The following is a 71,816-nucleotide window of genomic DNA, read 5'->3' as shown; positions in this document are numbered from 1 at the left end:
TCAGATGGGCTTTTCGATGGGGAACTTGATGAGACTTTCAGTCAACTTTATCCAGGCACTCTAATGAAGAAGAAGAAGAAGATATTGGATTTATATCCCGCCCTCCACTCCGAAGAGTCTCAGAGCGGCTCACAATCTCCTTTCCCTTCCTCCCCCACAATAGACACCCTGTGAGGTAGATGAAGATATTGGATTTATATCCCGCCCTCCACTCCAAAGAGTCTCAGAGCGGCTCACAATCTCCTTTATCTTCCTCCCCCCCACAACAGACACCCTGTGAGGTAGATGAAGATATTGGATTTATATCCCACCCTCCACTCCGAAGAGTCTCAGAGCGGCTCACAATCTCCTTTACCTTCCTCCCCCACAATAGACACCCTGTGAGGTAGATGAAGATATTGGATTTATATCCCACCCTCCACTCCAAAGAGTCTCAGAGCGGCTCACAATCTCCTTTATCTTCCTCCCCCCCACAACAGGCACCCTGTGAGGTAGATGAAGATATTGGATTTATATCCCGCCCTCCACTCCGAAGAGTCTCACAGCGGCTCACAATCTCCTTTAACTTCCTCCCCCACAACAGACACCCTGTGAGGTGGATGAGGCTGAGAGGGCTCTCACAGCAGCTGCCCTTTCAAGGACAACCTCTGCCAGAGCTATGGCTGGCGTTGCTTTCACAACATTTTCACGGCAGACTTTTTACGGGCTGGTTTGCCATTGCCTTCCCCAGTCATCTACACTCATTTTACCAACCTCAGAAGGATGGAAGGCTGAGTCGACCTGGAGCCAGCTACCTGAACCAGCTTCCGCTGGATCGAACTCAGGTCGTGAGCAGAGAATTCAGACTGCAGTACTGCAGCTTCACCACTCTGTGCCACGGGACTGCTCAATCCTTCAAATAATTATAGAGAGGAATCCTGTCCCCCTTCAACTTTCTCTGCTCCAGACAGAACATTGCGAACTGCCCCAGTCTTTCCTCGTAGGGCTTGGTCTCCAGGCCCCTGATCATCCTCGTCTCTCTCCTCTGCACCCGCTTCATTCTGTCCACATCCTTCTCAAAGAGAGGCCTTCCTTTCTGGGCATGGATTATACTGTGCGTAGCCAGCTTTGCTCTTTCACAGCTGTATCTGGAAATGCCTTGTATACGAAAGGAGAGAAAGGTGGTTCAAAGCAACAAGTCTTATCCCTAAATGCCTCGCCCCTTTTATTGGAGACTGGAAGCGTCTACAGAAATACAGTTATGCCTTCGTACCTCTTCTATTTCGGCTTTAACGCGACTGCACCATTAACAACTTGCGGGCAAAGAACACTTCCAACTAGCCATAAATAAAACCCAGGAGTTGTATTCACATCTGAGCATGGTTATTGCATTACAAGAAACAACCGAGTCTAAAGGTGAAATAGAGTTCAAATTTCAGAGAAGGTTATTGATTCTATTTTGTTTACTGCTATGGGGTACGCTCTTACGAAAGGCACTATATAGGGAAAGAATCAAACCTGGCTAGAATGACTTGAGGGCCTCCCAAAGCTTTTAAAGTAAAGTTTGAAAAATTATATATATATCCTTTGTCAAGGCGAGCGTGGGATTCAGCGTGCGGCTTCGAATGCAGCCGGCACAAGCCCCTGGAGTTGTAAAACAACCGGAGTTAAAGCTTTGCAGGTAATGAAGCCCATCTGAGGGACAAAGGCTGTTTCTTGCAGCTTCTGCATGCTTAATGGGAATGTAACTGGAAAAGGTTGTGCGCAACCCAAGCGTCCTGTGAAGGGCCCCCGAGGTTCACCGTTACGATCAAAACAAAGGCCTATCTGTACGCCGGGCTTCGCAAAGCATACAGAGTTCACGTGGTCTTGGTGGCGGAAAGTGTGGTCAAGCTCCAGTGGACTCATGGCGACCCAGTATTTTCAAGGCAAGAGGCAATCAGAGCAAAGGTTATTGCCTGCCTCCATGTAGCAACTATTCGTGGTCCCCGTGTCAAACATCGATCTTTCTCAATAATCAAGCTTTTGGCATTGAATCAAAAGTCGCTTTATTGTAAAAACTCCATAGCTTTGTCAAGGACAGAATCTTTGGAAGTAATGACGTATACAGATTCAAATAGTTACTTTACAGGAAAACTTCCAAAGGATAACATACAGATGCAATTTGAGTCACTGGTTCAAAGGCTACTACTTAGTATCTCTTTTATTGCTAAGGAATGCAAGCTAATACAAACATCTCCCTTTCTCACACTTTCTCTGAGAGCAGATAAGACCTGGCTGTGTGAATCTGGGAGAGAGGCACATTACTGCAAGGCTAACCTAAACATTCTTTGGCCAGATGGCTCTATTATGCACCCTTTAGTTGTAAAGGTGGGGGACAGGCCAGAGTGGTGTTCTTCTGTGTGTTTTGTGGACTTTCATGGCACATAAAATACACATGCTTGACACCCCCTTTCAAATATTAACCAAGCAAAACCCTGCTTAGTTTCCAAGATTTGATGAGATCAGGCTAGCCTGGGCCATCCCGGTTAGGGAGTAGGGTTCCCAGCCCCCAAGATCACAGTAGTTTCCCCCACTTTTGAGGGGTGGAAACAGAGCATTTACCATCTTTGCAATGGAATATTTATTGGGAAAGCGTGGTTTAATAATGAACGCCATCTTGTTAGGACTTAAGTTTTACAGTTTTGATGTGATTGCTTTAAACCAATGTTGTAATCTGCCCTCAGCCACGTGCGGGAAGGGTGGGGTAGAAATTGAATCAAATGAATAAATAAATGATTTGTCACTGACCAGCTGGCTAGTAGGGAAAACCCCACCCACAAACAGAGATGTTGCCGCATGATGTCCCTGATATGATTATGTCACCTAGGAGTGATGTCATTATGTAGCCGCCATCGGGAGCAGGGGGTGAACTCTAGTTTTTGGGCAAACTCTTTTGTTCTTAAGGCAACAAAAAAAAATAGTGGGTTTTAACCCAACAATTGGCACTCCCCCCAACATTGGCAACACTTTCTGGTGATGTCATCGCACAACATGCCCCAAGCAAATGCAACAGCAGATCCCAGAAAGGACCTGGCAACCCTATCAGGGAGAGTTATAGGAGGCACTGTTTGAAAGAAGAAGGAACTTGGCCTCTCTTAAGTGAAATAAGGGATGGAGTTGGCTGCTGGTGTTGGATAAGAAGTGGCTTCATCATTCTTCTCCAGCAATGGTCACCATGGATGGATCCCCACCTCCTTTCACAATTGAGTAAAATCGCCCTGAGTCAGAGACTGATTTATGATGGAAATAACAACAACAACAATTAGTGATCCATGCTACAGTCACCTCAAGGTTGGACTACTGTAACGCCCTCTACATGGGGCTGCCCTTGTCTCGGACCCGGAAACTGCAGCTGGTGCAGAATGCCGCGGCCCGGCTGTTATTGGGTCTCCCAAAGTGGGAACACATCCAGCCGGGTCTCCGGACTCTGCACTGGCTTCCAGTGATATACCGAGTCCGGTACAAGGTGCTGGTTATTACCTTTAAAGCCCTATATGGCCTGGGACCTGCCTACCTGAAGGACCGTCTCTCCCCACATGTTCCCCAGAGAGCACTGAGGTCAGGAACACAAAATCTCCTCACTATCCCCGGGCCAAAAGAAGCCCGTCTAAAAGCCACCAGGGAAAGGGCTTTCTCCGTTATGGCCCCCGTATGGTGGAATCAGCTGCCGGAAGAGGTGAGGGCCCTGCGGGACTTGGCGCAGTTCCGCAGGGCCTGTAAGACGACCCTCTTCCGGCTAGCCTATACCTAGCCTACATTTAGCTAGTATAACAACTTGAGGAAACTGGCCAGCCATCTTTTTACAGGAAACTGAATTACTCTGTTTTAATGTTCTAACTGCTTAACTATTTAACTGTTTTATATCTGATATTGTTTAATTTTTAAGTCGATTAATTGTTGGAAGCCGCCCTGAGCCATTCGTGGGAAGGGCGGGATAGAAATCCTAAATAAATAAATAAATAAATTTGTATCCTGCCCTCCCTGCTGAAGCAGACTCAGGGCGGCTCACATAGCATAACATAATAGAAGACACGTCAGCAGTTAAAACAAGCATCATAAAATATTTAAACATTTAAAACCATATACATTAAAACCATCTAAGTTCATTTTGGTGCATCAGGGATTATTAGAATAATTCAGTACCCAAGACTGATATGTGTGAAGGAAACAAGGGGTGGCTGCCGTATCTATCACCACCTCCTTGTAGGCCTTCCAGTAGACCTATTGTGTTTCTCACTAATGCTGCTGTAGATATACGCTGAACCACCTGGGGAGGGACGGTGGCTCAGTGGTAGAGCATCTGCTTGGGAAGCAGAAGGTCCCAGGTTCAATCCCTGGCCTCTCCAAAAAAGGGTCCAGGCAAATAAGTGTGGAAAACCTCAGCTTGAGACCCTGGAGAGCCGCTGCCAGTCTGAGAAGATAATACTGACTTTGATGGACCCAGGGTCTGATTCAGTATAAGGCAGCTTCATATGTTCATACGCTGAACATGAGTCAACAGTGTGATGTGGTGGCTAAAAAGGCAAATGAAATTTCAGGCTGCATCAAAAGAAGTCTAGCGTCCAGATCATGTGAAGTGAAAGTATCGCTTTACTCTGTTCTGGTAAGATCTCACTCGGAGTATTGTGTTCAGTTTGGGGCACCAGATTTTAAGAAGGATATTGACAAGCTGGAACAGGTGCACAGGAAAGCAATGAAGTTGGTGAGGGGTCTGGAGACCAAGTCCTATGAAGAAAGGTTGAAGGAGCTGGGCATGTTTAGCTGGGAGAGAAGGTGGCTGAGAGGTGATCTTCAAATACCATCTTCAAGTAGTTTAAGGGCTGTCATATAGAGGCTGGTGCGGGATTGTTTTCTGTGGCCCCAGAAGATAGGACCAGAACCCACGAGTTGAAATTAAATCATAAGAGTTTCCAGCTCAACATTAGGAAGGATTTCCTGACCGTTAGAGCGGTTCCTCAGTGGAACAGACTTCCTCAGGAGGTGGTGGGCTCTCCTTCCTTGGGGGTTTTTAAACAGAGGCTAGAGGGCCATCTGACAGCAATGAGGATCCTGTGAATTTAGGGGGAGGTATTTGTGAATTTCCTTCATTGTGCAGGGGGTTGGACTAGATGACCCTGGAGATCCCTTTTTAACTCTATGATTCTATAATTACCACAGCAGGCAATGGAAGAATTTTAGTGGAAGCTGGCCATGGAAGAAGTGGGGAAACACAGGACGTAAGCCGTCATGGAAGCATGAAGTTAGCGGAGTGAACTAACTACATACGTATGTAAGTGCTGTCAACTTGCAACCAACTTATGGTGACCTCAAAAAGGGACTTTCAAGGCAAGTGAGAAGCAGAGTTAGGTTGTTATCTCCTTCCCTTGCAGAGTCTTCCTTAAGGTCCCCCATCCAAGTACCAACCGTGATTAGCTTCCAAGATCGGATAAGGTCAGTCTATACCATGCTGCCTTCCCTCCAGTTTGGTGTAGTGGTTAAGTGTACGGACTCTAATCTAGAAGAACCGGGTTTGATTCCCCACTCCTCCACTTGCATCTGCTGGAATGGCCTTGGGTCAGCCACAGCTCTGGCAGAGGTTGTCCTTGAAAGGGCAGTTGCTGTGAGAGCCCTCTCCACCCCCACCCACCTCACTGGGTGTCTGTTGTGGGGGAGGAAGGTAAAGGAGATTGTGAGTCGCTCTGAGACTCTTCGGAGTGGAGGGCGGGATATAAATCCAAGATCTTCTTCTTCCCATGTTTACTTCCCACCTTACTTCTTTTTTTGATGATATTTCAGCATTGCCAACAAGTGATTTCATATGCTAGGGCTGTTTGGAATGCAGCAGATACGCAGTTTTCACAGGTACAGGATTTTCCAGTTTCTTCACTGGAATGGTGATTTTGATCACAGCATTAGTCAATGCTGTTCCCAATTTGTTTAATGTCAAATGATCAATTTTTTTTTTATTTTTTAGGATTCTTACTGAACAGCATATGTTCTGATATGCAGATCCATCCCCTTCTTAAAAAAAAATAAAGAGATGGATTCTAATGGGATTTTCAGTGGCTTTGCTGTGCCTCGTTCCCTATTTAAAGCACAGGCCATACAGTGTCGGATACTATAACTCTGCATGCAAGAGGATCTGGGAGGGAAAGGGTTAAGAGAATTCTCTCACTGGTGGGGGGCGGGCAGTCAGAAGTTGGCCTCACCCTCTCACTGGTTAGACGTTGAGCCTTTTTGACCATTGCTTTTGCCTTCTGTTTTGCCTTAAATAGGTCCTCTCCTCTTCTCTCTCTTACCTGGGCATGGAGCTGTAGCAAGTACCCTATATACTCAAGTATAAGCCTAGTTTTTCTGCCCAAATTTTGGGCAGAAAAAACCCCTCCTCGGCTTATACTCAAGTCACTATTCCGCCCGCATCCCCGGAATTCCAAGGACAGCTAAAGCTGGAGTTCAACTCTCCCTGTCGTCTCCCTCATTTGGCAACCTTCGGCTGATCACTCCCTTTTAACGCCGTGCTAATAATAACCTTCTGTCGGCATCCTCTGAGGCTGTGAAGCCCGGAGAGACAGACCGTCAAGGAAGCGCTGCACAACAGCGGGATTAGCCGGAGAGAAGGGCAAATTGGGGAGGTGGCAAGAGCTGCTCCATCTGCGAGGCGGGGGAAAGGCGATGGCGGCGGCCTCAACCCCAATCACCTCACACTCAAACTCCTCCTCAGTGGGCGCCAAGGGAGACCCGCCGCTGCTGCTCCTCCCACCCCTTCAGCCAGTCCTGCCGTGACGCCTCCACGTTGTGCGCAGCCGCAGCAGCTCCCGGCGACTGTTGTATCCGGCTGGCGCCTTTTTCTCCTCCTCCCTTTCCCCCTCCCCGCTTCCCCGTAGAAACTGCCGTTGCTGCTGCTGTTGCCACCTCCCTCCCCTTTTTTCCCCCTTCACCCGGCTGCGCCCCGATCACAAGCTCGCCTCCCTTCCTTCCCCCCTCTATGACGCGATGGCAGCGGCCAACTTCGGCAAGATCCAGATAGGGATCTATGTGGAGATCAAGCGCAGCGATGGTGAGCGGCGGTGGGGGGCGAAGGAAGAGAGTGTGGGATGGATGGATGAACGGAGTGGTTGTGGAGCGGCCGCAGGAGGAGCATCAGCAGCCGCCGCCCCCTGCTCTCCTCAGTGAAGGGGGAGGGGTCGTGCTGGGACTGGTGTTTTCAGTCTGACCAGAAATAACTTCTGCCTTGGTATTGTTGATTTGTGTTCTGCACCACCATTCTCCTCATCTTTCATTGCAAGCAGCATTGTGGCCTTACCTGCCACAGGAATAGTAACTGCTGCGTTTCCCACCCTCGGCTTATACTCGAGTCAATAAGTTTTCCCAGATTTTGGGGGTAAAATTAGAAGCCTCGGCTTATATTCGGGTCGACTTATACTCGAGTATATACGGTAAATCTTTGTTGAAGTTAATCTATTCACAATATGTTTCTACATGAATATGTCATGCTCTTTTTGTAGCAGGAACTTTTTTGCATATTAGGCCACACCCCTCTGATGTAGCCAATCCTCCTGGAGCTTACAGTAGGCCCTGTACTGAGAGCCCTGTAAGCTCTTGGAGGATTGGCTACATTAGGGGTGTGTGGTCTAACATGGAAAGGAGTTCCTGCTACAAAAAAAAAAAAAATCCCTGATGTCATGTAAAATATGCTTCTATTTTTGTAAGTAAAATGTCTCTCTCTTGTTACCACTGGAGTCAGATCATGTTTGTAATTTGTTTTACAAGCCTTTTGCCCTTCACTGAGATGGATGAAGGATCAGAGATACTGTGAAATGTTTCCGTGTTTTCAAAAAGATATATTAAATAACCCAATAGATAGTTCCCTTTCAAACACTGTACTGACTTTCTGTTGAATTTCTTGGGTTCCCATTCAAAGCCCTGCCTGGGTGACTGCCGACTAGATTGCCAGCTGTTGCTTAATAAACCAGGCTGAATTGTGAAATAACTTCCCCACATCCACCGGCGCAGTTCACAACTCTCGCTGTATTTGCAGCACTAATCCTCAGTTACAAATCTGTTTGTCTCTGGGAATGAAAATCATGGATATTCATGTTGGCAGTCTTGAGTTATAATTATTCAGAGTACGCGATCAAGGAGGCGGAGTGCAGAATGTGGAGGAGGAGAGTTTCAGCCAATTTATGGCAAGGAGACCCCACAGAGTTTTCTAGGCAGGAGATGTTCAGAGGGGGTTTGCCGTTGCCTGCCTCTGAAAAGAGACCTTTGACTTCCTTGGTGGTCTCCCATTCAAGGACAAAACCAGGACTGACCCTGCTTAGCTTTCAAGATCTGAGGAGATCCTGCTATCCTAGGTCGTCCCAGTCAGATCACTGTACAGCATACACAAGGTTTATTAGTTTTACTTATATATTAAAATAGCAAGAGCAATCTGACTGGAAACAGCCCTGCATTTTGGGTCCTGGTATGTGCAATTCTGGCCATCAAACGTAGGAGTTTCCCTGCAAGCAACCAGTAAAGAGTTGAACCCACACTGTGAAAGAAGAGCAATGGTGGAAGTTTCTTCTAGGTGTGGAGTTTTCATTCTGAAGTCCGCTTTTTGGGACATATGAAAGCAGCTAGGAGCTGCGGGGGGAGAGGGCCATGGGAAGGCTATGGAGGGATGGGGCCATGAGGGTGAAAGCAGGAAGCTAGAGAACATAAGAACGTAAGAACATAAGAGAGGCCATGTTGGATCAGGCCAATGACCCATCCAGTTCAACACTCTGTGTCACATAAGAACATAAGAGAAGCCATGTTGGATCAGGCCAGTGGCCCATCCAGTCCAACACTCTGTGTCACACAGCGGCCAATATACGCACACACACACACATATACATACATACATATACACACGCACATATATATATACACACAAACAGACACACACACACACACACACAAACACATATATATATATACATACATACATACATACATACATAAATACATACATACTGTGGCTAATAGCCACTGAGGGACCTCTGCTCCATATGTTTATCCAATCCCCTCATAAAGCTGGCTATGCTTGTAGCCACCGCAACCTCCTGTGGCAGTGAATTCCACATGTTAATCACCCTTTGGGTGAAGAAGGACTTCCTTTTATCCATTTTAACCTGACTGCTCAGCAATTTCTTGTATTGTGAGAAAGGGAGAAGAGTACTTCTTTCTCTACTTTCTCCATCCCCTGCATTATCTTGTAAACCTCTATCATGTCACCCCACAGTTATTTCTTCAAGCTAAAGAGCCCCAAGCGTTTTAACCTTTCTTCATAGGGAAAATGTTCCAACCCTTTAATCATTCTAGTTGCCTTTTCCAGGACTTTTTCCAATGCTATAATATCCTTTTTGAGGTGCGGTGACCAGAATTGTACACAGTATTCCAAATGAGACCGCACCATCGATTTATACAGGGGCATTTTGATACTAGCTGATTTATTTTCAATTCCCTTCCTAATAATTCCCAGCATGGTGTTGGCCTTTTTTATTGCAATTGCACACTGTCTCGACATTTTCAGTGAGTTATCTACCACAACCCCAAGATCTTGATCAGTTACCTACCACGACCCCAAGATCTTGGTCAGTCTCTACCAGTTCACAACCCATCAACTTGTATTTGTAGCTGGGATTCTTGGCCCCAGTGTGGATAACTTTGCACTTGGCCACATTGAACCTCATCTGCCACGTTGACGCCCACTCACCCAGGCTTGACAGATCCCTTTGGAGTTCCTCACAATCCTCTCTGGTTCTCACCACCCTGAACAATTTAGTGTCATCTGCAAACTTGGCCACTTCACTGCTTACTCCCAACTCCAGATCATTAATGAACAAGTTAAAGAGCATGGGACCCAGTACTGAGCCCTGTGGCACCCCACTGCTTACCACCCTCCACTGTGAAGACTGCCCATTTATACTCACTCTCTGCTTTCTATTAATTAGCCAGTTTTTGATCTACAAGAGGACCTGTCCTTGTACTCCATGACTCTCGAGCTTACTAAGGAGCCTTTGATGAGGAACTTTATCAAAAGCTTTCTGGAAGTCAACGTAAACATCTATTGGGTCCCCTTTGTCCACATGTTTGTTCACCTCCTCAAAGAAATGCAACAGGTTAGTGAGGCAAGATCTTCCCTTTCAGAACCCATGCTAAGTCTTCCTCAATAACCCGTGTTCATCAATGTGCCTACTCATTCTTTCCTTGATAATGGTTTCTACCAACTTTCCCGGTATTGAAGTCAGACTGACTGGCCTGTAATTTCCCGGATCTCCTCTGGAACCCTTTTTAAAGATGGGGGTGACATTTGCTACCTTCCAGTCCTCAGGAACGGAGGCAGATTTCAATGAAAGATTAGATATTTTTGTCAGGAGATCCACAAGTTCAACTTTGAGTTCTTTCAAAACTCTTGGATGTATGCCATTTGGACCTGGTGACTTATTAGTTTTTAATTCGTCAATCAGTTGTAGGACCTCCTCTCTTGTCACCTCAATTTGACTCAGGTCTTTCAACACTCCTTTCAAAATTAGTGGTTCTGGAGCTGGCAAACACTTCTCATCTTCCGCAGTGAAGATGGAGGCAAAAAATACATTCAGCTTCTCAGCCATTTCCCTATCCTCCTTCAGTAATCCTTTTACCCCTTGGTCATCCAAGGGCCCCACTGCCTCCCTGACTGGTTTCCTGCTTCTAATATATTTGAAGAAATTTTTATTGCTGGTCTTTATGTTTTTTGAAATATGCTCCTCATAGTCCCTTTTTGTCTGCCTGATCACAGTCTTGCATTTGATTTGCCACAGCCTGTGTTCCCTTTTATTAATTTCACTTGGACTAGCTTTCCACCGCTTAAAGAAGTCCTTCTAACCTTTTACAGCTTCCATTACTTTGTTAACCATGCAGGCCTTTTCTTATACCTGTTTGTGCCTTTCCTAACTTGTGGTATATATTTTATAGTTTTTGTATATATTGTAGTTTTAAACAGCCTCCAGGCTTCCCCAAGGGTTTTGACTGTATTTACCTTTTCTTTCAGTTTCCTTTTCACATGCCTCCTCATCTCAGAGAATTTACCCCTTTTAAAGTTAAACGTGGTTGTGCTGGTCTTTTGGGGCAACTCCTTATTTATACAAATAATGAAATCAATAACGTTATGATCACTGCTCCCAAGTGATCACTTTTACATCTTTCACCAAGTCTTGGGCATTACTTAGGACCAAACCCAGGATCGCCCCACTTTTGGTAGGTTCTGTGACCATCTGCTCCATAGCACAGTCATTGAAAGCATCTAGAAACTCAATCTCTTTCTCTTGACCTGAACACATATTGACCCAATCAATCTGCGGGTAGTTAAAATTACCTATTACGACACAGTTTTTACATTTAGCCGCTATCTTTAATCCTTCCATCATATTATAATCATCCTTTATCTTTTGATTTGGTGGGCGATAACAAACTCCCATAGTTAAATTTCCTTTTGGGTCCTCTATTTCAACCCAAAGCATTTCTAAAAGGGAATCTAATTCTTTGACCTCAGTCTTACTGGACTGTATACCCTCTCTGACATACAGAGCCACCCCACATCCAACCCTTCCCTCCCTATCCTTCTGATATAACTTATATCCAGGAATCACCATGTCCCACTGATTCTCCTCATGCCACCAAGTTTCTGAAATTCCCACAATGTCTATGTTTTCCCCCAACACTAAGCATTCCAACTCACCAATTTTACTTTGGACACTTCTAGCATTTGTATACAAACATCTATAATTTCCCAGGCAAGTTAGGCCTGCAACTTTCCTCCTGTTGCCTCGAGACTTTGGCAGACAGTCCATACTGTTTGTCACCATCTCAGTGGACAACTCTGATCCATTGCCCAGTAGAAAAGTAACAGCTAACTCTTCATCTCTTTGAGATGTGTCCTCCCGAACCAGAGACATTTCATCTCCTGTCGGCTTTCCCCCAAGATTTAGTTTAAAAACTGCTCTGCCACCTTTTTGATTTTAAGCGCCAGCAGCCTGGTTCCATCCAGCGACAAGTGGAGACCGTCTCTTTTGTACAGTGCCCACTTGTTCCAGAAAGCATCCCAGTGCCTAACAAACTTAAACCCTTCCTACCTACACCATTGTCTCATCCACAAATTGAGACTTCTAATTTCTGCCTGTCTCTCCAGCCCTGCACGTGGAACAGGTAGCACTTCTGAGAAGGCTACCATGGAGGTCCTGGCCTTAAGTCTCCTGCTAGCAGCCTAAATTTTTCCTCCATGACCTCACAACTGCATTTCCCCACATCGTTGGTGCCAACATGCAGCACGACCACTGGCACCTCCCCAGCACTGTCTATCAGCCTATCTACAATACGTGCAATGTCTGATACCTTCGCACCAGGCAGGCAGGTCACCATGTGGTCAGTACGTGGTTTTGCCACCCAGCTGTCTACTTGCCTAAGGATCGAATCACCAACTACCAAGACCCCCCCCCCCCTCTCCCTGTCCAGGGATGGTTCCTTGGCGCAAAAGGATTCCCACTCACCAACTGAAGAAGACGTCCCTTCTGAGGGCGCATTCCCCTTGTCCTCAGCACGGTGCCCTGTTCCCTCTCGACCCTCATGCTCCCTGGCAGCAACGGGGCTGCCACGTTCAGAGCGGGGCTCATCTAATACGTCCCTGAGAGTCTTCTTCGAGTGCCTAACTGACTGTCTCCGCTTCTCCAGGTAAGTCACCTCGGCCTCAAGGGTACGAACTCATTCCCTGAGGACCAGGGGCTCCTTGCATCGAGCACACACCCAAGACTTCTGTTCTGTGGGCAGGTAGTCATACATGTGACACTCAGTGCAAAACACTGGAAAGCCCCCACCCTCCTGCTGGCATTCTACCTTCATGACAGAGGCTGGGGGCCACCCCTCTTCCTCCCCCACCCCTGTGTGATTTAGAGCCAGCTAATAAGATGATTGGCTCACCCTTTAAATGGCATGGGACAAGCTGTTGGGTTTCTGATGCAATTTCACTTCCTGTTGTCATGAGTTAATTAAATGTTTGTATATGCATGCTGATGTTTAGAAGATATTGGATTTATATCCCGCCCTCCACTCCAAAGAGTCTCAGAGCGGCTCACAATCTCCTTTACCTTCCTCCACCACAACAGACACCCTGTGAGGTGGGTGGGGCTGGAGAGGGCTCTCACAGCAGCTGCCCTTTCAAGGACAAACTCTGCCAGAGCTATGGCTGACCCAAAGCCATGCTAGCAGGTGCAAGTGGAGGAGTGGGGAATCAAACCCAGTTCTCCCAGATAAGAGTCTGCACACTTAACCACTACACCAAACTGGCTCTCCAAACTGGTTTAGCCAATGAGAATGTTTGCACGTACTTCCCGCTAAGGCTAGGTGTCAATATGCATAGTGACCATTCAGGGAGAGCCCTAATAGGTTAATCCATATATTTGAGTGGTGGTCTGAGGGAAACCATTTGGTCAGTTTTATAGCCCTTTGTGTTAAGTCCTTAGATTTCCATGCAGTTGAAGTTAGGACTCCAGAGAGTTGAGATGTAGGCTAGTAGCTAGAAAGGATATTGAATCCTTCTTTGTTTTCTAGAAATCCCAGTCATACCTTTTCCTCATGAGTAAAGTAAACTACTTTTATTCTTCAGCTAAACCGTGTGCCTGGCTGCTTTTTGTGGTTATCTCCACGTTACTCTGCTAAAGGTATATGTAAACCCCAACACAAGCAGCAGCTGATCTTGGGTGGGAGGGGAAGAGGCAGCCCTGGAATGGCGGGTGAGGCCCCCCCAAAAAAACTGTCAGGGGGGCAGGCCCCATGGGCCCCTTGTTAGCTTGGCAATTAGGGATGGGGGAGTAATCAGAGACTGAAAAGCATGTCCCCCCCCAAATGCACTTATAATATAATATACTTGGTGATATATAATATACTTGGCGATTGGAACTTTACTTATAGCATGTTGGGAAAGTAGGCAGCTGCAGAATCATTTTTCCTCTGAGGCTGTATAGTCGGAGTTTGAGTAACTGCTAATTCTTTCAAGAATAATTTTATTAGCATTGCTTCAGCTCCATAACATTTATTTGGAAGGCTACTGCAAATCTTTCCAGAAGATCCTTAAATATTTGCATGAATGCCCTTATGTACACAGCGCTAGAAAGACGAAAAAAAATGCGTTCTGTCTCTTTCTCCCGCTCTCCCTCTCTCTTGGCCTTTTATTCTTCCAGCATCATCACTATCGTATGTAGGAAAAATGATGAAGCTCATTATGAGGCGGCTGTACTACTTTGCACTTTTGCTAAACTATGAGAGTGGCTACAGAGTTCGATCGAAAACCCCGGAACAGGAAGCAACGTGGATTTTCGGTGTGAAAACATGATTCCCAACCAGCAACTATGAAACAAAGAACAAAACTTGGGGGAAAGCCTTCCAATACAAAAAAATGCAAGGTTTGCTGAACCACACAGTAGCTACTTCTCACGATGCAGGCCTTTTTTTTTGGCTTGTAACACTTAAAACGGCAGGTGGGAGCTTATGTAATGGAATGCTCCTCCATGTTACAAAAACAGAGCCCTGTCTGTAGGGCATTTCCCCCATCCATAAAATATGCAATCAAGTAAGCCCGCAAAGGCAGTCAGAAGTGGTATGGCTGGTGACAAATTGTCTGTCAGCAAAAACTGCCACCACTTGAAGCTTTTACTATAATTAACCAAAGTACCTTCAAGTATACACTGCCATTTGTCTTATTTAGGAGTCACGTCTGTAGTACTCAGGTATTACATGTAGATTTGATGTACTTCTGGATTTCAGACTGAAGAACTTCTGCACAGTTGCAGGTAACTTCAGATGCAGTTGCCAGAAACAGGAAGTGACGTCACTTCCGGTGACGGCACTTCCGGTGATGTCACGCGACCGCCGGAAACAGGAAGTGACATCACTTCCTGTGACATCATTTCCCGTGCCACCTGCCGGGAACAGGAAGTGACATCACTTCCTGTGACATAATTTCCCCCGCGCCACCTGCCGGAAGCAGGAAGTGACATCACTTCCTGTGACATCATTTCCCCCAAATGACATCATTTTCCCCAAATGCCACTGCTAGAAACAGGAAGTGACTTCACAGCACTTCCTGTGACGTCCCCAAAAATCCCCCAAATATCACCGCTGGAAACAATTTTGTTCTCAAATCCTGTATATACTTCATCAGTATATGGGATAAGGCACTTTCTCAACTGTGCTGCATAATGCAGCCTATTTATTTTGTCCTGTTTGCTCTGTTGGCTCTATCTGCGCCACCTTCATCACTTTCGGGGTGTGGATCCACCAGTGGGGTGGTCTCCCGACTCCCTCCGCCGGCTGTTTCTGATAGCCCTGCGCCCCCTCTTTCATTTGATATGTGTCCTGTGCGGGTGCCACCCTCCCGCCGGGAGATGCCGCAAAATGAGCCCCCTTGAGGCTTATGGCGACAGGGCTCGGGGGAAGCGAGCTAGACTGCTGTTCTTTTGAGGGGTTATAGAGTGTTTCGAGCCCGTCCCTGTGGCATCGGTCCCATCGTTGTGGGACCCAGGGGGCCGGTGCAGCGGCATGCCGAAGCAGCCTGTCACTAATAACACAGGTCGAGATGCAGGACAGGAACCCGGAAGTGACCGACAGGCTGCTTCAGTTTGGTGTAGTAGTTAAGTGTGCGGACACTTATCTGGGAGAACCGGGTTTGATTCCCCACTCCTCCACTTGCACCTGCTGAGATGGCCTTGGGTCAGCCATAGCTCTGGCAGAGGTTGTCCTTGAAAGGGCAGCTGCTGTGAGTGCCCTCTCCAGCCCCACCCACCTCACAGGGTGTCTGTTGTGGGGGAGGAAGGGAAAGGAGATTCTGAGCCACTCTGAGACTCTTCGGAGTGGAGGGTGGGATATAAATCCAATATCTTCATCTATCTCACAGAGTGTCAGTTGTGGGGGAGGAAGGGAAAGGAGATTGTGAGCCACTCTGAGACTCTTCGGAGTGGAGGGCGGGATATAAATCCAATATCTTCATCTACCTCACAGGGTGTCTGTTGTGGGGGAGGAAGGGAAAGGAGATTGTGAGCCGCTCTGAGACTCTTCGGAGTGGAGGGCGGGATATAAATCCAATATCTTCATCTACCTCACAGGGTGTCTGTTGTGGGGGAAGAAGGAGAGGAGATTGTGAGCCGCTCTGAGACTCTTCGGAGTGGAGAGCAGGATATAAATCCAATATCTTCATCTACCTCACAGGGTGTCTGTTGTGGAGGAGGAAGGGAAAGGAGATTGTGAGCCGCTCTGAGACTCTTCGGAGTGGAGGGCGGGATATAAATCCAATATCTTCATCTACCTCACAGGATGTCTGTTGTGGGGGAGGAAGGTAAAGGAGATTGTGAGCCGCTCTGAGACTCTTCGGAGTGGAGGGCAGGATATAAATCCAATATCTTCTTCAGCACACCCTCCATCAACCATTTTCTCCAGGGGGACTGGCATCAGTCACCTGGAGATCAGTTGCAATTCCAGGAGAACTCCACCTGGAGATTGGTAACCATCCTTTCAACGTGTCACTCAGTATTATATGAGCTTCAGTGGCTTCCAACAGCATTTGCCGCATCTATATGCTAAATATCCTGCTCGTCTGAATTGTTCTTGCTTAGATATCCTTTTATCGAAATGCAACATCTCTACAATTTATTCCTCTTCTTCAAGCAAGACTTTTCACTGCCTTTCCGTTTCTTCCCCCTAATTATCCCCCTTGAGTGGGAGCAATGGGGAGAGGAAGAAAAGTGTGCTAGCAACAGCCAAACTCCTGAATGAGGGATGACAAAAGAAAGGAGAATTGATGAGAGGGCTTTCATGCACCAAACAGAGAATCGTGCTCTCTCTGCTTAGGGTCTTAAAAAAAGAAGAAGCAAAAGAAGCATTTACAAGCAAGGGGGAGAAAATGGGACATTTTCCTTTAAACGCGTAGCTCCTGCTTGGCACTTCATCTGAGGTTCCTTTCTACACACTATTATTTAATACAGTCCAGCCACACAAAGGAGGCTTAATTCATTTTGTTCTGAAGTAGAACAGCTAATTTGGAAGCAGAGCTAACCTTGATGGGAGCAGAGCTGGGAAATACCTCCGGCCTGTTATGGCTCTGTTTTGCTCAGTTGCTTTTTTTTTTTTTAACTTAACTTCAAAGGGATCTAAGACCAAACTATCCAACCGAATCCCATAACATGAGACTTCTATAAGCACGGTTAAATAGTTATAGCAGAGTTTCAGGCACACTGTGAATTAAATGTGGATTTGAGCCCAGGATTCAGTCCCTTGAGATTCCCAGATTATTTTTTTTTTAATAAACTCCAGAGCTGTGAAGATGCACTTGAAAGAGAATTGATGGTATTCATGACATTTCATAATAGCAGGCAAATAGTGCGATAAGTTTTCTGATGTTCAGGGATGGGGCCTCCAAGCCCTCCTTAGCACTTTGTGCCTCTTCGCACCTTGGTAAAACCAGAACAAGTTATGCAAAATAGAAAGGAGCCAGAATAAATCATGTAAAATATGAGAAGCTCCGTCGTGGTTAATTCTGACAACGGGGAAATCTAGTCTAGACGAGACAATGATACAAATGTGGTTTGAGTGGTTCTTCAGTACTTCTGTTCAACACAAATGATGCCTACATATTTCACAGTAAATGAAATGAATGAAATTAATCTTCCCTCACAATTCCATAGCCTAAGGGGTGAGTGCCAGAGACCGGGCATTTGCTTATAGCGGCCCCCAGCTTGGGATTTCCTCCATACAGAAACTCACCTGGTACTGCAATTAGAAACATTTAGACACCAAGCTATTTCTGTTTTCTCAGGCCTTTTCAACCCTTTACCTCATCTAGTCCAACCCCCTGCACAATGCAGGAAACTCACAAACACCTCCCCCAAAATTCGCAGGTCTTCATCGCTATTAGATGGCCATCTAGCCTCTGTTTAGAAACCTCCAAGGAAGGAGAGCCCACCACCTCCCGAGGAAGCCTGTTCCACTGAACAATCACTCTAACTGTCAGGATGTTCTTCCTAATGTTGAGCTGGAAACTCTTTTGATTTAATTTCAACCCATTGGTTCTAGTCCTACCGTCCGGGGCCACAGAAAACAATTCCACGGCATCCTCTATGTGACAGCCCTTCAAGTACTTGAAGATGGTGATCATATCACCTCTCAGCCACCGCCTCTCCAAGCTAAACATGCCCAGTTCCTTCAACCTTTCTTCATGGGGCTTGGTCTCAAAACCCCTCACCATCTTCATCGCCCTCCTCTGGACCCATTCCAGCTTGTCTATATCCTTCTTAAAATGTGGTGCCCAAAACTGAACACAATACTCCAGGTGAGGTCTTCCCAAAGCAGAGTAAAGTGATACCATCAGATCATGTGATCTGGACACTATACTTCTGTTGATACAGCCCCAAATTACATTTGCCTTTTTAGCCACCACATCGCACTGTTGACTCATGTTCAGCGTATGATCCACTAAGACCCCTAGATCCTTTTCGCACATACTACTGCTAAGACAAGTCTCCCCCATCCTATAGCCATGCATTGGAATTTTTCTACCTAAATGCAGAACTTGACATTTATTCCTGTTAAAATTCATTTGATTGGTTTTAGCCCAGTTTTCCAGCCTGTCAAGGTCATCCTGTATCCTGTTTCTGTCTTCTTCTGTGTTTGAAACCCCTCCCAATTTAGTATCATCTGCAAATTTAATAAGCATTCCCTCTATTCCTTCATTCAAATCATTGATAAAGATGTTGAACAAAACAGGTCACAAAACAGGTGTTGTAGAGTTTTATTTGCTGCTTTATCAGTAGGCATGCCAACCCTTTGGTGGTTCGTGGAGACCTCAGAAGGACATAAGAGGAGCCCATGGCCCATCCAGCCCAACACTCTGAGTCACACAGTGGCCAAAATCCATATGGGATCAGGAGGTCCACCAGTGGGGCCAGAACTCTAACAACCCTCCTGCTATTTCTTCCTAAGCACCAAGAATACAGAGCATTACTGCCCCATTTAGTTTGGTGTAGTGGTTAAGCGTGCCAACTCTTATCTGGGAGAACTGGGTTTGATTCGCCACTCCTCCACTTGCACCTGCTAGAATGGCCTTGGGTCAGTCATAGCACTCGCAGGAGTTGTCCTTGAAAGGGCAGCTTCTATGAGAGTTCTCTCAGCCCCACCCACCTTATAGGGTGACTGTTGTGGGGGAGGAAGGTAAAGGAGATTGTGAGCCATTCCGAAACTCTGATATTCAGAACGAAGAGCAGGGTATAAATCCAATATCATCATCATCTTCTTCTTCATCTTCTGGCACTGATGGACCTCAGCTCCTTAGGTTTATCTAAGAAGTTGTCCATGCTTGTATCTGCCACCACTTGCTGTGAATTCCACATGCTAATTGCTCTTTGGGTGACTCTCCTGGGATTGCAACTGATCTTCGGTTCACTTGCAGAAAATGGACACTTTGAAAGGTGGAGATCGCTTCCCCTGAAGAAAATGGCTGCTTTGGAGGTCGGACTCTATGTCATTCAACCCCACTGAAGTCCCTATGCCATTAAACCCCACCTTTCTCCACCTCCATTCCCCAAATCCCCAAGGAATTTCCCAAACCAGAGTGGGCAACCCGATTTATCAGATTGCCCTGTCTTCATCCCACTGTTCTTTTAACAGTTTTTAAGATTTGACTTTATCCGATGCTGTTGTAAATTGCTTTGCTGTTTTTGGTGCTGTTTATTATAGATGCGTGTGTCTGCGTAAAGTGCTGTCAAATCACAGCCATCGTATAGTGATCCCAGCAAAGGGACTTTCAAGGCATAAGAAGCAGAGGTGGTTGGCCACTGCCTTTCTCTGCAGAGCCTTCATAGGATCATAGAGTCGGAAGGGACCTCCAGGGTCATCTAGTTCAACCCCCTGCACAATGCAGGAAACTCACAAATAGCTCCCCCTAAATTTACAGGATCTTCATTGCTGCTGGATAGCCAAGGAAGGAGAGCCCACCACCTCCTGAGGAAGTCTTCCTTTGCAGTTTCTCTTCCAAACAGTTTCCATCTCCCTGCATACTTTCCATGATCTGATGAAATAAGGCTATACCAGGTTATCTATCTGTCTGTCTGTCTATCTGTCTGTTTGTCTGCCTGCTTGTCTGTCGGTCTGTCTGTCTGTCGATCATTTGTCATTGTTCTATCTATCGTTCTATCTGTTGTTCTGTCTATCGTTCTATCCACCTGAGGAGACCAGGCTATCCTGAGCTATTTAGGTCAAGGCACAGCTGATGTACCAGATTTAAAATAAAAGAATAGTTCTCATATGCAAAGTTTGATGGATAGTTCTCATATGCAATGATGGCAGATAACGCTCATCCTAAAACCACACTTTGGGGGATTTCTTTCTCAGCAGTCCTCTGTGCTTGAATTTTACAACCCTAAACAAGAAGTTTTTTTTTCCTCTGAGATGTACCTTACATTCAGTTTAATTAAAGTTTTCTCCCTCACTTCTTTCCTGTTAACCTGACTCCTGAGACCTCGTATATTATTATCTGTATTTTGAGCAACACCTTGTGCTGCCATGCTCTAAATATGTTATGTTCTCTATAATTCACCTAGCTCAGTTTAAACAAGACTGATATTAATTTTGTGCATTTATGGCATGAATGCTACGACATGCCAACACGAGAAGAATTGCATAGACATTTATATGCAGCCATGCACACGTGCATACTTACAGTGTGTCCTGCCCCTATGACTTGAGCTAAATGTCTCTTTGTGCTTCCTCCTGTACAAACCCTTTCCCTTGCCCAAGAGCTCACTGAAAGCCATAACCCTTGTGCAAATGGACGGGAAAGCCCAAGAGGACACGTTGTCCACCACATAGATGATCCAGCATGCAAGGGATTCATTCCCAGGTTTCAAACCAATACATTATCTTACTTTTAGCCCTTCTTGTTCCTGGTCAGCAAGACCCAGGGACTAAACACTTTATAATACTTCTAAAGATGCAAAAATCAACTCCCTGGGAGACTATTTTGTACAAAGACAGAGACTCCAGTTCAGGCCAATGTGAGGATTTTCACGAGCAGAACAATGCAGGCTTTCCTGAGTTTGAAGGAGAAGAGATCTCCAAATTTGCAGGCCAGATCATGGTGTGCTCCAGTGCACTTCTGACTCAGAAGATACATTTGAGAGCATTCTTGGCTTTCATAGAGGTCATGTTGAAATACAGAGATCAAAGCAGACCATTAGCTCTTGTTCACACAAGCAAAAGAACGATGCAGCAGAGACCTGAAGTAGGAGAACGGATCACATTTTAGAAAGCCCTTCCCTCCCTCACCCCATAAGTAGAAAACCAGCAAAGGATGCATGTGCAAGCAATTATTTCCCTCTGATTGTCCATCCCAGTGGTAGTGAGGCCTTTGGCTAGTAATTTTGACCCTCTGCCTAGTAGAGATCACAGAATATCAAGCACACTTTTATTTGTTTAAGTATTCATTTATTTATCCATAGTCCATCTTTCTCACAGGTACTCAAGGCGGATTACACATAGTGAGCTAGCACAATCAATAAAACAGGACATTCCCCATAACCAATGCATTTGGATTTTAGAAGTCTGGAATCCCCAGAAAGAACTGAGGCATAGCAGAAGTATTCTCATGAGATATTAAATGATACAGGAATTACATAAATAGGATTCTACTTCGAATAAGCTACACAAAGTACTAACCCTATTACCTGCATGCAGAAAAAAGCCCTTTTGAATCATTCAGTTTTGCATAGTCTGCAGAAAGCCAGGAGAGGGAGACCCTTCCTGACCTCCTCTGGCAAACCATTCCACAAGGAGGAGCGACAATGAAGAAGCGGGGGCATGTCCTGCCCGCTCCCAGCTGGGACTGCCACCAGCTCCCCAACCCCGCTCCCTGGCCCCAGTGCAAGCTCCCCCGACCCTGTAACCAACAACCCCCAGCCGCCCACGCTTACCAGAGAGGACAGGGAGCTGGTGACTGCTGCTTCTGCCGCTGACACAGCAGCACAACAGAACAGCTGGGAGACAAGCCCCCGCAATGAAGCAGAAGCTGGGAACAGCCTGGTGGGAAGAAGGGCCTGGTCCCAGCCATGGGCAGTGCATCGCCAGCCCCCTGCCACACCTCTGCAGGCAGACAGGGCAGTCCAGGCACCAGGGAGCTCAGTAGAAAGTGGGGGAGAGCCACGACATGAGCCATGGGGCCAAGAGTAAGGCTTCTCAAGGCCCTGCTGTGCTGCAGAAGAGAGGGGAGAGCCCAGTGGATCCCATGACCCAGAATTCTCTGGGTGTTATTCCCTAAAAGGGGGGGAGGGGGCCAGGCTAGCAGACAGTGAAGAAAGGTGAGGGAGCGGGGAGGAGTATAAAAGGAAGGATGGGTCACCCAAGGGGAGGTCAGTGAGGAGCTTAGGGCGGAGCTGGAGCTGGATCATGAGGCAGAGAGCCAGAGAGTGGGACTGTCTGAGACCAGCCCGCCAGAGGGGCGACAAGGTGACATATCCCGTCCCTCCACCCATTTGGAGGCCTTCCAGCTGCCCCAGGGTGGTGCCCTGAGCCCAGTGGGGCAACAGCAGTGCATGGGGCAGAGACGCTTGATGAGGCAGGGCATAAGAACATAAGAGAAGCCATGTTGGATCAGGCCAATGGCCCCTCCAGTCCAACACTCTGTGTCACACATTGGCCAAAAACCCCAGGTGCCACCAGGAGGTCCATCAGTGGGGCCAGGACACTAGAAGCCCTCCCACTGTTGCCCCTCCCAAGCACCAAGAATACAGAGCATCACTTGTCCCAGACAGAGAGTTCCAACAATACGCTGTGGCTAGTAGCCACTGATGGACCTCTGCTTCATATGTTTACCCCATCCCCTCTTGAAGCTGGCTATGCTTGTAGCTGCCACCACCTCCTGTGGCAATGAATTTGATGTGTTAATCATCCTTGGGGTGAAGAAGTATTTCCTTTTATCCATTCTAACCCAACTGCTCAGCAATTTCATCGAGTGCCCACGAGTTCTCGTAGTGTGAGAAAGGGAGAAAACGTCTTTCTCCACTTTCTCCATCCCATGCATAATCTTGTCAACCTCTATCATGTCACCCCGCAGTCGAGGTTTCTCCAAGCTAAAGAGCCCCAAGCGTTTTAACCTTTCTTCATAGGGAGAGTGTTCCAACCCTTTAATCATTCTAGTTGCCCTTTTCTGCACCTCATCCAAAGCTATAATATCTTTTTTTTTGAGGTGCGGTGGTGACCAGAATTGTACACAGTACTCCAAACGAGGCTGCACCATTGATTTATACAGGGGCATGAGTTGGTTATGCCCATTTGCAGTTGGCGCCTGCAGAAATCCCTGGTGACTCAAGTGACATTCTTGTGGAATATAAGGAGGAAGGCAGTCCAAGGCCATGGAAGGCTTTGTATGTGGCAGCCAGTACCTTCAGCTAAACCTGGTAATAAATGGGCAGCCAATGCAGCATCTGCAGAATGGGCGTAATAGGCATGCTCCCGCTAATAGCCATGGCATTCTGGACCAGTGGCTCAGGGATAGAGCCTCTGCTTGGTAAGCAGAAGGTCCCAGGTTCAATCCCTGGCATCTCCAACTAAAAAAAAGGGTCCAGGCAAATAGGTGTGAAAAACCTCAGCTTGAGACCCTGGAGAGCCACTGCCAGTCTGAGTAGACAAGACTGATTTTGATGGACCGAGGGTCTGATTCAGTAGAAGGCAGCTTCAGAGTTTCATATAACCATGGCAAAGTCCTAGGAGGGGGGGGGGGGTCCCCATATTCTCTTTTTGGGAGGGATGGTGGCTCAGTGGTAGAGCATCCGCTTGGTAAGCAGAAGATCTCAGGTTCCATCCCTGGCATCTCCAACTCAAAAGGGTCCAGGCAAATAGGCGTGAAAAACCTCAGCTTGAGACCCTGGAGAGCAGGGGAAGGATGGTGGCTCAGTGGTAGAGCATCTGCTTGGTAAGCAGAAGGTCCCAGGTTCAATCTCCGGCATCTCCAACTCAAAAGGGTCCAGGCAAATAGGCGTGAAAAACCTCAGCTTGAGACCCTGGAGAGCTGCTGCCACTCTGAGTAGACAATACTGAGTTTGATGGACGGAGGGGGTCTGATTCAATAGAAGGCAACTTCATATGTTCATATATGTTCAGTTGGAGTTTCCAAGCTGATTTTGCAGGGAGACCAGCAGGCAGGGCATTGCAATAGTCCAGTCTTGATGTTACTGTGGCATGGCTCCAGGTGGCCAGGCCATTCAAACCAAGTGGGGTGTTTTATGGACTTGGCTGAGTAGGTAGAAAGCCTTTCTTGCAGCTTCATTCCGTTGATATGCCGAGGTGGTTTGCCATTGCCTTCCTCTGCAGATCCTTCCTCGGAAGTGTTCAATACCTTCCGAGATCTAACAGGATTGAGCAATACCGTGTAACCTTCCCTCCGGAAAATCAATAGTTTATTTTATTTATTTATTTTAGATTTACATGCCGCCTGCTCTGCAAGCGAAGTCTGGGCAGCTAACAGTCATGGCAAAAACAATTCCAATTACAATCATAAAAGAACAAAAACACATATAAACAAGGGAGGGACGGTGGCTCAGTGGTAGAGCCTCTGCTTGGTAAACAGAAGGTCCCAGGTTCAATCCCCGGCTAAAAGGGGTCCAGGCAAGTAGGCGTGAAAAATCTCAGCTTGAGACTCTGGAGAGCCGCTGCCAGTCTGAGTGGACAAGACTGACTTTGATGGACCGAGGGTCTGATTCAGTAGAAGGCAGCTTCGTATGTGGGAATGTTGGCACTACCATTTTTCAAAAGTAAAGGGTATCCAAGAAGGGGAGGGACGGTGGCTCAGTGGTAGAGCATCTGCTTGGTAAGCAGAAGGTCCCAGGTTCAATCCCCGGCATCTCCAACTAAAAAGGGTCCAGGCAAGTAGGTGTGAATAACCTCAGCTGGGGACCCTGGAGAGCCATGAATGGGGCTGTGGCTCAGTGGTAGAGCATCCGCTTAGTAAGCAGAAGGTCCCAGGTTCAATCCCCAGCATCTCCAACTAAAAAGGGTCCAGGCAAGTAGGCATGAAAAACCTCAGCTTGAGGCCTTGGAGAGCCGCTGCCAGTCTGAGTAGACAATACTGACTTTGATGGACTGAGGGTCTGATTCAGTATAAGGCAGCTTCATATGTTCATATAATTTAAAAACTACATTATTAGGCGCTATAAGAAAAATTCGTAACGAAGACGGTTTCTCCATATCTCAGTTCTCTGTTCCCTTTCTTACTCTATAGTGGTCTTACAGATGATATTGTTCAGCGACCCAGCAGCGGCAGCCCCCACCCACGTTAGTTGTTGTGGGCCTGTCGAAAAAGTTCGGTTTTGCAGGCCCTGCGGAATTGGGAGAGGTCCCGCTGGGCTCTCGTGGCCTCTGGGAGAGCATTCCATAAGATCGGTGCTGCCACTGAGAAGGCCCTGGCTCGTGTAGAGCTTAGTCTGGCCTCCGGGGATGGATAATAGATTTTATCCTCCTGAATGCAGTGCTCTCTGGGGTATATATTGTCATCTATAACAGGGGTGGCCAATGGTAGCTCTCCAATTCTTTTTTGCCTACAACTCCCATCAGCCCCAGCCATTGGCCATGCCGGCTGGGGCTGATGGGAGTTGTAGGCAAAAACATCTGGAGAGCTACCGTCGGCCACCCCTGCTCTATAATATATGTTTCTATTTATAGTTATTGTGCTAAAGGTTTTTTTAAGGCATCGGGTATCTGCGGTACTCTAGCATTTAATTGAATTGATCGAATTCATGGTTTTGCCATCCAAAATACAAATAGCGTGACTGTAAACAATGTGACTTTGAATAAATATTCAGCTTGATGGCCAAATGTCCAGGCTTCTAGTTACAAATGTAAAAAAAAAAGCAATCTCTGTTGTATCTGTAAAATAGCTGCAGACTGTACAGAAACTGTTTATTTGCATCTGTTGAGCTTCTGCATCTAAACACGAAATCCACAGAGATTAGTTATTCCCTCTTGGCAAGTACCAGCAACATCAACTGCATTGCAAATAGTATCGAGGAGAAAAATTGCCACGTAATACACTTAGCATATCTGGGTCAGATTCAACAGGGAAGAGGGATTCGTGAGCCCAGTCCGCTCAGGAAGCAGTGAGTCACAAATTGGCTTTTAAAAGTATAAAAATAAGAAGTGGGTGGGGTTTTCAGGAGGACTGACCTGGGGTAAGGCCCCCTCACTAGGTATCAAGACATCACCAGCAACATGATGATGTCAGAAGAGTTTCCAGCTCAACATTAGGAAGAATGTCCTGACAGAGCGGTTCCTCAGTGGAACGACAGGCTTCCTCGGAAGGTGGTGGGCTCTCCTTCCTTGGAGGTTTTTCAAACAGAGGCTAGATGGCCATCTGACAGGAATGAGGATCCTGTGAATTGAGGGGGAGGTATTTGTGAGTTTCCTGCATTATGCAGGGGGTTGGACTAGATGATCCTGGAGGTCTCTTCCAACTCTAGGATTCTATGAAGTTCCTGACTGTTAGAGCGATTCCTCAGTGGAACAGGCTTCCTCGGGAGGAGGTGGGCTCTCGTTCCTTGGAGATTTTTAAACAGAGGCTAGGTGGCCATCTGACAGCAATGAAGATCCTGTGAATTTAGGGGGAGGCATTTGTGAGTTTCCTGCATTATGTAGGGGATTGGACTAGATGATCCTAGAGGTCCCTTCCAACTCTAGGATTCTATGAAGTTCCTGACCATTAGAGCGGTTTCTCAGTGGAACAGGCTTCCTCGGGAGGTGGTGGGCTCTCCTTCCTTGGAGGATTTTAAGCAGAGGCTAGATGGCCATCTGACAGCAATGAAGATGCAGTGGAACTTAGGCAGATCATGAGAGGGAGGGCAGAAAGGGTTGCATCCGTGCTTGTGGCCCCTTCTTACACGCCCAAGGAAATGTTGATTGCCACCTTGGGGTCAGGCAGCAATTTCTCTCCAGGGCAGTTTGGCCCGAGTTCCTGGAGGCTTTTTGGCTTCTTCTCAGGGAGCGGGTGTCATTGGGTGGGTGTGAGTTTCCTGTATTGTGCAGGTGGTTGGACTAGATGACCCTGGAGGTCCCTTCCAGCTCTATGATTCTATGATGTTAGGACTTCCAGCACAACCAGAAGTAGCATCACTGTGTCAGTAGCAGTGCTGTAGCATTTGGCCAAAACTCTTTGGTTTTGACTGAATGCTACAATGTCATCAGTGAAGTAATGATGTCACTTCCAGTCATGCCAGAAGTGATGTTGTTGCATCAGGACCCCAGTGATTGCCTCCTCTGCTTCCCCCATTTTTCTTCCATCACCAGCTGAGTGGTGGCAGGAAAAGAAAGGAGTAGACAGGCGGTCTCCCGCACAAATCAGGAATGAAGAAAGCCTATAAGTAGGGTAACTAAAAAGGTAAAGGTAGTCCCCTGTGCAAGCACCAGTAGTTTCCGACTCTGGAGTGACATTGCATCACGACATTTTCCCAGCAGACATTTTACGGGGTGGTTTGCCATTGCCTTCCCCAAGTAGGGTAACTGGCCACCCCCAAACAGACTGTGGAGATACATTTCCACCAAACAAGGCTTGCCAATCTCTAGGTCCCAGCGGGGGTTCTTCCGCTTTCCCAGGCTCCTTCCTGCCCCCAGTTAGCTGGTCGGCAGGGGGAAGCCCTGCCCCCAGAGGACCATGTGCCTTTGGAGGCTTCAGTCTCGGATTGAAAGGCTTCCTCTTGGGATGGGGTGTCTGTATTGCTTTGGAGAAGTTGGCAGCAACTTGTGAGTAGAGAGGCCAATCCCTCGCTTCAGAGTCACCAGAAACAGTGGGGGGGACGTCTGCTGAGCACTTCATTATTCCCTATGTGGAGATCCATTCTCATAGGGTATAATGGGGAATTGATCTGGAGGTTTTGGGGGCTCTGGGGAAGCTGTTTTTTGAAGTAGAGACACCAAATTTTCAGTATAGTATCTAGTGCCTCTCCGCAAAGTACCCTCCAAGTTTCCAAACGATTGGACCAGGGGGTCCAATTCTATGAGCCTCAAAAGAAGGTGCCCCTATCCTTCATTATTTCCTATGGAAAGAAGACATTTAAAAAGGTGTGCTGTCCCTTTAAATGTGATGGCCAGAACTCCCTTGGAGTTCAATTATGCTTGTCACAGCCTTGATCTTGGCTCCACCCCCAATGTCTCCTGGCTCCAGCCCCAAAGTCTCCTGGCTCCACCCCCAAAGCCCCCAGATATTTCTTGAATTGGACTTGGCAACCCTACGCCAAACAAACAGACAAAAAAACACTCTGTCACACAGCAGGGGTCCGGGACGGCTGCCACCACTCTGGTAAGGGTCTTTACGGAGGGCCCAGAGCACCCAACCACCCTTGTCTTCCTTATTAAGAAATACCTCTTAATTATGACCAAGGAGACATGAGAACCCAGGCAGTATAACAACAAAAAGAAGTTTATTATTAGTGCTCTGAAACAATAAGTGGGTGATAAAGATTTAATGCTAAAGATTTAGTGCTAAAGTGAATATGAAACAGTGAAGGTTGCTGCAAGTAAACAAAAGCCCTGATGCATTTAGCTATACAGTCCCTACTCTAATACCAAACTCACCACACTTCCCTTGGGTAGATGATTGATCTTCCTACTACTTGTTCCACAGAGCGGTCTTTCTCTATCTGCAGCTTCCTCAGGAAAGAACACACCCTGTCTGAGCTTGGCCCTTTTTATGCTCTCTTCCCAGGTCCCACCCCTCTCTGGGCTAGTTTCCCTCCAAAACCTTGCCACCCTATAAGAAGGATAGAGGGGATCCTGGAAAATGTCAGCTTTCCCCAATAACTCCTAGGCAGGCTTCTCTGGGGCCTGCAGGACTCACTAAGCCTAGGATCATGACAACATCAGAAAGAGGAAGGTGAAGCAAGAAGAGTGGAGTAGTCCCTGGATAAAGGAAAAGCAACATTGCATTTTAAGCATAGAACTGCAGTTCAGCGTGAGGGTCTGCCCCTTCCAAGATGACAACCATTTCACTGGGACAATTTGCTCCTCCTTTTTCCCCAACTGGCCTTTAACCGGTGGGGTTTCACAGGACATAAGAACATAAGAGAAGCCATGTTGGATCAGGCCAATGGCCCATCCAGTCCAACACTCTGTGTCACATAAGAACATAAGAGAAGCCATGTTGGATCAGGCCAATGGCCCATCCAGTCCACCACTCTATGTCACATAAAAACCTGCTGTCAACCCGCAGCAGCAGTTTGCCAGGCTCTGGTGGAAGTGGAAAGTTTTGTCGAGTCACAGAGGACTTATGGTGACCCTGTAAGGTTTTCAAGGCAAGAGACATTCAAAGGCAGTTTCCCATTGCCTGCTTCTGCATAGTGACCCTGGACTTCCTTGGTGGTCTCCCATCCAAGCAAGAACCTAGCCTGACTCTGTGTAGATTTCCAAATGTCGATGAGATCTGGCTAGCTTGAGCCACCCAAGCCAGGGCAAACAACAGATATGGAGGCAGTGGAAAGTATTGCCCAGATCGCCCGAAGGTATGGGCTGGGTTGCCACCAGTATGCTGATGACACCCAGCTCTATCTACTTATGGACGGCCGACTGGTCTCCGCCCCAGAAAATCTAGACCGGGCATTACAGGAAGTGGCTGGGTGGCTCAGACTGAGCGGGCTGAAGCTAAATCCGGCGAAGACAGAGGTCTTTTGCTTGGGTCGTCGGGGTCCGGGGAGGGAAATCCCCCTACCAGCTTTTGACGGTGCGCCGCTGATAGTGGCGAACAGGGTCAAAAGCCTGGGGGTACTATTGGAGTCCTCCTTAACGATGGAGGCTCAGATAGCAGCCACTGCCAGCGAAGTCCGCATTTTTTCATCTTAGGCGGGCAAGGCAGTTGGCCCCCTTCCTGGAGCGCGACGATCTAGCAACAGTGATCCATGCCACGGTCACCTCGAGGTTGGACTACTGCAATGCTCTCTACATGGGGCTGCCTTTGTGCCGAACTCGAAAGCTGCAGCTAGTGCAGAATGCCGCTAGGACTCCCAAGAAGGGAGCACATCCAGCCGGGGCTCCGGGATCTGCACTGGCTGCCAATAGCTTACTGAGTCCGGTACAAGGTGCTGGTTATTACCTTTAAAGCCCTATATGGCCCAGGACCTGCCTACCTGAAGGACCATCTCTCCCCACATGTTCCCCAGAGAGTATTGAGATCGGGAACTCAAAATCTCCTAGTTATCCCCTGGCCAAAAGAAGCTCGTTTAAAATCTACCAGGGACCGGGCCTTCTCTGTTATGGCCCCTTCCTGGTGGAACCAGCTGCCGGAAGAGGTGAGGGCCCTGCGGGACCTTGCTCAGTTCCGCAGGGCCTGTAAGACAACCCTCTTCCGGCTGGCCTATAACTACCTGGTACAAGAAACCAAGTGTGGTTATACTAGAATTCTGCTGTCCCTAACGTTTTAAATGGTTTAAATGTCTTAAAATTTTAAATGTATTCATTATTTTAACTGTTTTTATGCTTAAATCTTATTTATATGAAATGTCGTGTTGTGAGCCGCCCTGAGCCACTTGTTGGGAAGGGCGGGATATAAATCATAAAATAAATAAATATTGCCAAGTCACAGCCACCCTACGGTGACCCCATAGGATCTTCAAGGCAAGAGACAAACATAGGAGGTTTGCAATTGCCTGCCTCTGCATAGCAGCCCTGGAATTCCTTGATGGTCTCCCCAAGGGATGGTAATATCCAGGGCTGACCCTGCTTAGCTCCCAAGATCTGATGAGCAGGGCTGGAATTCTAGCAGGGGCTCCTTTGCATATTAGGCCACACACCCCTGATGTAGCCAACCCTCCTGGAGCTTATATTAGGCCCTGTACTAAGAGCCCCGTAAGCTCTTGGAGGACTGGCTACATCATGGGGTGTGGCCTAATATGCAAAAGAGCTGCTGCTAGAATTGCACCCCTGCTGATGAGATTGTTCTTGCCTGGGCCATCCAGATCAGGGCAAGGCTCCTTGGATCCCCAACATTTTGTCTCACTTGCCTCTAGTTTGGAAGAGGAACACACCAGAAGGCTCATGCTGCCGAACACAAGAGAGGAGAGGCAGAGCGATAGGGGGAAACAGCAACCCCAGGAGGGATCAGAGAAGAATCAATTCTTGCTAGGGTTGCCAAGTCCAAGTCAAGAAATATCTGGGGACTTTGGGGGTGGAGCCAGGAGACTTTGGGGGTGGAACCAGGAGACATTGGGGGCGGAGCCAAGAGCAAGGGTGTGACAAGCATAATTGAACTCCAAGGGAGTTCTGGCCATCACATTTCAAGGGACTGCACATCTTTTTAAATGCCTTCCTTCCATAGGAAATAGGGGCACCTTCTTTTGGGGCTCATAGAATTGGAACCCCTGATCCAATCTTTTTGAAACTTGGGAGGTATTTTGGGGAGAGGCACTAGATGCTGTACTGAAAATTTGGTGCCTCTATCACAAAAAACAGCCCCCCCAGAGCCCCCTGATATCCGCAGATCAATTTCCCATCATTCCCTATGGGAATCGTTCCTGGAGGTGCATAATGGCTGTGGGGCGGGGCTTCCCCCTCCGGCCAGATGGCTGGGGGAGGGGGGAAGCCTGTAAAACTGGGGGATCCCCCTCTGGGACCTGGAGATTGGGAAGCCTAATTCTTGCCTTTCTGTAACACAGCTTTGAAACCGTTCGACACAGCAGGATTAGTACTAGCTCTGAGGGGCCCACAATCACCTTGGAAATACTGTTCCCATTCCTTCAGCACAAATACATCTGTCTTGCCCAATGTGCGGCTCATTGAGCTGACGGAAGCCCAGAGGTCACATCCTGCGGCGTGCCAAATGCTAGTAACTTCTGTTTGTTTGCTTTCCCTTCAGGCCCAACTTGGTCACACAACAACTTAGTTTGTTGGTGATAAGTTGTGCAGGCCTGACACACACCATACTGCTGGGATTGCTTCTCCAGATACTCATACTCCACTTATGGTATGCAAATGTTACATTTGGATATGTGTTCAGGTGGACAGTTGTGTTGGTCTGAAGCCTGCTGCTTGAAGGGCACTTGGTGTAATTAGTCAAGTGATCAAAGCCACCAAGTGTTACACCATCTTTCAGTTTCCAAAAATATATTATAAGGATTGTGTACAACACATAATAGACAATACAATAATGATAGAGGCTGGTGGTGCTAGGGCCTTTTAAAGTAACAGAAAGTAACAGAGAGCCAGTTTGGTGTAATGGTTATCTGGGAGAACCGGGTTTGATTCTCTACTCCTCCACTTGCAGCTGCTGGAATGGCCTTTGGTCAGCCACAGCTCTAGCAGAGGTTGTCCTTGAAAAGGCAGCTGCTGGGAGAGCCCTCTCAGTCCCACAGGGTGTCTGTTGTGGGGGAGGGAGATAAAGGAGATTGTGAGCCACTCTGAGACTCTTGAGTGTTCCAAACCTTTAATCATTTTAGTTGCTCTTTTCTGTACTTTTTCCAATACTATGATATCTTTTTTGAGGTGCGGTGACCAGAATTGTACACAGTATTCCAAATGAGACCGCACCGTCGATTTATGCAGGGGCATTATGATACTGGCTGATTTGTTTTCACTTCCCTTCCTAATAATTCCCAGCATGGCGTTGGCCTTTTTTATTGCAATCACACACTGTCTTGACATTTTCAGTGAGTTATCTACCACAACCCCAAGATCTCTCTCTTGGTCAATCTCTGCCAGTTCACAACCCATAAACTTGTATTTGTAGCTGGGATTCTTGGCCCCAGTGTGCATTACTTTGCACTTGGCCACATTGAACCGCATCTGCCACATTGACACGCATTCACCCAGCCTCGACAGATCCCTTTGGAGTGCCTCACAATCCTCTCTGGTTCTCCCCACCCTGAACAATTTAGTGTCATCTGCAAACTTAGCCACTTCATTGCTTACTCCCAACTCCAAATCATTAATGAACAAGTTAAAGAGCATGGGACCCAGTACTGAGCCCTGTGGCAACCCACTGCTTACCGTCTTCCACTGCGAAGACTGCCCATTTATACTCACTCTCTGCTTCCTATTAATTCTCCAGTTTTTGATCCACAAGAGGACCTGTCCTTTTACTCCATAACTCTCAAGCTTACTAAGGAGCCTTTGATGAGGAACTTTATCAAATGCTTTCTGGAAGTCAAGGTAACTCAAGATATTTCTGGACTTGGCAACCCTAAGTGGTACCTTAAAGATCAACAGAGTTTTATTCACGACATTCCCAGAATTAAGCTTCATTGGTCTTATATGGCCTATATGGCCGAGGACCTGCCTACCTTAAGGACCGCCTCTCCCCATATGTCCCCCAGAGAGCACTGAGATCTAGCTCTCAAAATCTTTTAAAAATCCCTGGGCCAAGAGAAGCTAGACTGAAAACAACAAGGGAGCAAGCCTTTTCAGCAATGGCCCCTCGATGGTGGAATCAACTCCCAGAGACGATGCGAGCCCTGCGGGACCTGAATCAGTTCCGCAGGGCTTGCAAAACTTTTCTCTTCCAGCTTGCTTTTAAGATAGAACCTGGCTAAATTGAAATTGGAACTGACCTGTAACCATCTAGCCATCTTATGTATGATTGTGACCTATAGCACCTTATAGTACCTGTTTTATCTATTTTAATTAATTTATGTAATTGAATTGTATTTTAAAACTCTTGCTTACATTGTATTTTATCTAAATCATGGTTTCCATGTCTGTGAGCCGCCCTGAGCCTGCCTTTGGCGGGGGAGGGCGGGATATAAAAATAAACTTACTTACTTAAAGGTGCTGAACTGAACTCCAACTTTGTTGTATTGCTGCAGGTCAACGCGGCGACTCACCTGAATCGATTTTAATTGAGCACTAGTGAGCAGCACAATGAACCCATAAAAGGAAAAACGCCATAAGAGAGCAGAAGGGTTCGAGATGGAGGATGGGGGCGGGAACCCAGAGAACCAAAAGAACAGGTCCTGGGTTGTAGTTGCAGAAACTGAAACACATTCATTAGCATATAGATTCAATTTCCACCCCACTCGCAGCCGCGTCAAGGAGGAATAAGGCTCTTTCAGAGGCCCGGTGTACCTTGTTAAAAGATGCACCCTCGAATCACGATTATTCAACACGCCTGACACTTAATCAAGGGAAGCCAATAAAACAGAGTGTGCTTAAGTGAAATGTGCAATCCAGCAATATTTTTGCAAAACATTTCCTGCGCCTTTCACTTTTTTCAATTTTGCAGTATTTCAGGTTTGGAGGCAGCATCTGATCGCTTCAGGCGTCTTTCCATATCCTATCCCCCCCCTGCCCCAAATAGGGTCCTAGTAAATTAAAGATGGTATAGCATTAGGACTATCCAATACATCAAAGAAACCCGGGGAAAAGCCTGTCAGAAATATGGTGAATGTATTTAGTTTTCAAAAGTCAAAGAAATCCTCGCGATCCTTTTATGGAAATAAATGGCTTTTGTGAGAGAAGGAAGGGAAACAAAAGCAAGATTACAGGTTGTTTACTTTATAATTTTTTAAAGAAAAAAGAATGAGGAGGGAAATGCATTATAAAATGATATGCTCAAATATTAGCAGGGGAAAAAAATGTATGTAAGGAAGTAGTGTGAGCTTATTTGGGCTGCAATTTGTAGATCTGAGTCACAGTATCTGGTTTTCAAGAGACAGGATTCGCTTTCATTGGCCAAAGCGAATAAGAAAAGAAGATGACTTCAGAGCGCATTGTTCTAAAGGTGTCCCATATGTTGCTTTGAAATGTCTGTGCAGCATCATTAAAAGGACCCAGGGGCATTGAGATGTAGGTCTTGCTTTCTTAGTCTCGTAGTCTTGCAATCTGGGAGCCCATCAAAAACGGAAATGCCCACAAAAGCAAATGCCTTTAAAGAGAAGTTGGGCTAGAAAATACTATTTTTAGGTCTTGGAATAAAACCAGTCTTGGGCAAATTAGTTACTACTAGTCATCAAGGCAAAATTTGAAAAATGCACGCTAGCTATGGTGTGTGTGTTTTAGAACGCCCATGCAGATGCATTTCTGATATATTTCATATTCCTTCTCCAGCACACACTGAGGAGCTCACGGATATTGATTGTATGAACCTCAAGAGCATAAATTGTACAGCGCAGCACCAATAAGCATATAATGGGAATCAATACTTGGTGCTAAGGACATAATTCCATTTCTCAGGGATTAACTAAGTGACATGAGATACACCGGGTTTTCTCCTCCTCTTCTTCTCTTGTAACATGAAACAAAACCCAAAAACGGATTGACTTAGGACCCTCGAACCCCAGCATTCCACTGAATTATTCATTTTAAGTAAATAATTGGATGTATACAACCAGATTAGAAATACATGTATAAATACTCATAAATGCCATGCACATAACAAAAATAGCAGTGTTGCATACGGATCAAAACCACCAGTGCTCTTGTGTTTTAAAAAAATGTGCCGGGATTTAAAGATCAGATGCCACACACAAAGAAAAGCCATCACTTAACCCATAACACCTTTGAGTACTGGCATCAGCACAAGCCAGCAGCCATCTTAAAAGGATGTTTTTGAAATGGAAACATCTTAACTTGGTGCCTGAAGGTTGGAAAAATCTCATGAGGAAAAATCTCATGAGGAAAAATCTCATGAGGAAAAATCTCAGCCTACACACGATCATAGAAAGAGTGTTGTCCCAGACAGTATTCCCTCCAAGCTGAGTAAGTGTGAACTAGCTCACAGTTTTTTTAGTCTCTGGCTCTGACTCACACATTTTTGTCTCAGCTCAGGAAAAAAATGGCCCCAGAGCAAACTAATTTATGCTGTAGCTCACAACTTTACTGCCAATAGCTCACAAAGTAGAATTTTTGCTCACAAGACTCCACAGCTTAGAGGGAGTACTGGTCCTAGATAAGCATTCCCCTTGCTTCTGTAACTATGGATCCTTGGACATCTGAAGTGTCTGGTCTTTATTTTTTTTTTCAGTTGAATGGCACCAAAACTCCAGGGTGCCTATTGCTGCCAGTCCAGTAAAGATCTCTCCAGATTCGAGCAAATTAGACCAAGGGATCCAGTTCTATGGATCTCTGAACAGGGTTTCCTCAGATGCCTTCATAGAATCATAAAGTTGGAAGGGACCTCCAGGGTCATCTAGTCCAAACCCCTGCACAATGCAGGAAACTCACAAATACCTCCCCCGAAATTCACAGAATCGTCATCACTGTCAGATGGCCATCTAGCCTCTGTTTAAAAACCGCCGAGGAAGGAGATTCTTACTTGTTTCCATTTTTTTTTCCTATGGGGAAAATAATTCAAAGAAGCCAATAGCCAAACACACATGAGCAACTATTGACCAAAAGCCTCCCAATGCAAACAAAACCAACAAGCCCAGAAGAGTCAATGGCTGCAGTCAGATGGGAGGTTAAATCCAATGCAGTTGCTGTTGCCTTGTGGATTTAAAATGCAGGCTCAAACAACAACTGTCATCTGTCCCACAGTCATTGGCAGCTGGAACTCATCAGTCTTGGAGTTGGAGTTTCCAGGCACCGGGGAAAGTCCAGTTATTATGAACATATGAACATATGAAGCTGCCTTATACTGAATCAGACCCTTGGTCCATCAAAGTCAGTATTGTCTTCTCAGACAGGCAGCGGCTCTCCAGGGTCTCAAGCTGAGGTTTTTCACACCTATTTGCCTGGACCCTTTTTTGGAGATTTTTTTTATTTATATTAAGATTTATACCCCGCCCTTCTCACCTAAGTGTCTCAGGGCGGCTAGGGATTGAACCTGGGACCTTCTGCTTACCAAGCAGATGCTCTACCACTGAGCCTGTTGGTTAAGGAATCTATCTTAACCCAGGTTGACAGCTCTGTAATGACAGCTGGTGATCTAGCTGGCATGCTAGGTCACAGTGACCTTATCAACAGGCTGGTTTGAGCCGGCTGAAGACAAGTGAAGGAACCTGCTGAGTCAGCATGAGAGTGGACTGCCAGGATTGGCTGACTGAACTATAAGTGGACTGTGTTTGTAATGCACAGGTCTCTCTTTGAGAGTGGACATGCTGGCGAAGCGTTTTGTTCCTGTGATCAATATATTGGACTGCACTAGTGAGCACGTATTGTATATACTGTAAATACACTACTTTGGCACTAGCTACAGGTGTCTGGCTGATTTCTTTCCTGGAGCTCAGTGTCGGGCTCATCACACCGCTCCCTCTGCTAGCGTCCGCACCGACAGGGTTATGGGCCCAGCACGCTTCCGCTGCGTGGAGGAGCACCGTGAGAGTTGAGCTGACTGGGAGTTGTGAAGGAGCCGGAGGTGAGGAACGCCGGTTGAGGACAAAGAAGCACCAGCTATCTCATTTCGAGAGCCAGAGGGAGGACGGCAGCCAGCTGTGTGGAGGAGTCGGCGTCATGGCTCAGCAGCAGCTTGCAGTGGCCGTCGAGAAGCTTAACTCAGCCAACTACGCGGTGTGGAGCCTGAGAATGGAACACTACCTTAAGCGTGAGGGGCAATGGCTGTTTGTAAGTAATCCCCCCGCCGTGTTAACTCCTGCCGAGACGGTGTTAGCCGATAAGGCGCTGGCAAACATCGTGCTAGCAGTGGGAGATGACCAACTAGTTTATGTACGTGGGAAGGACACTCCCAAGGCTGCCTGGGATGTGCTCAGTGGGGTTTATGTTAGTACCACTGCTGGCTCCCTTATGGCCTTGACCAGGAAGATGTTCCGCACTTTAATGCCAGCTGGAGGGTGTGTAAGGCAGCACATCAAGAAGCTAACGGACTGCTTCGTTGAGCTTGAAGCCAGGGGCAAAACTGTGGCTCGTGATGACAGAGTTTATATTTTACTGTCTTCGTTGCCGCCTGAGTTCACTCCCCTGATAACATCCCTGTAGACGGTTGATGTGGCGACCCTGACAATGGAGTACGTGTGTGCCCACCTGCTTGATTTCCAAGAGAGGATTGCAGCAGTGAGCTGTCTGGGGGTGTTGGCTGAGGAGCGTGTGGCTATCGGCTCGTCCGGGAAGGCGTCCAAGAGCAAGCCGGCTTCTGCTGCTGGCAGGCAACCAAAAGCTGAAGAGGAGCCGACTTCACTGTCTGTCCGATGTTGCTATGGCTGTGGATCATCTTTGCACCTGTTACGCGTCTGCCCAGAGAAAGGGAAGCGGCGGGGACGGAGGCAGCGAGGGCAGAGGACCCCAGCCAATGTGAGGAAGAAGCCCGGCTGGTCACGTCTGCAGGAGAGAGCACCGGGTCTGCCTGGATTTTAGACTCTGGTGCAACGAGCCATCTCTGCTGCGACAAGGAGCTGCTGAGAGATGTTGACATTCCTGAGCACAGTCATGTCAGATTAGCTGACGGGACTTCCGCAGCTGTTACTTGCTCTGGCTGTATTGAATTTCCTGTGTTAGATTGCACTTTGCAGCATGTTTTGTGTGTCCCCTCACTAAGGTCGAATTTGCTAAGTGTGAGCATGCTAATTGACCAAGGATATCAGGTGAAGTTTGAAAAAGCCTGCTGTAAAATCCTAGGAGGTGGGGGGAAGCTGCTTGCAACTGGGAAAAGAGAGGGAAATATATATGTGGTTCAGAGTCATTGTGCCCAGGTGGCACAGGTGTAAAATGTGCCAGTGCACAATCAATGTATACATCTGCTCCACAGGAGACTCGGGCACTGTGGGTTTAGTGCGTTAAAAAAGACCTTACAGTTGGTGCCAAGTCTGAAGGTAAAGCCCTGCAGGTGTTATCTAGACTGCAAGGTCTGCAAAAAGACTAAGAGCAGGGCTTGTGCAGTTGCTAAGCAAAGCAACAGGGAGAGCAAGCGTGCCCTAGAACTCATTCACTTAAATGTTATTGGCCCATTGCCAAAGAGTCTGTCGGGGAGGCAGTATTGCGTAGTGGCTACCGATGCCTATACTAGGTATTCTTGGGTGTTTGCCATGGTGCATAAATCCGAAGTGTACAAGGTGTTCACTAAATGGGTCAAAGCGGTCGAGAGGGAATTAGGCTTGCACCTCAGAGCCATTCAGAGTGACCGCGGGGGGGAATTCTTGTCTAATGAATTAAAACATTGGCTGGAAAACAAGGGCATTGCCCACCGTTTAGCGAACCCAGCCACGCCCCAAGAAAATGGGTTAGCGGAACGGCATGGAGCTACACTGCAAACTTTGATGTACTGTATGCTAGAAGATGCCAAGTTGCCAATATCTTATTGGGCAGAGGCCATGTATTCAGCTGTGTACGTGCATAATCGAATTTGGTCCAAAGCTGTAAATGACTTGCCTTACAGAAGGCTATACAATAGAGTTCCAGACTTAAGGTTTCTGAGAGTCTTTGGGACAAAAGCCTGGGTTGGCATCCCCTCTGAGAACAGGAGGGAAGGAGGGGGCCGGGCAGTGAGCCTAACTTTTCTGGGCTACAAGCCAGAAGCCAGGTGTTATCGCTTTTGCGATAAGGGAGCTAAGCTAACGTTCAGTAGAACTGCCATATTTAACGAGCATTCCAGCTAGCCGAGATTACATTCTACCAAGAAAGAAATTGTACTGCTGCCAAGCACTGATAACGGTGCTGGAGTCCTGCCAAGGGTAATTAAGCAGGAACAACAATCTCCAGCCCTGGAGGTGGCAAGCAGTAGGCCAGGAGAAGGTGAGCCCAAAGTTGGCACAGAGCCACAGGCAGAGTCAGGAGGTGCAACCTCTGAATCAAGAGGCAGAACCAGCCCAGGAGGTGGCAACTAATGAGCTCGAAGGAGTCGAGCCCGGTCCGAGCACAGGGCCACGAGTATCTGCTAGAGCCACAAAGGGTATCCCTCCTGCCAGATACAAGGTGCCTTATGTTACACTGTTAGTCAAACCAGACCCACCAGGGTTCCAAGAAACACTCAGGAAAAAGGCTGAGGCGTGGAAGGTCTGGGTGGCAGAGTGCGAGGCACGGAACAGGGAGGCTGAAGCCAAACGCCAGAGGGAACTGGCTGACCAGGACAGTGATAATGAGTTCCTGGACTGGAAGTTGTAAACTTGTAAATATAATATGTATGTAATACTGCTGTCTGAGAACCAATGTGAAGGCATGTGTGCAAAACAATGCAGAACATTGTGAGTGATGTACAGTTACCAAGTATGAATGTAAACTGTATCCAATGTTAATATTCACTGTGGTTGGGTGCACTTGGTTCGATAGATTAGGAGGTGTGTTGGTTAAGGAATCTATCTTAACCCAGGTTGACAGCTCTGTAATGACAGCTGGTGATCTAGCCCGCATGCTAGGTCACAGTGACCTTATCAACAGGCTGGTTTGAGCCGGCTGAAGACAAGTGAAGGAACCTGCTGAGTCAGCATGAGAGTGGACTGCCAGGATTGGCTGACTGAACTATAAGTGGACTGTGTTTGTAATGCACAGGTCTCTCTTTGAGAGTGGACATGCTGGCGAAGCGTTTTGTTCCTGTGATCAATATATTGGACTGCACTAGTGAGCACGTATTGTATATACTGTAAATACACTACTTTGGCACTAGCTGCAGGTGTCTGGCTGATTTCTTTCCTGGAGCTCAGTGTCGGGCTCATCACACCGCTCCCTCTGCTAGCGTCCGCACCGACAGAGCCACCGTCGCTCAGTATTATGGACGTTTATGGTTTCACCCCATACTTCTGGACGTCCAAATTGTCCATTGTGTTCTGAAGCCATTCAGTTTCTGGCGACCATTTTTTCTTCCTAGGAAGTGATGTGTGCTTAACTGCATAGTCACCCCGGGTGATCAAGCAGTTCTGCACATGAACACAAAGGCCTGAACAGATTAAAAAGCTGTCCAACCCCACCCCCATGGCTACCATGCAGTAGTCATCTGGATCCATCGACCATCTCTCCAGAACTATTTGTTCCCGAGGAATTAGAGGTGCACCCAGACTGCACTCAGCCTCCAGTGAGGGACGGTGGCTCAGTGGTAGAGCATCTGCTTGGGAAGCAGAAGGTCCCAGGTTCAATCCCCGGCATCTCCAAAAAAGGGTCCAGGCAAATAGGTGTGGAAAACCTCAGCTTGAGACCCTGGAGAGCCGCTGCCAGTCTGAGAAGACAATACTGACTTTGATGGACCCAGGGTCTGATTCAGTATAAGGCAACTTCATGTGGTCATATGTTCAGTGTGACCACAGCCTATGTCAAACCAGAGAATCCAAATTAAACTAACCTTGTATTTTTAAACAGCTAAGCCTTCACCTCCAACGAATGGCTTCAGGTGGATAGCCATGTTGGTCTGAAGCAGCAGAGCAAAGGTCGAGTCCAGTGGCAACTCTAAGACCAGCATAGTTTCATTCAAGGTATATAGCTTTCATGTGCAAACACACTGCTTCAGATACGTAAAAGCTTATAACTCGAATAAAACTTTGTTGGTCTTAAAGGTGTCACTGGACTCAAGCCTACAGTTAGTGGTTATTATAATTTAACCAGATTTTTTATCCTAAGCCTGCTGCAACAATTAAATTAAAAAGGTGCACATTCGGCCAGGGCTCCGGGCTCTGCACTGGCTGCCAATAACATACCGAGTCCGGTACAAGGTGCTGGTCATTACCTTTAAAGCCCTTTATGGCCCAGGACCTGCCTACCTGAGGGACCGTCTCTCCCCACATGTTCCCCAGAGAGTGCTGAGATCAGGAACCCAAAATCTTCTTGTTATCCCTGGGCCAAAGGAAGCCCGCCTGAAATCTACCAGGGATAGCGCTTTCTCTGTAATGGCCCCTTCCTGGTGGAACCAGCTGCCGGAGGAGGTGAGGGCCCTGCGGGACCTTGCTCAATTCCGCAGGGCCTGTAAGACAACCCTCTTCCGGCTGGCCTACAACTAACCGGCATAGGAAATTAAGTGTAGTTCCAATAGACTTCTGATGTTTTAATGTTTTTAATGTTTTTAACTGTGTAAAATGCCTTAAAACTTAATATAATTATGTTAGACTTCATGTGTTGTGAGCCGCCCTGAGCCACCTTGGTGGGAAGGGTGGGATATAAATCATAAATAAACTAAACTAAACTAAATAATAATAATAAATTTTATTTGTATCCCGCCCTCCCTGCCTAGGCAGGCTCAGGGCGGCTAACAACAAGTTCGATAAAATTATACAATATATAATGTTTAAAAACAGCATTTAAATTATACTATAATTTAAAACAACGATATCTAAAACCAGTTCCGATTGTCTAAGCCATTCCATAATTTAACAGCAGCGGTGATGTTCCTGATGTTATTCTGTCCATTTATATAATGGCAGAGATCACTAGATGGAATCATTTGGTGGGTTGAACAGCCATCTTTGTCAGCGGTCTACAAAGGCCTGCCTGAAAAGAATGGTCTTACAGGCCCTGCAGAATTGGTCCAGATTCCGCAGAGCCTGCACCTCCTCCGGAGCTGGTTCCAGAGGCACGGGGCTGTAACAGAGAAGGCCCGTGCACGGGTGCTCAGTAATTTTGCCTCCTTTGGCCCAGGGATAGTCAGCTTGTTCTTCCCTGCTGACCTCAGTGCTCTTTGGGGCTCATATGGGGAGAGACGGTCCCTCAGGTAGGTAAACTAAACTAAACTAAACTAAACTAAACTAAACTAAACTAAACATCTGAAACTATAGCAGTAGAGAAAAGCAAGAGTCCAGTTGCGCCTTTAAGACTAACAAAATTTGTTGAAGGTATGAGCTTTTGTGAGACGCTGCTCACTTCTTCAGATACAATGTGAATCCATCTGGCCTTATATTTTTTTTTTCTACTGCTACAGACAGACTAACACGGCTATGCATCTCGATTTCCCAAAAACACAACACAGAAAGGTCTTTACAATAGTTATCTCAAAACGACTGTAAAAGCAGAACCAGAAGGAAAGAAAAGAAAAGATGTCCTTTTTAAAACAGTAATGACTTGGGAAATCCCCTCCAAATGCATAAGCAAACACTTTAAAAATTAAAAAGTACTGCGAGACAAAGAAAACACAGATCTTTTCAGAGGGTAGTCATGTTAGTATGCAGTAGAACTGTTAGTTTCAAGTCCAGTCGGGCCGTAGAGACCAGCATAATTTTTAGGGTATGAGGGAAAATGCAAAACACTCAAGTATTCTAAATCTAAAACAAGTCAAGAGAAGAGAACCAAAAAACAAGCCTTTTAAAGCCTTTCAAAACCAAATGAAACCAAGGGGGAAAAAATGTTGAAAAGAACCAGGAAGGGGTGAAATGCTTTCTCCAGACACATACAACACACACTCACACACACACATTCCAAAAAACATAAGAACATAAGAGAAGCCATGTTGGATCAGGCCAACGGCCCATCCAGTCCAACACTCTGTGTCACACAGTGGCAAAAATTTTTATATATACACACACACTGTGGCTAATAGCCACTGATGGACCTGTGCTCCATATTTTTATCTAAATCCCTCTTGAAGGTGGCTATACTTGTGGCCGCCACCAAAAAAGAAAGACATTAAGATATGAGATAATATTTTTGAAACAAATTCCACTAGTCCTGATGTGTAAGAGGCAGAAGATGAAGGTTTTCCCAGGCAGGTAGCTTGCAGCAAAAATCCAAAGCAAGTACCAGCACATTCCGGTGGGCGGGGGGTGGGGGGACCCAAACCTACTCTGAAATGCTGTAAAAATCTAGCTGTGTCTTTATCCTCTTTTGCCCATGCTCAGAGGCATGGAGGAATGTGAGCAATGCCATGGTCAAGCAGACAGATCAAGTATTCCCTCTAATGTCTGATGCTATTGCCTAGGACTGCTCTCTCTCCCCCCCCACCACCACATTGCCAGAGAACGTTGAGAAATGGAAGAAACTGCAGGGTTTTTTGCTTTTGTTTTTTGTAGCAGGAACTCCTTTGCATAGTAGCCCACAACCCCACCCTCCACTCCCACCCCCGATATACCCAATCCTCCAAGCGCTCACAGGGCTCTTAGTACAGGGCTTATTGTAAGCTCTTGGAGGATTGGCTACATCACTTTGGGGTTGTGTGGCCTAACATACAAAGCAGTTCCTGCTACAAAAAAAAAAGTCCTGGAAAAAAGAAAGGGAGCTTTTAAATGGCAGCCCCAAATATTCCTGTATATTTCTGGTATTTTGTGTGAATTCTTATTTGGTAGTCTGGAATCCTAAATACCCTTTCAGCTGACCAGAATATACCCCCCCAAATACCAGTAATGTGTTTTTTAAAATATATTTTCAGATTGGAAATATCTAGGGTTGCCAATTACCAGGTGGGGGCAGGGGATCCCCCAGTTTGGAGGCTCTCCCTTCGCTTCAGGGTCGTCAGAAAGTGGGGGGAGGGGAGGGAAATGTCTGCTGGGAACTCTGTTATTCCCTATGGAGATTTATTCCCATAGAAAATAATGAAGAATTGATCCGCAGTATCTGGGGCTCTGGGGGGGGGCTGTTTGTTGAGGTAGAGGCACCAAATTTTCAATACAGCATCTAGTGCCTCTCCCCAAAATATCCCCACAGTTTCAAAACGATTGGACCAGGGGGTCCAATTCTATGAGCTCCAAAAGAAGGTGCCCCTATCCTTCATTATTTCCTTTGGAAGGAAGGCATTGAAAAGGTGTGCCGTCCCTTTCAATGTGATGGCCAGAACTCCTTTTGGAGTTCAATTATACTTGTCACAGCCTTGATCTTGGCTCCACCCCTAATGTCTCCTGGCTCCACCCCCAAAGTTCCCAGATATTTCTTGAATTGGACTTGGCAACCCTAGAAATATCTGGGTGCAAGTCCCTATACGACGCGACCAGTTTCCTCGTGCCTCCAAAGGGCATTCAACAAAGGTCATGGAAAGCAAGAAATGGGGCTGCCGCACTGTGGATTCTGCCAAGGAGAGAGAGAGTGGGAGTGGTCTCCTCTCCTGTTCCTGGCATCCGCAGTGCATGATGCGTGCCAACCTAGGCAGAGTTGTGAGAATCAGTTTGGTGTCATGGTTAAGTGTGGGGACTCCTATCTGGGAGAACCGGGTTTGATTCCCCACTCCTCCATTTGCAATCAGCTGGGATGGTCTTGGGTCAGCCATAGCTCTCATTGACCTTCTTCTCCTGTAGTGGTTAAGTGTGCAGACTCTTATCTGGGAGAACAAGGTTTGATTCTCCACTCCTCCACTTGCATCCGCTGGAATGGCTTTGGGTTAGCCATAGCTCTGGCAGAGGTTGTCCTTGAAAGGGCAGCTGCTGTGAGACCTCTCTCAGCCCCACCACAAGAGAGCCAGTTTGGTGTAGTGGTTAAGTATGCGGACTCTTATCTGGGAGAACCGGGTTTGATCCCCACTCCTCCACTTGCACCTGCTGGCATGGCTTAGGTCAGCCATAGCTCTGGCAGAGGTTTTCCTTGAAAGGGCAGCTTTGTGTGAGAACTCTCTCAGCCCCACCCACCTCACAGGCTGTCTGTTGTGGAGGGAGGGGAGTAAAGGAGATTGTAAGCTGCTCTGCGACTGATTCAGAGAGACGGGCGGGATATAAATCTGCAGTCTTCTTCTTGTGTTCCAGCCTCAGATCATTGATTTCAACAGGCTCAGCCTGGAGCAACTTAGAACAGAATTGGTAGGGGGGAAAACAAGAGCCTAGCAGCACTTTAAGTACTAACTAAATTTGTGCCAGAGCAGGGCTTTTTTTGTTGAAAAAGCCTAGCAGGAAATCATTTGCATATTAGGCCACACGCCTGACATCACCATTGTTTCACACAGGGCTTTTTGGTAGAAAAGGCCAGCAGGGATTCATTTGCATATTAGGCCACACCCCTGACACCAAGCCAGCCAGAAGTGCATCCCTGTGCATTCCTGCTAAAAACAAAACAAAACAAAAACCCTGTGCTCACTGCAGTGACTCATGAAAGCTCATCGCCTTCCACAAATCTTAAAATCACAAAGTTGGAAGGGACCCCCAGAGTCATCCAGTCCAACTCTCTGCACAATGCAGGAAATTTACAAATATCTCCCTACTAGGTTCTGCCTCAGTTCACAGAATCAGCATTGCTGTCAGATGGCCATCTAGCCTTTGTTTAAAAACCCCCAAGGAAGGAGAACCCATCACCTCCCAAGGAGGAAGCCTGGCCACTGCGGAACCTCTCTAACAGTCAGGAAGTTCTTCCTAATGCTGTGCTGGGAACTCTTCTGATTTAATATCAACCCGTTGGTTCTGGTCCAACCTTCTGAGACCACTGAAAACAATTCTGCACCATCCTCTGTAGGACAGCCCTTCAAGTACTTGAAGATGGTGACCTCTCAGTCGTCTTGTTAATCTTTAAAGCGCTACTGAACTTTTACTCTTTTCCGCTACTATAGACCGACTACCAAGGCTGCTCATCTTGATTGAAGTATAGTGTCCAGATCACATGATGTGATGGTATTGCTTTACTCTACTCTGGTAAGACCTCACCTGGAGTATTGTGTTCAGTTTTGGGCACCACATTTTAAGAAGGATATAGACAAGCTGGAACGAGTCCAGAGGAGGGCGATGAAGATGGTGAGGGGTCTGGAGACCAAGTCCTATGAGGAAAGGTTGAAGGCGCTGGGGATGTTTAGCCTGGAGAGGAGGCGGCTGAGAGGTGATATGATCACCATCAAGTACTTGAAGGGCTGTCATATAGAGGATGGGGTGGAATTGTTTTCTGTGGCCCCGGAAGATAGGACCAGAACCAATGGGTTGAAATTAAATCAAAAGAGTTTCCGGATCAGCATTAGGAAGAACTTCCTGACTGTTAGAGCGATTCCTCAGTGGAACAGGTTTCCTCGGGAGGTGGTGGGCTCTCCTTCCTTGGAGGTTTTTAAACAGAGGCTAGATGGCCATCTGACAGCAATGAAGATCCTGTGAATCTAGGGGGAGGTGTTTGTGAGTTTCCTGCATTGTGCAGGGGGTTGGACTAGATGACCCTGGAGGTCCCTTCCAACTCTATGATTTTATGACTGTTAAGAGCGATTCCACAGTGGAACAGGCTTCCTCCTCGGGAGGTGGTGGGCTCTCCTTCCTTGGAGGTTTCTAAACAGAGGCTAGATGGCCATCTGACAGCAATGAAGATCCTGTGAATTTGGGGGGAGGTATTTGTGAGTTTCCTGCATTGTGCAGGGGATGACCCTGGAGGTCCCTTCCAACTCTATGATTCTATGATTCTATAATTTAGCACAGAATTGTCCTACTACTCTTTTGATTTAGATCCTGTGAATCTAGGGGGAGGTGTTTGTGAGTTTCCTGCATTGTGCAGGGGGTTGGACTAGATGACCCTGGAGGTCCCTTCCAACTCTATGATTTTATGACTGTTAAGAGCGATTCCACAGTGGAACAGGCTTCCTCCTCGGGAGGTGGTGGGCTCTCCTTCCTTGGAGGTTTCTAAACAGAGGCTAGATGGCCATCTAACCGCAATGAAGATCCTGTGAATTTAGGGGGAGGGATTTGTGAGTTTCCTGCATTGTGCAGGGGGGTTGGACTAGATGGCCCTGGAGGTCCCTTCCAACTCTATGATTCTATAATTTAGCACAGAATTGTCCTGCTACAGTGCTTTAAAGTCCAACAAGGTTTCCGAGTTGCCTCAAATCTTTTGTCGGTCTCTACGGTGCTACTGGGTTTGAATCCGGCTACCCTGATGCTGACCAACACAGCTACACTCTGGAACTGTCATCCTGGAAGGATTGGCCTGTGAGTCTCTTTGTGTAACTCTGATCACAAAGACAATCAGCAAGTGCAGCTACAAAGGATGAGAAAGCATGTTGATATAGATTTAACTGATATTCTACATACAGAAGAGGAAAATCTATCCAAGTCTTTGGCTGGTTCCAGACAGGCAATATAAGCTGCCCTAGGGACGACTGGCAAACAGATCAGAAAGGCATGTCCAAATGCACACACCTGGCTCCCATCCCACCCCCGCCCTCACCCCATCCCTACCTGCATTCCAGCCACAGCTAAAAAGGTGTCTCTGAGGCACCTCCCCAGCCATCTGGTTGGCCAGAAAGCACCCTGGGAAGCGGCGGACAGGCACATGAGCACTGTGTAGGACTGCCAATCCCCAGGTCCGGGTGGGGGTTCTCCAGCCTGGGAGGTTCCCAACCCGCCGGCCCACATTGGGCTGGCGGGGGGAACCTCCCCCAACGTCACTGGTACGATGATGTCATCCGGAAGTGACATCATCAAAATGACGGCACCCATGCAGGGCCACTCTAGGCATTTCCAGGAAAACTCTATGGTTTTTCCAGATGCTCTAGTTATTTGGGAGGTAAGAACTCTATGGTCATAGGTACCATAGTGTTTTAACCTGCCAAAATGGCTAGAGTGTCTGGGAAAACCATAGAGTTTTCCTGGAAATGCCTAGAGCGGCCAAGCATGGGTGCCACAATTTTGATGATGTCATTTCTGGGTGACATCATCGCAACACGTGCGCGCTCCACATGTGAGAGAGAGTCCCCCGCTGTGGGAAGCTGGGGACTTGGCAACCCTAGCGCTGTGGACACTCCTCCGAGGCACCCACAGCCTGTTCCTGTTCTGGTGACAGGCCACACGCTGTCTGGATGCCCCAGGGTGATTCTGTTGCTATTGGCTCACTTCCGGGTCAGCACTCTGCCCCCCCCCCCCCCGAGCCAGTGGTCTGGACTCAACCTTTGAGTCGCACAGACCTCTTTTCCATCAGACATTTCTTGAGGCTCTTTGAAATCACTGGCCCATGTTCTAGCAGGGCACCTCTCATTGACCGGGGTTTATTTTCTAATTTGAAAGTCATTCTAAACCGTGGGGCCCTTGTATTCTTTGCATCATTCCTTATTTCATTTCCCCGGCCTGTTCTCTTCTTCGGGGCCCTGAAAAAAACAAACAGACAGAAGTCTTCTGTTTAGAGTAATGATTTGCGGGGAAAGAAACACTCGTCCCAGTTCTCGGTGCTCATTTCCAGACATCTAGTGCTCACCCTTCAGAGGCCAAACTTTTCTGACAAGGAGATGCCTGCCCGCAAAGGTCAAGCTGCAGGTGCTACACACAATCTCCCCAGCAGATAGACCTCTGTCAGTCCAAATAACTGAAATGCCAAAAAAAAGTTCCAAAGGCTAGAAGTAAGAAATGGTGCGAGACGCGGGAAATTCCGAATCTTCTGCTGGTGGACATTCCAGCATTAGCAAAGGCTTACATCACATCACATGATGTTCTGTTTCCCCCACCCCATCCTCCGCCTCAAACTGCCCTCCGTCTCCCACCATCGAAGCCATCTTTAGCAGGCTGAGTGAAAGGAGCCTTTCTCCTCTGCTCCTTGTTTCCATGAAATGTTAATGTTCCTGATGAGCTTTTCCACTGTGCAGGAGGAACAACATGATTAAGCAAGACATACCTTTGCATTTGAAGTATTACCATATAAGGCCCCCTTGCGGGGAAGGGTGGGCTAAAAGTCACATGAATAATTTCGAATCGATTCTTTTCTTTCCTTTTTTATTAATTTCTAGTCTGCCCCATCCCACGAGCGGGCTCAGGGCGGATTACACCAAACTTGGACAACAACAATAAGCAATAAAATTAGAAGTAAATGAAACCGTTAACACAATACATTTACTCTTTGGGTTATGATTTCAAGAAAGTTGCAGAGACGTCTCTGCTAGGATTACAAATAGAAAAATTTCCTAAAGAAGATAGGACTTCAATTTGGTATTTGCTCTCAGCTGCTAGGACATTGTATGCACAGTTGTGGAAGCAAGAAAAAATACCAGAGAAATGGGATTGGATCGTGAAAGTTTTATCGTGGAGTGACATGGATAAGTTAACAAGAACTTTAAGAGATTATGATTTAGAAGTGTTTAAAAATGAGTGGAAGAAATTTAAAGGATATATATAGAGCAAGAGTGAAACGTAAAAAGACATTGGACAATTTTTTAGTATGAAGGGGAAGAGAAAGACATTGAACTTTGATTGGCTGGGGTACCTTTATAATTGAACTTAAATATATAACTTCGGGGGAAGTCTAGTAATGGAGGGAGGAGGATCGAAAATAACATATGGGTTAGAGATAGAAAGGATATATTTAAATATTGTAACCATATGCTATCAATAAATTGTTTAAAACCAACACAATACATTTACTCAATTTCAGGTGGGAGACAACTAGGGTTGCCAAGTCCAATTCAAGAAATATCTGGGGGCTTTGGGGGTGGAGCCAGGAGGCTTTGGGGGTGAAGCCAGGAGACATTGGGGGTGGAGCCAGGAACAAGGGTGGGACAAGCATAACTGAACTCCAAAGGGAGTTCTGGCCATCACATTTAAAGGTACCGCACGCCTTTTTAAATGCCTTCCCTCCATTGGAAATAATGAAGGATAGGGGCACCTTCTTTGCGGGGTCATAGGGCTGGACCCCCTTGTCCAATCTTTTTGAATCTTGGAGGACCTTTTGAGGAGAGATGTGCGATGCTTTGCTGCAAATTTGGTGCCTCTACCTAAAAAAACAGCCACCCCCCCCAGCCCCAGATACCCGCAGATCAATTCTCCATTATACCCCATGGGAATCAGTCTCCATAGGGAAGAATGGAGAGCCCAGCAGACATTTATCTCCCCCCCCCCGCTTTCTGATGACCCTGAAGTGGGGGGAGGGCCTCCAAACTGGGGGATCCCCTGCCCCCACCTGGGGGTTGGCAACCCTAGAGACAACTAATCAGGCCATAGTCTAAACAGAGCTGGCACGATGATGTCACAGTAGGCCTGATAGACAGCGGAATGCTGCAACAGGGAGCCAGACTTGTACCGATTTCGCACACAGCCTAGCCCGCGGTCCCGATCCTCTTCTCTGCGCAGCATCCGTCGGATTTCCCACTATCTGTGCCGGAGTTACAGGAAGTGTCGCGGTTTTCGTGTAGCAAACGTAAATCGCTAAAACGGTGGCTCAGTGGTAGAGCATCTGCTTGGTAAGCAGAAGGTCCCAGGTTCAATCCCCGGCATCGCCAACTAAAAAGGGTCCAGGCATGAAAAACCTCAGCCTGAGACCCTGGAGAGCCGCTGCCAGTCTGAGAAGACAAGACTGACTTTGATGGACCCAGGGTCTGATTCAGTAGAAGGCAGCTTCAAAACCCAGTTTACATTTGCTACACGAAAGCCGCGGCGCTTCCTGTAACTCCGGTCATGATACTTTCCCTCCCAGCAAGCTGGGTGCTCATTTGACCGACCTCGGAAGGATGGAAGGCCGAGTCGACCTGGAGCCGACTACCTGAGACCAGCTCCCGCTGGGATCGAACTCAGGTTGTGAGCAGAGGGCTCCGACTGCAGTGTGGCGGCTTTCCCGCTCTGCACCATGGGGCTCCCTTTAAAAGGGAGCAGTAATGCACACGGGGGAGGAAGAGCTCAGTGCTGCCGGGCCTGGAGTTTCCGAGAGAGAGGATGAGAGGAGCAGCCGGAGCAGGGGCTGTGCAGGGGGATGGAGGTGAGGAGAACTCCCTCTGACTGTTGGGTTTCTATTGCAATTTCACTTCCTGTTGTCATGAGTTAATTAAATGTATGTATATGCATGCTGATGTTTAGCCAGTGAGAGGCAGAGCCAATGAGAATGTGTGCACGTATTTCCCGCTCAGGCTGGGTGTCACTTATGTATAGTGACCATTGAAGCAAAGCCCTAATAGGCTAATCCATATATTTGGGAGGGGGTCTGGGGGAAACCATTTGGTCAGTTTTATTGCCCTTTGCGTAAAGCCCTCAGAGCTCCATGCAGTTAGAGTTTGGACTCAAGAGAGTCGAGATGTAGTCTAGAGACTAGATAGGATAATGAATCCTTCTTTCGTTTTCTAGTAATCGCAGTCTACCCTTTCCTCATAGTAAAAGTAAACTACTTTATTCTTAAGCTAAAACGTCTGCCTGGCTTGTTTTTGTGGTTCTCTCCACACAACTCTGCTAAAAGTATCTCTAAACCCAGGCTGTTAGTGGGACTACCTCGGTGGGAACATGTGCAGCCTAGGCTGCGGGAGCTGCACTGGCTGCCAGTTGTGTATCGAGTTCGTTATAAGGTGCTGGTTATTACCTTTAAAGCCCTTTATGGCCGAGGACCTGCCTACCCAGGGACCGCCTCTCCCCATATGTTCCCCAGAGAGCACTGAGATCCAGTTCCCAAAAACCTTTTAAAAATCCCTGAACCAAGAGAGGCTAGGTTGAAAACAACGAGGGAGCAAGCCTTCTCAACAATGCCCCCCCCCCCCCCCCCGATGGTGGAATCAACTCCCAGAGGAGGTGCGAGCCCTGTGGGACCTGAATCAGTTTCGCAGGGCTTGCAAAACCGCCCTCTTTCAGCTCGCTTTTAAGATGGAACCCGGCTAAATTGACTTCTAGCCATCCTACACCTGTCTCTGAATTGTAGCACCTTAATTAATAACTTATAATGGCTAACTGTTTTATCTAATTTTTAACTTAATTTATAAATGTAATTTAACTGTATTTTAATCTGTTTTATTGCACTGATTGTATTTTATTCGGGTTGCCAAGTCCAATTCAAGAAATATCTGGGGACTTTGGGGGTGGAGCCAGGAGACTTTGGGGGTGGAGCCAGAAGACATTGGGGTGGAGCCAGGAGCCAGGGTGTGACAAGCATAATTGAACTCCAAAGGGAGCTCTGGCCATCACATTTAAAGGGACAGCACACCTTTTCAATTCCTTCCTTCCATAGGAAATCATGAAAGATAGGGGCACCTTCTTTCGGGGCTCATAGAATTGGACCCCCTGGTCCAATATTTTTGAAATTTGGAGGGTATTTTGGGGAGAGGCACTAGATGCAGTACTGAAAATTTGGTGCCTCTACCCCAAAAAAAAGCCTCCACAGAGCCCCAGATACCTGCTGATCAATTCTCCATGATTTTCTACGGGAATAAATCTCAATAGGGAATAACAGAGTTCCCAGCAGACACTTCCCTCCCCTCCCCCCACTTTCTGACGACCCTGAAGCGGGGGAAGGGCCTCCAAACCAGGGGATCCCCTGCCCCCACCTGAGTCAGTTGCAACCCTATATTTTATTGAAATCATGGCTATACCATGTCCTGTGAGCCGCCCTGAGCCTGCCTTTGGCGGGGGAGGGCGGGATATAAAATAAATTTATTATTATTATTATTATTATTATTATTATTAAACCCCAACACTGACCCAGTCTGAGGTGCACCTGCCCCTTGAAAAGACATCCCAGAGCCATCTCCCAGCCCCTCCCAAGACCCTCAGCCTGACGAGCGGGACGTATGCAAAAGAGGGCTGTGACTGATGCGTCTGTTGATCATGTCGATGAGGTCAAACGATTTGCAGCCTGCCCTGGCTGGCCCCAGCTCACCCAGTCATGCCAGATCTCAGAAGCCCTGCTTCGCGCTGGGACGCAAGACCTCCGAGGAAGCCCAGGGGCATAGCTCAGAGGCAGGCAGAGGCCAACGCCTCGGGGTGTCTTTTGCCTTGAAAACCCCTCCAGGTAAGTCAGCTGTGACCTGAAGGCACTTTCTGCCATCAAATGTTTTGCAGTGCACTTTTCCATGAAACGTGCAGGGAACATGAAGGAAGCAGACTTCAAAACCCACCCACCCAGCTGACAACAGTATGCCAAAAAGAGTACCAACATATGGGTCACGGGTGTCAAACATGCAGCCCGGGGGCCAAATCAGGCCCCTGGAGGGCTCTTATTAGGCCCCTGAGCAACTGGCTGTCAACTGCTTCCTTCTCCCTCTCTCTCGCTTCCTTCTGCATAACAGCTTGCTTGGCAAGGCTTGCTCAATTGCACAGGAGCTACAGAGCAAAGACTCTGTTTTCTCCATTGGCTGATGCTCCTCACTTGAGGAGGAAGGCAGGGGAGGGATAGCTGGCTTCAAAGGAAGCTCTGGCTCTTTCCTTCCTTCCTTATTTCCTGCATTGTGCAAGGGGTTGGACTAGATGACCCTGGAGGTCCCTTCCAACTCTATGATTCTATGAGTCTAGGACCAACATAGCAGAGCATCTGGGAAGACTGGGAAGACTCAGATTCAGACTCTGATGATCTGGGTATCCTTGGACCAGTCACACTCTTGGCCAAGCCTACCTTGCAAGGTTGTTGTCGGGATAAAATGGGGGACTGGACTCTAAGTCTCTGTGAACACCCCAAAGGGGTGTTAAAATAATACGTAAAAAAATAATACGTAAATGAAGTGACTGCCAAGTGGGTAATTTTTTAGAGGATGCACAAAAGCATTGTCTGTTAATAAGCTCTTGAAACTATGTGTTAAGTGAAAAGCATGTTTGTGTGTATGTACATATAATTTCTTCCTTCCTTCCTTTCTTTTTTTTAATGATATTACTTCCAAACAACTGACCTTCGCTGAAGAATGTTGATAGCATTCCGTTAAATCTCTTTCCTGAAGCAACTTCAATGCAAAAGTGGGAACTTATTTTGCAGCCATTTGAGAGAGATTGTAACTGACATTATTATGGAAGGCTATGAAGAACAAAGGCCAATGCGAACAGGCAAAAGAGTCCGGAACACCACCAAGGACAAAATGGAAAGCATTTTGAAAGCACAAAGAAAAGGAAACATTGAGGGCAACAAAACCCTGGAGAGACTCTCAAGAGAGCTGGAAGGGGGAAAAAAACACACCACGCATCACAAAACAAAAACAACTACATTAGCTGGGGTCAAATAACAAAGTACTTGCCAATGAGATTAGTAATAAAGTACATGGTAAAAGGAAACATTCCCGTGTGAACCACAGGTGAAAGGGATGCAAATACACCCTTCCAGCATCCACCATCCGACAAGTGTCGTGGCGTTCTTCATTCCCCTTGCATTCCCACTAACAAAACAGAAAAAAATCATATTTACCTAATGCAGTGATCAATTTTCCTCGTGCAGCAGGAGGGGAAATAAAGAATTAAAATGTATGCAAATAGCTGTGTAATTGGTAGAGAACTGCCTAATGCTAATATTCATAATAATATTTGATTTGGATTTGGGAGACCAGCATTTAAATAATAATGCAAATACCGTGAAAGGAAAACGCCACAGGAATATAAAGGCAACGCCAAGGTGCACTTGCGGGGAGTGGTTGTTTTTATTATTATTATTACTTGATATTATTACTTGAGCAGAGTGATCCGGAGGAGGTTGCCAGATGTGAGGCCTGGACTGCCGGTCGAGGGGTTTTGCCTTGCTCAGCAAAGGAATCTTAGAGTCATAGAGTTGGAAGGGACCTCCGGGGTCATATAGGCCAACCCCCTGCACAATGCAGGAAACTCACAAACACCTCCCCCTAAATTCACAGGATCCGCATTGCTGTCAGGTGGCCATCTAGCCTCTGTTGGAAAAACCTCCAAGGAAGGAGAGCCCACCACCTCCTGAGGAAGCCTGTTCCACTGAGGAACTGCTGTAATGGTCAGGAAGTTCTTCCTGATGTTGAGCCAGAAACCTTTTTGATTTAATTTCAACCGTTGGTTCTGGTCCTTCCTTCTGGGGCCACAGAAAACAACTCCACACCATCCTCTATATGACAGCCCTCCAAGTCCTTGAAGATGGGGATTCTATCACCTCTTAGCCGCCTTTGGCCCTGGACAGCCTATACCCCCCAAATCTTGTTGGACCTTAAGGGGCTTCTGGGTTTGTACCCAGTTCTTGGTATTGGGCAAAGGAAGCTTTGGCCCTTGAAAGATTGTAATGTGATAGCCGGTTTGGTGCTGTGGTGGTGAAGAGTGTGGAGTCTAATCTGGGAGATTAGGGTTTGATTCCCCATTCCTCCACATGCACCTGATAATGTGACCTTGAGTCATTTGCAAGTTCTGTTCAAGAGCAGTTTCCATTAGAGCTCTCACAGCTCCACCTACCTCATAGGGTGACTGTTGTGGGAAGGGGAAGGGAAAGGAAAGGAAAGGAAATTGTCAGCCACACTGAGATTCCTTTGGGTAGTGAAGGGTGGGATTAAGGAACCACTTTTAAAATGACTCCTCATGGTTTCGCTTTCTTTCTCAGCCTCCTTCTCCTGAGCTCTACTCTTTATGACATGGATCAACACATGCTCCGATCTGCTGCTACCAGCTCTCCATAAAGTAACCACCGGAAGCAATTAAACTTTCATGCAAAGCATGTAAATATGCGTTTTAGTGAAAATTAAACACAAGAAAACTAAGGAATACTAAACATTCAATACTTGAAATTTTCTCACAAAGTCTCTCAACAGAAAGTTGGACTTGATGAAGATGTGGGTGAAGTCTTTAATCCCTTAGTGTTCCACTCATGATTGTACGGAGAGAATAAGGAACCACTTTAAAAGGACTCCTCACAGTTTCGCTTTCTTCCTCAGCCTCCTTCTTCCGACGTTACATGGAACCACAGCTCTACTCTTTACGACATGGATCAATGCATGCTCTGATCTGCTGCTACCGGCTCTCTGTTGATCCATGCTACTGGCATGCTACCGACATGCGTTGATTCATGTCATAAAGAGTAGAGCTGTGGCGCCATGTAACATCGGGAGAAGGAGGCTGAGGAAGAAAGCGAAACTGTGAGGAGTCCTTTTAAAGTGGTTCCTTATTCTCTCCATACAATCACGAGTGGAACACTAAGGGATTAAAGATTTCACCCACGTCTTCATCAAGTCCAACTATCTAAGACTGTTGAGAGACTTTGTGGGGAAATTCCAGGTACTGAATAATGTTCCTTAGTTTTGTTGTGTTTAATTTTCACTAAAACACATATTTACACACTTTGCATGAAAGTTTCATTGCTTCCGGTGGTTACTTTATAGCTTACTTTCACACTGGTTCTGGTTGTATTTATTATTACTATTGAGAGAACTTGTGGCTGACCCAAGGTCGCATCAGCAGGTGTATGTGGAAAGTACTCTTTAGATTAGACTTCTCCCCCCCTCCCTTGACTGCAAACTAAATGGGAACTGAATCTACTCAAATAAATGTAAGTTTTGACCCTTACGTAATATACTCCGTGAGAGATTTATTTACTGCCCCCAGGATCATGTTTCTATGACTGGGCAAGCTCTACTGCATTAACCAAATATCCCAGTACCATCCCCATTGGTGGCCAGATGGGTTCTGCCCATCTTACAGGGTGGGCTCACGACCCAACTTTCAGCTTTTCTCCCCTCTCTCTGAAAAGGTCCGCCCTTGAGGAAAAATCCTAAGTTTGTCATGCTCAGAACTGCCCTTTCTCTTGTCCTTAAGACTCAGACAAAGGCATTACAGTGTATGAATCCCTGTCCCCAGAACAAATGGCGATACCGATCACTGTACTTGCATCCTCACAGTTTAGGAAAGTGTCATAACAGCAGCCGCAAATGAGAAAATGTCAAATCTAAGTGAGAGTCTTGCAGGTCAATGTGATTTACAGCTCTCCTGCGAATGCAGTTAGCAAAAGAAGGATTGCCGCATAAACAGAGTGGAAACATCACAAAACGACCCAACTCGCTTGCGAAATGCTGGACCCAGCCGAGAGTCTCGGAAATGTTTCTTAAAGCGCATCTTGCAGCTTTCAGTTCGTAGAGGAAAGGTTCTTGCTACGCCAGAAAGGTAGAAGGGGGAAAGAGAAAAAAAGAGCAGAGGCAATTTTCAGTGTCTGGGAATATGAGACTGAGAGGTTGTCCCTGCCTCGTAGCTGGCTATATTTCTGGCAGGATTTTGTTTTTGGGAAAAAAAAATCATTATAAAATTTACAAGATTTGGGCACAGCCACACCCTAAGAGCCAGTTTGGTGTAGTGGTTAAGTGTGCGGTCTCTTATCCGGAAGAACTGGGTTTGATTCCCCACTCCTCCACATGCAACTGCTGGAATGGCCTTGGGTCAACCATAGCTCTGACAGAGGTTGTCCTTAAAAGGGCAGCTGCTGGAAGAGCCCTCTCAGTCCCACCCACCTCACAGGGTGTCTGTTGTGGAGGAGGAAGGGAAAGGAGATTGTGAGCCGCTCTGAGACTCTGTCCTTGAAAGGGCAGCTGCTATGAGGTCCCTCTCCAGCCCCACCCACCTCACAGGGTGTCTGTTGTGGGGGAGAAAGGAAAAGGAGATTGTAGGCTGCTCTGAGACTCTGTCCTTGAAAGGGCAGCTGCTGTAAGAGCCCTCTCCAGCCCCACCCTCCTCATAGGGTGTCTGTTGTGGGGGAGGAAGGAAAAGGAGATTGTAGGCCGCTCTGAGACTCTGTCCTTGAAAGGGCAACTGCTGTGAGGTCCCTCTCCAGCCCCACCCACCTCACAGGGTGTCTGTTGTGGGGGAGGAAAGAAAAGGAGATTTTAGGCCACTCTGAGACTCAGTACTTGAAAGGGCAGCTGCTGTGAGAGCCCTCTCCAGCCCCACCCTTCTCACAGGGTGTCTGTTGTGGGGGAGGAAGGGAAAGGAGATTGTAGGCCGCTCTGAGACTCTGTCCTTGAAAGGGCAGCTGCTGTGAGGGCCCTCTCCAGCCCCACCCACCTCACAGGGTGTCTGTTGTGGGGGAGGAAGGGAAAGGAGATTGTAGGCCGCTCTGAGACTCTGTCCTTGGAAGGACAGCTGCTGTGAGAGCCCTCTCCAGCCCCACCCACCTCACAGGGTGACTGTTGTGGGGGAGGAAGGTAAAAGAGATTGTAGGCCGCTCTGAGACTCTGTCCTTGGAAGGACAGCTGCTGTGAGAGCCCTCTCCAGCCCCACCCACCTCACAGGGTGACTGTTGTGGGGGAGGAAGGTAAAGGAGATTGTAGGCCGCTCTGAGACTCTGTCCTTGAAAGGGCAGCTGCTGTGAGAGCCCTCTTCAGCCCCACCCACCTCACAGGGTGTCTGTTGTGGGGGAGGAAGGTAAAGGAGATTGTGAGCCGCTCTGAGACTCTTCGGAGTGGAGGGCGGGATATAAATCCAATATCTTCATCTACCTCACAGGGTGTCTATTGTGGGGGAGGAAGGTAAAGGAGATTGTGAGCCACTCTGAGACTCTTCAGAGTGGAGGGCAGGATATAAATCCAATATCTTCATCTACCTCACAGGGTGTCTGTTGTGGGGGAGGAAGGGAAAGGAGATTGTGAGCCGCTCTGAGACTCTTCGGAGTGGAGGGCGGGATATAAATCCAATATCTTCATCTACCTCACAGGGTGTCTGTTGTGGGGGAGGAAGGGAAAGGAGATTGTGAGCCGCTCTGAGACTCTTCGGAGTGGAGGGTGGGATATAAATCCAATATCTTCATCTACCTCACAGGGTGTCTGTTGTGGGGGAGGAAGGGAAAGGAGATTGTGAGCCGCTCTGAGACTCTTCGGAGTGGAAGGCGGGATATAAATCCAATATCATCTTCTTCTAATGTTAAAGGCAGCAGGCACTGGAAAGACTTTAAGGCCCTGGGTTCTCATGAAGGACTCTTTTGGCTAGGAGTTTGTGTTCAGCATAACTTGTATCAAGAGCACATAACTGATGGGGAGATTTTGGGAATTTAAATCTCTGCCCTGAGTCCATTTTGGGTGGGAGGGGGAGTACTGAAATGTCATCGATAGGGTTGCCGAACTCCAGGTCGGTTATGGCAGTCTTCTGGAATTACAGTTCATCTCCAGACCACGGAGATAGTTCTCCAGGAGGAAATGGCTACATTGGCAGCTGGGCTGTACAGCAGTATACCCTACTGAGGTCCCTCCCTTCCCCAAACCAGACTCCACCCCCGGATCTCCAGTTTGGCCAGGGATCTTAAAGGCGTTTTGCCATCTTCTGGGCATGGAATGGGGTCACTGGGATGTAGAGGGAAAGATATGTGTGAGTTCCCCCCCACACACACACACACCGAAGCTCCTAGAGTAACAATGCTGCACTTGTTCAGAGCAGTGGTGGTGAGCAAAGGGAGAAAACTTGAGGAACTCCAATGGAGGGGCCATGTAGATGGAGGGGGGGGGGTTGAATGGAGCAGCCTTCCCCTCCAAGCCCCACTGTAGCTACGGGCCTGGAGCAGAGCCTAGATATCTTATCAACATTAGGAAGAACTTCCTGACTGTTAGGACTGTTCAGTGGAACAGGCTTCCTCCTTGGGAGGTGGTGGGCTCTCCTTCCTTGGAGGTTTTTCAACAGAGGCTAGATGGCCATCTGACAGCAATGAAGATCCTGTGAATTTGGGGGGAGGTATTTGTGAGTTTCCTGCATTGTGCAGTGGGTTGGACTAGATGACCCTAGAGTTCCCTTCCAACTCTTCTATGATTATAACAGGCTTCCTCCTTGGGAGGTGGTGGGCTCTCCTTCCTTGGAGGTTTTTAAACAGAGGCTAGATGGCCATCTGACAGCAATGAAGATCCTGTGAATTTGGGGGGAGGTATTTGTGAGTTTCCTGCATTGTGCAGTGGGTTGGACTAGATGACCCTAGAGGTCCCTTCCAACTCTTCTATGATTATAACAGGCTTCCTCCTTGGGAGGTGGTGGGCTCTCCTTCCTTGGAGGTTTTTAAACAGAGGCTAGATGGCCATCTGACAGCAATGAAGATCCTGTGAATTTAGGGGGAGGCGTTTGTGAGTTTCCTGCATTGTGCAGGGGTTTGGACTAGATGACCCTGGAGATCCCTTTCAGCTCTATGACTCTATGATTCCACAAGCCAGGGTTAGCAACCGTAGAGCCATGAAGTCAGAGCACTGCATTACCACACTAGATAGTGGTGTCTCATTATGGCAGAGTCCTCTGTATAGTTTTTTGATTTGTTTCTTGTTCATTTCAATGCCCTACTGTTCCTCTCTACTGAGAAGTAAGCTCCATTGACTTCAATGGGACTTATTGTTTAGGATTTCAGCTTTGTCTTGAAAAGCCATTGGGCAATGCTACAGATAGCTTCTCATCTAGTGGTTCACTAGAACAGAAAGACCTGTGAGGAACTTGACCCCACAAGAGCAAAGAGAATTTGTCTTGAGAGCCAGTTTGGTGTAGTGGTTAAGGGCACAGACTCTTATCTGGGAGAAGTGGGTTTGATTCCCCACTCCTCCACTTGCAGCTGCTGGAATGGCCTTGGATCAGCCATAGCTCTCACAGGAGTTGCCCTTGAAAGGGCAGCTGCTGTAAGAGCTCTCTCAGCCCCACCCACCTCACAGGGTGTCTGTTGTGTGTGTGTGGGGGGGGGGGGAGGTAAAGGAGATTGTGACTACTCTGAGAAGCTGAGATTCAGCATATAGGACGGGTTATAAATCCAGTATCATCATCATCTTCTTCTTCTTCTTCCTGAATACCTGAACCCACCATATGCTCAAGCAGACCACTGGTCTAGCAACTTTTCAGGGTCTCAGCATTTAATTACCCTCAGCATTTACACATCAATCTCCATTCTGATACATTTATTTGCTTCACTATGTTGCCCCTCCCCTGGAGTTAAATGGTAACCATATAAACTAAGCTTTTTATTCCTCTTTGTCCTTGCACCTGTTAAATATCTTCATTCTGTTGTATGTGAATTTGCTGCTCAACCACTACCTGTATGTATGGACTGGTTACATACATTTCACTGTATCTGAAGAAGAGAAGCTGGAATGTGTCCAGAGGAGGGCAACAAAGATGGTGAGAGGTCTGGAGACCAAGTCCTATGAGGAAAGGTTGAAGGAGCTGGGGATATTTAGCCTGGAGAGGAAGTGGCTGAGAGGTGATATGATCACCATCTTCAAGTACTTCAAGGGGTGTCTTGTAGAGGACGGTGCGGAGTTATTTTCTGTTGCCCCAGAGGGATGGACCAGAACTGATGGGTTGAAATTAAATCAAAAGAGCTTTTGACTAAAACTTAGGAAGAACTTCCTGACAGAGTGGTTCCTCTGTGGAACACACTTCCCTGGAAGGTGGCCAGCGTTCCTTCTGAGTTGAGTTACTGTGAGCTAGCTCACAATTTTTTTTAGCTTTTGGCTCACACATTTTTGTCTTAGCTCAGGAAAGATGATCTCAGAGCAAACTAATTCACGCAGCAGCCAAATCACTTGCTCGCAACTCTAACGCCAGGAGCTTACAAAGCAGCATTTTTGCTCACAAGACTCCATAGCTTAGAGGGAGGATTTTTGACTTTTTAAGCAGAAGCTGGATGGCCGTCTGACAGCAATGATGATTCTGTGAACTTAGGCGGATCATGAGAGGGGAGTCAGGAAGGGTCGCATCAGTGCTTAGTTCTCCTGGCCCTTTTTGCATGCCCAAAGAAATGCTGATCGCCACAGTTTTTCTCCAGGCCAGTTTGGCCAGGGTCCCGGGGGGTAGGTTTTGCCATCATCTGGGCATGGAGAAGGGGCCACTGGAGGCATGTGGAGGGAGGTATTTGTGAATTTCCTGCATTGTGCAGGGAGTTGGACTAGATGACCCTGGAGGTCTCTTCCGAGTCTATGATTCTATGATTCACTGGGGGGGCCCAGAAGGTAGGACCAGAACCAATGGGTTGAAATTAAATCAGAAGAGTTTCCGGCTGAACATTAGGAAGAACTTCCTGATAGTTAGAGTGGTTCCTCAGTGGAACAGGCTTTCTCGGGAGGTGATGGGCTCTCCTTCCTTGGAGGTTTTTAAACAGAGGCTAGATGGCCATCTGACAGCAATGAAGATCCTGTGAATTTAGAAGGAGGTATTTGTGAGTTTCCTGCACTGTGCAGGGAGTTGGACTAGATGACCCTGGAGGTCCCTTCCAACTCTATGATTCTAAGAGTGCATGCCCACAACAGCTTGGACCTTGACTAAAACTTTGTTGGTCTTAAAGGTGCCACTGGGCTCAAATTTTGTTCTATTGCTTCAGACCAACATGCCTGCCCACCTGGTCTTTCACGTCACCCACTACCTGACCCTTTTATCTGCAAGCACCAAGTGCAGAAACTTGGAACTTTGTCCATGCGAAACACATGATCCACTGCTGCGAGCCTATCCGTGGAGGTGCCAGGAATGGAACTTGTAAATACAAAGCAAATGAAAACTGAGAAGTGTCAAAACGTTTATTTTATTTCTTTATTTTTATTTGATTTGATTTGATTTGATTTCTATCCCGCCCTCACAACATAAAATCCCACAAACAATTACATTAATGAGTATTAAAATGACACGTTCAGTAATAAAATAAATATACAATGATTAAAACAGTTAAAACAAAAAGCAGAACGTTGAGTTGATGCTGTTCTGGTGGCGACGGCCTTCTTCCACTTTTGAATACCGGTGCCGAGTCAATTGAATGCCAGCCGGAAGAGGACAGTCTTGCAGGCCCTGAGGAACTGCACAAGGTTCTGCAAGGCCCTCACTTCATCCGGCGGTTGGTTCCACCAGCAGGGGGCTACAATTGAGAAGGCCCTGTCTCTAGTTGATTTCAATCGGGCCTCCTTCGGCCCAGGGATTGCGAATAGATTTTGCGATCCCGATCTGAGCACTCTCTGGGGGACATGTGGGGAGAAACGGTTTATGAGTTATGTCACAGCAAAATCAGAATTCAGTAACTCAGATTATGAAAATTTGCAGGATATCCCTAGGGTTGCCAATCCCCAGGTGGGGGCAGGGGATCCCCTGGTTCGGAGCCCCTCCCCCGCTTCAGGGTCATCAGAAAGCGGGGGGAGGGGAGGCAAATGTCTGCTGGGAACTTTGTTATTCCCTAGGGAGATTTATTCCCATAGAAAATCATGGAGAATTGATCTGCAGATATCTGGGGCTCTGGGGGGGGCTTATTTTGGGGTAGAGGCACCAAATTTTCAGTATAGTATCTAGTGCCTCTCCCCAAAATACCCCCCAAGTTTCAAAAAGATTGGACCAGGGGGTCCAATTCTATGAGCCGCAAAAGAAGGTGCCCCTATCCTTCATTATTTCCTATGGAAGGAAGGAATTGAAAAGGTGTGCCGTCCCTTTAAATGGGATGGCCAGAACTCCCTTTGGAGTTCAACGATGCTTGTCACAGCCTCGATCTTGGCTCCACCCCTAATGTCTCCTGGCTCCACCCCCAAAGTCTCCTGGCTCCACCCCCAAAGTTCCCAGATATTTCTTGAATTGGACTTGGCAACCCTAGATAGCCCTGATTTGGCATTATAAATCCTGCATGTGTTTACTGGAGAAGCAGAGAAATATGCAAAGTGATAGAAGTACGGATGGTGGCTCCGTGGTTGAGCATCAATCCCTGGCATTTCCAACTACAAAGGGTTCAGGCAAGTAGGTGTGAAAAACCTCAGCTTGAAACCCTGGAAAGCTGCTACCAGTCTGAGTAGACAAGACTGACTTTGATGGACTGAAGGTCTGATTCAGTAGAAGGCAGCTTCATATGTTCAAAAAAGTACAGAGTGGGACAGGCACAGTGTTGTTCACGTCTCGGGGTCATCATGATTGCTGGACCAGTGGGGTTTCCTCAGGAAGCGTCTGATATGAACATATGAAGCTGCCTTCTACTGAATCAGACCCTTGGTCCATCAAAGTCAATATTGTCTACTCAGACTGGCAGCCGCTCTCCAGGGTCTCAGGCTGAGGTTTTTCATGCCTATTTGCCTGGACCCTTTTTTGGAGATGCCAGGGATTGAACCTGGGACCTTCTGCTTACCAAGCAGATGCTCTACCACTGAGCCACCGTCCCTCCCTTATCTCAGTCCACTGAGGCACGTTACAAGCAGATGTTCAAGCATGAGGTCCCTAAAGCGGCTCCTTGCATTGAAATGAAGGAGATATTTTTAAAACTGCTCTTTGGGCATATCCTCAGGTTTTCTTTTGTCTGCTGTTGTGGAAGCCTTTGTTTGCTAGGCACGGGGCTTCTCGCCATGCATAGAGAGGTAGGAAATGGAAATGCATTGTCATGTCTATCTTTAACATCCTATCACATTGTGTAAGCCTGCCAAAAGTAGACTCACCCCTCCCCCCCCCCACCCCATGCACTCTTCTTCATTCTGGGCGTGTAGTTAAAAATAAAAAAAAAAGTGTTATTTCACTTCATCCCCTTTCCTCCCATGAATGGTGCAGATGGCACAGATCTCTGCTCTTCAGTTGCTGCAATCAGAAAATGTGAGGAAGCCCACCACAATTTTTTTTTCCCAAGTCTGATCAAAACTCTTTTGGCTCCCTTCAAAATTCCTTTGAAGTTTTTGCTCCGGTGCTGACAGAAATTCCACGGAAAGTGTTTGGTTTTAGGTCAGATTCGCTGGCAGCATAGATGTATCGGGAGCAATCAGTTTCCTTGTACTGGTAACTGTACATTGGTTGTTAGGTGCAGTTTTAAAAATATATCTGACTTATCGGGGAAAACACTCAGATCGCCATGCCGTTATGTGCATGTATGCTCCCTAATGTATGTTGCAATGTGACCTCAATGGTGACAGGTAGAATCCATTGGGAAAATTTTGCTAGTCTTATTGCAAAATGCCCATTCTCCTTGGCTCGAACATTTCTTGAGACATTCTAGATTAGCAACAACAACAACAACTAACTTCACCAAAGTTCCGCAGTTCTGGAGGCCTCACTTCAAGAAGGATGTGGAAGGAATGGAGCCGGTGCAGAGGAGAGTGACAAGGATGCTCAGGGGCCTGGAGACCAAGCTCTAGGAGGAAAAGCTGAGGGACTTGGGAAGGTTCAGTCCGGAGAAGAGGAGGCTGAAGGACAGGGAGCTATTCATGTTGGCCTAGTGAGGCCTGCAGACCCCAGGGAGGCCTGCTTAGGAGTTACTGGGAAGAGCCTACATTTCCCAGGATCCCCTCTGTCCCTCTGATTGGGTAGCAAGTGTTTTGGAGGGAAACAGGCCCAGAGAGGGGTGGGGCCTGGGATGAGAATATATAAAGGCCAAACCCAGGCAGGGTGTGTTATTTTCCTAAGAGGCAGAGCTGAGGAGGAGCTGCTGCCAGGAAGAGACAGTTGCCCTTAGAGGGTCCAGCCCCTAAGAAGGGCTCCAAAAAGGCGATCATGAAGGCGCAGAAGAAGGTGAAGGGGGACCCCTGAATAATAAATGAATACCCCTATAATAATGAATGAAGGCATGCTTTTGCCTTCAAAAAGAGGGTGTCTGATGCAATGTTTGTTAGAAGCAGAGAGTCTTTCAGTGGGTGTGGATTCATATATGTGTATTGGATAGCACAAAGGCCTTACTAAGAAGCTTCTTGCAAGAGCTGATAACGCATGGAGACAGGGAGTATGGAAAAATACTAGAAGGCGAGCAAGGGGGTGGGGAATGTTGAGTCAGATATGCTTGGGGGGGGGGCTGCCTGCTTGTTTTGGGTGTGAATAAAAATGGACTATGTGTAAAATAACTTAACTTAGTCATTTTGGAGGCCCATGGCCGGCTAAGTTCTGCCTTGGTATCAAAGTAAATCTCATTTCATACCAGCAATGTGTGCAGACCTCATTATTTTTCTGCTTCAAAGGGCGACAAGAAGCGCAAGAAGAGCCGCAAGGAGAGCTATTCCATCTACATGTACAAGGTGCTGAAGCAGCCACACCCGGACACAGGCATTTCCTCCAAGGCCATGAGCATCATGAACCCCTTCGTTGACGACATCTTCAAGCGCATCGCCCCTAAAGCCTCCCGCCTGGCCCACTACAACAAGTGCTCCACCATCACTCCAAAATGCTCCAAAATGACACCATGCTGGGAATTATTAGGAAGGGAATTGAAAACAAATTAGCCAGTATCATAATGCCCCTGTATAAATAGATGGTGCGGTCTCATTTGGAGTACTGTGTGCAGTTCTGGTCGCCGCACCTCAAAAAGTCCAGAAAAGGGCAACTAGAATGATTAAAGGGCTGGAACACTTTCCCTATGAAGAAAGGTTGAAACGCTTGGGACTCTTTAGCTTGGAGAAATGTCGACTGCGGGGTGACATGATAGAGGTTTACAAGATAATGCATGGTATGGAGAAAATAGAGAAAGAAGTACTTTTCTCCCTTTCTCACAATACAAGAACTCGTGGGCATTAGATGAAATTGCTGAGCAGAGAGGTTAAAACAGATAAAAGGAAGTCCTTCTTCACCCAAAGGGTGATTAACATGTGGAATTCACTGCCACAGGAGGTGGTGGCGGCCACAAGCATAGCCACCTTCAAGACAGGTTTAGATAAAAATATGGAGCAGAGGTCCATCAGTGGCTATTAGCCACAGTGTGTGTGTATATATAAACATTTTTGCCACTGTGTGACACAGAGTGTTGGACTGGATGGGCCATTGGCCTGATCCAACATGGTTTCTCTTATGTTCTTATCACCTCCCGCGAGATCCAGACCACCGTGCACCTCCTGCTGCCCAGGGAACTGGCCAAGTGTGCCGTCACCGAAGGCACCAAGGCTGTCATCAAGTCCTAGGTGTGACTGAGACAGTAGGGACAGTAAGTTCAGACCCATTAGGGCATTTGTTTATTTTCCCTTCACCCTTTTATGGTTTTATTGCACCTTGTTAACTTTTATTGCACTGAAATAAACCTTTTTGTTGTTGTTCACTCTTCCTGGTCCTCACGCCTATTATTTGGCCTAAGCTACAGGAGGGCTGAAGAGCTTGGGAGGGAACTCTGGGCCTTCTCAAGGGGAACCCGTAACCCAGAGTGGTGGCAGCAAGTGGTAAGACCCCCCTGAGTCATGACAGCAGCAGGGGAAAGGACTCTTATAATGGGTTTAAATTGAGGGTGGGATATTACGGAAAAAATTCCGCAGTAAGAGTTGTTCGACGGTGGATTCAGCTACTGAGGGAAGTGGTGAACTCCCCCTCACTTGTCAGGAAGGAAGGAAGGAAGGAGGGAGGGAGGGAGGGAGGGAGGGAAAGAAGGAAGGAAAGAGGGAAGGAAGGAAAGCAAATAGATGGGGGAGGGAGGGAGGAGGGAGAGGTGGAAAGAAAGCAACTTTGAATGCATTTTGCAAGCCGCTGGATGGCTTGGCTTGGAGAAGTTATTTAAAGAGAGAAGTGCCTTCTCCAAGCTAGCTGACAGGGTGGTGGAGGCCTCAAGAGCCACACAATATATGTGAAAGAGCCACATGTGGCTCCCGAACCACAGTTTGGCCATCCCTGCTCTAGGCTGATCCTGCATTGAACAGGGGGTTGGACCAGAAAGACTGTATGACCCCTTCCGACTCTGTGATTCTTGGATTCTGTGATTCTAAGTTCCGTGGCTGGGCTGGGGTTAAGAATTCTGAAAGATTTTAAGGGAGGAGCTTAGGGAAGGGAAAGACCTCAGCAGGGTCTGAAGCTACAGGGGACACCCTCCAAAGGAAATGCTTTCTCCAGGGGAAGCTTTCTCTGTCCTCTGAAGGTTAGGTGTAATTCCAGGAGATCTCCAGGCCCCACCTGGAGGCTGGCAAGCCCTGCAGGCCTGGTGAACCAGTGTCCCCCTGTCCAGATTTCCAACAGTAAATCCTGTGCTGGGGAAAAACAAACAAACAAGTGGTACCCAAAGTGCGGCTCCACTAGCTCAACTCACTGTCAGATTCTCTTGTGGGTACTTAGGATAGATGTGCACAAAGCAGCTAAGATTAGATGAAGTCTTAGTGAAACAGACTCACTCTTTTCCCCCAGTTTGTGATATGGCTCCTCATTTTTCTTCTCGGTTAAGGCCAACAGCGCACTTTCTCCCTGACCTTCACATTTCAGATACTTAAAAAAAAAAAAAAAACCTCTGCTTTCAGAGAGAAAAACAGTGCACAGAGCCTAGCAAATAACTCTGACTTTGCAAAAGAATATCCTGCTAGCCACTGATATCCTGCTATCTATAATGGTGTTTTGCAATCACACCCTATCTAGAGCTACAGTACGTCTTATCGCTTTCCCCCCCCCCTCCCAACGAGTAAACAAAACAAGAATATTCAGAAAGGTCTCCTCACTCCTGAAAGGAAGCTGGCTTCTACAGTTAGAAGCTGTGGATTTTGGCAAAGGAAAATGGGTGACAGCGCGTAACTTTAATTCAAACACAAGTGGGTTGAGTGATTTATTCACACTGACTTTTTGTTGCATTACAATGTTGACTTGCGTCCCCAGTAGTATTCAGACTGTATTCCAAAGAACCATAGGGTGCAGTCAGACGTACCATTAGTGGCGACACAGCTGCGTCTCGCTGACGGATTGAATGTGTTCGTCCAGACATCCACATCTGGCACTCGAGCATCATCCAGGGTCATCCCGGCTTGCTGCGGATCAATGCCGCATTAATTTGACAGTGCAGAAAGTCCGGCCCTATTTCAAAGAAGGGGCACAAGATCGGCTTTTTCCTGTTTGGACAGCTCACGCACGATACTGCCCCTTGGAATGTTTACTGCCCCTCCCACCTTTAAAAAAAAAAAAAGCCCCAGCAGACATGTGCATTGCCGGATCATCCAAAAATCTGAGGTGACGCGTCTGCTTCTCCAATCAACACAGGATCGGGGGGGGGGGGGGGACGTTATCCCACTATTCAGAACAGGAAAAAAACTTTTTTTTTTTTTCAATGTGGAGGATTTCCAGATATCATTGTCACTTTCAATTTCTAGGAAAGCAATTCCTGGCAGTTCCCTGGTTTGAATCGGCAACGTTAATTCCGGAAACTTTCCCCCCTTCCCCCCCCTGCCTCTGAAGCAACATTTGATTTCCCACCTCCAAACAGTCAGGCACATGTTCAATGGACCCCCCCCCTCCCAGAAATCACCATCTGATCACGCATGCTCCAAGAAAAGAGTGTGATAGTATTGGATGTCTGATTGCTCAACAACAGAATGAGTCACATTCTTGGATGCTTGTCTGAACGGCCCTGCATCAAATCAATATTCAGCGGTTCAAATTTGAGCGCTACACACCCACTTTTAATGTGACGTGTGACTGCACCCATAGAGGTTCACATGAAGACATCAAGCTGCCTTCCACTGAACCAGACCCTGGGTCCTTCAAGGACGGTATTGCCTACCGTCCTTGAAGGACAGCAGCTCTCCAAAGTCTTTCACATCACTTATTATTTTGGCCTTTGAACTGGAGATGCTGGGGGCTGAAACTGGGACCTTCTGCATGCCAAGGGAATGTTCTGCCTCTGATCCTCGGCTTGACAGCTGGAAGCTTGACAGGGGCTCCTCAGTGAAACCATCAGCTGTTCATAGAATCATAGAGTTGGAAGGGATCTCCAGGGTCATCTAGTCCAACCCCCTGCACAATGCAGGAAACTCACAAACACCTCCCCCTAAATTCACAGGATCTTCATTGATGTCAGATGGCCATCTAGCCTCTAAGTAAGGAGAACCCACCACCTCCCGAGAAAGCCTGTTCCACTGAGGAACCACTCTAATGGTCAGGAAGTTCTTCCTAATGTTGAGCCGGAAACTCTCTTGATTTAATTTCAACCCATTGGTTCTGGTCGTTATTTACAAATTTCCCCTGCAAAGAAGCAAATATAGGACAATTGGGGTAGGATTGCCAATTCTGGGATGGGAAATCCCTGAAAATACAGTCTTGGAGACTTGGGACGTGGGAGAGGCTGCAGTAGGGCATCATGCTATGGAGTCCACCCTCCCAAGCACACATTTTCTCCAAGGGGGTTATCAGGTTCCACATGGAGGCTGGCATCCCTACCACCCTGACAACCAAACCCCCCCAAAAGCCAACATGTCATAGTGGTTAATGTGTCAGACTAGGGATCTGGGAAGCCCACGTTTGAATAACCACTTGGCCACAAAAGCTCCCTGGATGACCCTGGGCCAGTCAATGACTTCACGTGGTTGCTGAAAAAGGAAATGGAGGAGAGAATTTGGCATGCGATTTTAGATCCCCACTGGGAAGAAAAGTGGGACATAATTGGACATAGCAACTATAGTCTGGGGGCTGTCCTGAGGCCCAGACACTGACCCACCCAAACTCAGATTTATGCTAGATGAGAATCAACACAGGAAGATACACATGCTATAAGAAGAAGATATTGGATTTATATCCCGCCCTCCACTCAGAAGAGTCTCAGAGTGGCTCACAATCTCCTCTACCCTCCTCCCCCACAACAGACACCCCGTGAGGTGGGTGGGGCTGGAGAGGGCTCTCACAGCAGCTGCCCTTTTAAGGACAACCTCTGCCAGAGCTATGGCTGACCCAAGGCCATGCTAGCAGGTGCAAGTGGAGGAGTGGGGGATCAAACCCGGTTCTCCCAGATAACAGAGCTCTGGCTGACCCGACGCCATTCCAGCAGGTGCAAGTGGAGGAGTGGGGAATCAAACCCGGTTCTCCCAGATAACAGAGCTCTGGCTGACTCAAGGCCATTCCAGCAGCCTGCAAGTGGAGGAGTGGGGAATCAAACCCAGTTCTCCCAGATAACAGAGCTCTGGCTGACTCAAGGCCATTCCAGCAGCCTGCAAGTGGAGGAGTGGGGAATCAAACCCGGTTCTCCCAGATAAGAGTCTGCACACTTAACCACTACACTAAACTGGCTCTCCTAACTCGATAATGATTAATTGTGAATTGCCTCGTCCCAGCCAATGCTGGGCTCTAGGCAACGTACAACAAAAAATACACATAAACTTAATAAAACCAATGAATTAAAAGCAGTTGTAACCCAATGAACATTCTTGATAATGTGCTATAGTTCTGTGTTCTAGGCATTGGGAGCAGTCCACCTCCTTAAATGGAGCAGGGTGCCAGCCCAGCAACCGTCACTGTCTTCAAGCAAATGCGTAGTGGAACATCTCTGCTTTACAGTCCATACAGAATTGTAAAAGATCCAACAGGGCCTTGGTGTCTTCCAGCAGAGAGTTCCACCAGGACTAAAAAAGTCCTGGCCCTCGTTGAGGACAGCTGGACCTCTTTAGGGTTGAGGATCACCAGTAGATTTCAACCAGTAGAGTGTAATGTTCTTCCAGGGACATAGTGGAAGAGGTGGTCCCATAGATACGTCAGTTCTTCCAGGGACATAGTGGAAGAGGTGGTCCCATAGATACGTCAGTCCCAGACCGCCCAAGGCCTTAAAGGTGATCCATCTAGTCCAGTGATCCATCTAATCCAGCATCCTGTCCTACAACCCTGGAGGGCCAACAACAG

At 47.2% G+C, this 71,816-nt stretch overlaps 1 protein-coding gene across 1 annotated transcript; it reads left to right on the top strand.

Moving 5' to 3' along the window:
* The first annotated feature begins 21,897 nt into the window (after nucleotides 1–21,897).
* LOC132569038 (histone H2B 1/2/3/4/6-like) lies at nucleotides 21,898–67,153 on the top strand. The gene is made up of 4 exons (XM_060235223.1): nucleotides 21,898–22,119; nucleotides 65,709–65,780; nucleotides 66,221–66,411; nucleotides 67,051–67,153. Exons 1-4 carry the CDS (start codon nucleotides 21,898–21,900, stop codon nucleotides 67,151–67,153), a joined length of 588 nt encoding a protein of 195 aa, XP_060091206.1.
* The last annotated feature ends 4,663 nt before the right edge of the window (nucleotides 67,154–71,816 follow it).

Source organism: Heteronotia binoei, chromosome 3 (genome assembly GCF_032191835.1).
Source record: "Heteronotia binoei isolate CCM8104 ecotype False Entrance Well chromosome 3, APGP_CSIRO_Hbin_v1, whole genome shotgun sequence".
In the NCBI taxonomy this organism is placed as follows: Eukaryota; Metazoa; Chordata; class Lepidosauria; order Squamata; family Gekkonidae; genus Heteronotia; species Heteronotia binoei.
This window is presented reverse-complemented; position numbering and strand designations above follow the sequence as displayed.

Excerpts from the sequence above, each read along its gene's own strand:
- LOC132569038 (XM_060235223.1), top strand. The coding sequence starts at position 21,898 with ATGTCCTGCCCGCTCCCAGCTGGGACTGCCACCAGCTCCCCAACCCCG. Across the intron at positions 22,120-65,708 it reads CAGAAGCTGGGAACAGCCTG|AGACAGTTGCCCTTAGAGGG; the intron begins GTGGGAAGAAGG and ends GCTGCCAGGAAG. Across the intron at positions 65,781-66,220 it reads TCATGAAGGCGCAGAAGAAG|GGCGACAAGAAGCGCAAGAA; the intron begins GTGAAGGGGGAC and ends TCTGCTTCAAAG.